The sequence below is a fragment of the Hordeum vulgare genome, chromosome 3H (genome assembly GCF_904849725.1).
Source record: "Hordeum vulgare subsp. vulgare chromosome 3H, MorexV3_pseudomolecules_assembly, whole genome shotgun sequence".
Taxonomy (NCBI): domain Eukaryota; kingdom Viridiplantae; phylum Streptophyta; class Magnoliopsida; order Poales; family Poaceae; genus Hordeum; species Hordeum vulgare.
In genome coordinates this window covers 620,085,277-620,157,365 of record NC_058520.1, presented here as the reverse complement: position 1 = coordinate 620,157,365, position 72,089 = coordinate 620,085,277, and the positions used below count along the sequence as shown (strand labels likewise).

Genomic DNA, 72,089 nt, shown 5'->3' with positions numbered 1-72,089 from the left:
AGAATCCAGACGCGAGGAAGGCGATTGAACAGAAAACAAGGGAGGCCCGTGCACTAGGCTAGCTACATGATTGTTTTCCTATGTGCGATCGAACAGAATCCAGACGCGAGGACGGCGATTGAACAGAAAACAAGGCAGGCCCGTGCACTCGGCTAGCTACGTGATTGTATTCCTATGTGCGATCGAACAGAATCCAGACGCAAGGAAGGCGATTGAACAGAAAACAAGGCAGGCCCGTGCACTAGGCTAGCTACGTGATTGTTTTCCTATGTGCGATCGAACAGAATCCAGACGCGAGGAAGGCGATTGAACAGAAAACAAGGCAGGCCCGTGTATACTACGCTAGCTACGTGATTGTTTTCCTATGTGCGATCGAACAGAATGCAGACGCGAGGAAGGCGATTGAACAGAAAACAAGGCAGGCCCGTGCACTAGGCTAGCTACGTGATTGTTTTCCTATGTGCGATCGAACAGAATCCAGACGCGAGGAAGGCGATTGAACAGAAAACAAGGCAGGCCCGTGTATACTAGGCTAGTTACGTGATTGTTTTCCTATGTGCGATCGAACAGAATCCAGACGCGAGGAAGGCGATTGAACAGAAAACAAGGCAGGCCCGTGCACTAGGCTAGCTACGTGATTGTTTTCCTATGTGTGATCGAACAGAATCCAGACGCGAGGAAGGCGATTGAACAGAAAACAAGGCAGGCCCGTGCACTAGGCTAGCTACGTGATTGTTTTCCTATGTGCGATCGAACAGAATCCAGACGCGAGGAAGGCGATTGAACAGAAAACAAGGCAGGCCCGTGTATACTAGGCTAGCTACGTGATTGTTTTCCTATGTGCGATCGAACAGAATCCAGACGCGAGGAAGGCGATTGAACAGAAAACAAGGCAGGCCCGTGCACTAGGCTAGCTACGTGATTGTTTTCCTATGTGCGATCGAACAGAATCCAGACGCGAGGAAGGCGATTGAACAGAAAACAAGGCAGGCCCGTCTATACTAGGCTAGTTACGTGATTGTTTTCCTATGTGCGATCGAACAGAATCCAGACGCGAGGAAGGCGATTGAACAGAAAACAAGGCAGGCCCGTGCACTAGGCTAGCTACGTGATTGTTTTCCTATGTGTGATCGAACAGAATCCAGACGCGAGGAAGGCGATTGAACAGAAAACAAGGCAGGCCCGTGCACTAGGCTAGCTACGTGATTGTTTTCCTATGTGCGATCGAACAGAATCCAGACGCGAGGAAGGCGATTGAACAGAAAACAAGGCAGGCCCGTGTATACTAGGCTAGCTACGTGATTGTTTTCCTATGTGCGATCGAACAGAATCCAGACGCGAGGAAGGCGATTGAACAGAAAACAAGGCAGGCCCGTGCACTAGGCTAGCTACGTGATTGTTTTCCTATGTGCGATCGAACAAAATCCAGACGCGAGGAAGGCGATTGAACAGAAAACAAGGCAGGCCCGTGTATACTAGGCTAGCTACGTGATTGTTTTCCTATGTGCGATCGAACAGAATCCAGACGCGAGGAAGGCGATTGAACAGAAAACAAGGCAGGCCCGTGCACTAGGCTAGCTACGTGATTGTTTTCCTATGTGCGATCGAACAGAATCCAGACGCGAGGAAGGCGATTGAACAGAAAACAAGGCAGGTCCGTGCACTAGGCTAGCTACGTGATTGTTTTCCTATGTGCGATCGAACAGAATACAGACGCGAGGAAGGCGATTGAACAGAAAACAAGGCAGGCCCGTGCACTGGGCTAGCTACGAGATTGCTTTCCTATGTGCGATCGAACAGAATCCAGACGCGAGGAAGGCGATTGAACAGAAAACAAGGCAGGCCCATGCACTAGGCTAGCTACGTGATTGTTTTCCTATGTGCGATCGAACAGAATCCAGACGCGAGGAAGGCGATTGAACAGAAAACAAGGCAGGCCTGTGTATACTAGGCTAGCTACGTGATTGTTTTCCTATGTGCGATCGAACAGAATCCAGACGCGAGGAAGGCGATTGAACAGAAAACAAGGCAGGCCCGTGCACTAGGCTAGCTACGTGATTGTTTTTCTATGTGCGATCGAACAGAATCCAGACGCGAGGAAGGCGATTGAACAGAAAACAAGGCAGGCCCGTGCACTAGGCTGATTGTTTTCCTATGTGCGATCGAACAGAATCCAGACACGAGTAAGGCGATTGAACAGAAAACAAGGAAGGCCCGTGTACTGGGCTAGCTACGTGATTGTTTTCCTATGTGCGATCGAACAGAATCCAGACGCGAGGAAGGCGATTGAACAGAAAACAAGGAAGGCCCGTGTATACTGGGCTAGCTACGTGATTGCTTTCCTATGTGCGATCGAACAGAATCCAGACGCGAGGAAGGCGATTGAACAGAAAACAAGGCAGGCCCGTGTATACTGGGCTAGCTACGTGATTGCTTTCCTATGTGTGATCGAACAGAATCCAGACGCGAGGAAGGCGATTGAACAGAAAACAAGGCAGGCCCGTGTATACTGGGCTAGCTACGTGATTGCTTTCCTATGTGCGATCGAACAGAATCCAGACGCGAGGAAGGCGATTGAATAGAAAACAAGGCAGGCACGTGTATACTGGGCTAGCTACGTGATTGCTTTCCTATGTGCGATCGAACAGAATCCAGACGCGAGGAAGGCGATTGAACAGAAAACAAGGCAGGCCCGTGTATACTGGGCTAGCTACGTGATTGCTTTCCTATGTGCGATCGAACAGAATCCAGACACGAGGAAGGCGATTGAACAGAAAACAAGGCAGGCCCGTGTACTGGGCTAGCTACGTGATTGCTTTCCTATGTGCGATCGAACAGAATCCAGACGCGAGGAAGGCGATTGAACAGAAAACAAGGCAGGCCCGTGCACTGGGCTAGCTACGTGATTGCTTTCCTATGTGCGATCGAACAGAATCCAGACGCGAGGAAGGCGATTGAACAGAAAACAAGGCAGGCCCGTGCACTGGGCTAGCTACGTGATTGCTTTCCTATGTGCGATCGAACAGAATCCAAACGCGAGGAAGGCGATTGAACAGAAAACAAGGAAGGCCCGTGTATACTGGGCTAGCTACGTGATTGCTTTCCTATGTGCGATCGAACAGAATCCAGACGCGAGGAAGGCGATTGAACAGAAAACAAGGCAGGCCGTGTATACTGGGCTAGCTACGTGATTGCTTTCCTATGTGCGATCGAACAGAATCCAGACGCGAGGAAGGCGATTGAACAGAAAACAAGGCAGGCCCGTGCACTGGGCTAGCTACGTGATTGCTTTCCTATGTGCGATCGAACAGAATCCAGACGCGAGGAAGGCGATTGAACAGAAAACAAGGCAGGCCCGTGCACTGGGCTAGCTACGTGATTGCTTTCCTATGTGCGATCGAACAGAATCCAGACGCGAGGAAGGCGATTGAACAGGAAACAAGGCAGGCCCGTGCACTGGGCTAGCTACGTGATTGCTTTCCTATGTGCGATCGAACAGAATCCAGACGCGAGGAATGCGATTGAACAGAAAACAAGGCAGGCCCGTGCACTGGGCTAGCTACGTGATTGCTTTCCTATGTGCGATCGAACAGAATCCAGACGCGAGGAATGCGATTGAACAGAAAACAAGGCAGGCCCGTGCACTGGGCTAGCTAAGTGATTGCTTTCCTATGTGCGATCGAACAGAATCCAGACGCGAGGAAGGCGATTGAACAGAAAACAAGGCAGGCCCGTGCACTGGGCTAGCTACGTGATTGCTTTCCTATGTGCGATCGAACAGAATCCAGACGCGAGGAAGGCGATTGAACAGAAAACAAGGCAGGCCCGTGCACTGGGCTAGCTACGTGATTGCTTTCCTATGTGCGATCGAACAGAATCCAGACACGAGGAAGGCGATTGAACAGAAAACAAGGCAGGCCCGTGCACTGGGCTAGCTAAGTGATTGCTTTCCTATGTGCGATCGAACAGAATCCAGACGCGAGGAAGGCGATTGAACAGAAAACAAGGCAGGCCCGTGCACTGGGCTAGCTAAGTGATTGCTTTCCTATGTGCGATCGAACAGAATCCAGACGCGAGGAAGGCGATTGAACAGAAAACAAGGCAGGCCCGTGCACTGGGCTAGCTACGTGATTGCTTTCCTATGTGCGATCGAACAGAATCCAGACGCGAGGAAGGCGATTGAACAGAAAACAAGGCAGGCCCGTGCACTGGGCTAGCTAAGTGATTGCTTTCCTATGTGCGATCGAACAGAATCCAGACGCGAGGAAGGCGATTGAACAGAAAACAAGGCAGGCCCGTGCACTGGGCTAGCTACGATATTGCTTTCCTATGTGCGATCGAACAGAATCCAGACGCGAGGAAGGCGATTGAACAGAAAACAAGGCAGGCCCGTGCACTGGGCTAGCTACGTGATTGCTTTCCTATGTGCGATCGAACAGAATCCAGACGCGAGGAAGGCGATTGAACAGAAAACAAGGCAGGCCCGTGCACTGGGCTAGCTACGTGATTGCTTTCCTATGTGCGATCGAACAGAATCCAGACGCGAGGAAGGCGATTGAACAGAAAACAAGGCAGGCCCGTGTACTGGGCTAGCTATGTGATTGCTTTCCTATGTGCGATCGAACAGAATCCAGACGCGAGGAAGGCGATTGAACAGAAAACAAGGCAGGCCCGTGTACTGGGCTAGGTACGTGATTGCTTTCCTATGTGCGATCGAACAGAATCCAGACGCGAGGAAGGCGATTGAACAGAAAACAAGGCAGGCCCGTGTACTGGGCTAGGTACGTGATTGCTTTCCTATGTGCGATCGAACAGAATCCAGACGCGAGGAAGGCGATTGAACAGAAAACAAGGCAGGCCCGTGTACTGGGCTAGGTACGTGATTGCTTTCCTATGTGCGATCGAACAGAATCCAGACGCGAGGAAGGCGATTGAACAGAAAACAAGGCAGGCCCGTGCACTGGGCTAGCTACGTGATTGCTTTCCTATGTGCGATCGAACAGAATCCAGACGCGAGGAAGGCGATTGAACAGAAAACAAGGCAGGCCCGTGCACTGGGCTAGCTACGTGATTGCTTTCCTATGTGCGATCGAACAGAATCCAGACACGAGGAAGGCGATTGAACAGAAAACAAGGAAGGCCCGTGTATACTGGGCTAGCTACGTGATTGCTTTCCTATGTGCGATCGAACAGAATCCAGACGCGAGGAAGGCGATTGAACAGAAAACAAGGAAGGCCCGTGTATACTGGGCTAGCTACGTGATTGCTTTCCTATGTGCGATCGAACAGAATCCAGACGCGAGGAAGGCGATTGAACAGAAAACAAGGCAGGCCCGTGTATACTGGGCTAGCTACGTGATTGCTTTCCTATGTGCGATCGAACATAATCCAGACGCGAGGAAGGCGATTGAACAGAAAACAAGGCAGGCCCGTGCACTGGGCTAGCTACGTGATTGCTTTCCTATGTGCGATCGAACAGAATCCAGACGCGAGGAAGGCGATTGAACAGAAAACAAGGCAGGCCCGTGCACAGGGCTAGCTACGTGATTGCTTTCCTATGTGCGATCGAACAGAATCCAGACGCGAGGAAGGCGATTGAACAGAAAACAAGGCAGGCCCGTGCACTGGGCTAGCCACGTGATTGCTTTCCTATGTGCGATCGAACAGAATCCAGACGCGAGGAAGGCGATTGAACAGAAAACAAGGCAGGCCCGTGCACTGGGCTAGCCACGTGATTGCTTTCCTATGTGCGATCGAACAGAATCCAGACGCGAGGAAGGCGATTGAACAGAAAACAAGGCAGGCCCGTGCACTGGGCTAGCTACGTGATTGCTTTCCTATGTGCGATCGAACAGAATCCAGACGCGAGGAAGGCGATTGAACAGAAAACAAGGCAGGCCCGTGCGCTGGGCTAGCTAAGTGATTGCTTTCCTATGTGCGATCGAACAGAATCCAGACGCGAGGAAGGCGATTGAACAGAAAACAAGGCAGGCCCGTGCACTGGGCTAGCTACGTGATTGCTTTCCTATGTGCGATCGAACAGAATCCAGACGCGAGGAAGGCGATTGAACAGAAAACAAGGCAGGCCCGTGCACTGGGCTAGCTAAGTGATTGCTTTCCTATGTGCGATCGAACAGAATCCAGACGCGAGGAAGGCGATTGAACAGAAAACAAGGCAGGCCCGTGCACTGGGCTAGCTACGTGATTGCTTTCCTATGTGCGATCGAACAGAATCCAGACGCGAGGAAGGCGATTGAACAGAAAACAAGGCAGGCCCGTGCACTGGGCTAGCTACGTGATTGCTTTCCTATGTGCGATCGAACAGAATCCAGACACGAGGAAGGCGATTGAACAGAAAACAAGGAAGGCCCGTGTATACTGGGCTAGCTACGTGATTGCTTTCCTATGTGCGATCGAACAAAATCCAGACGCGAGGAAGGCGATTGAACAGAAAACAAGGAAGGCCCGTGTATACTGGGCTAGCTAAGTGATTGCTTTCCTATGTGCGATCGAACAGAATCCAGACGCGAGGAAGGCGATTGAACAGAAAACAAGGCAGGCCCGTGCACTGGGCTAGCTACGTGATTGCTTTCCTATGTGCGATCGAACAGAATCCAGACGCGAGGAAGGCGATTGAACAGAAAACAAGGCAGGCCCGTGTACTGGGCTAGCTACGTGATTGCTTTCCTATGTGCGATCGAACAGAATCCAGACGCGAGGAAGGCGATTGAACAGAAAACAAGGCAGGCCCGTGCACTGGGCTAGCTACGTGATTGCTTTCCTATGTGCGATCGAACAGAATCCAGACGCGAGGAAGGCGATTGAACAGAAAACAAGGAAGGCCCGTGTATACTGGGCTAGCTACGTGATTGCTTTCCTATGTGCGATCGAACAGAATCCAGACGCGAGGAAGGCGATTGAACAGAAAACAAGGCAGGCCGTGTATACTGGGCTAGCTACGTGATTGCTTTCCTATGTGCGATCGAACAGAATCCAGACGCGAGGAAGGCGATTGAACAGAAAACAAGGCAGGCCCGTGCACTGGGCTAGCTACATGATTGCTTTCCTATGTGCGATCGAACAGAATCCAGACGCGAGGAAGGCGATTGAACAGAAAACAAGGCAGGCCCGTGCACTGGGCTAGCTACGTGATTGCTTTCCTATGTGCGATCGAACAGAATCCAGACGCGAGGAAGGCGATTGAACAGAAAACAAGGCAGGCCCGTGCACTGGGCTAGCTACGTGATTGCTTTCCTATGTGCGATCGAACAGAATCCAGACGCGAGGAAGGCGATTGAACAGGAAACAAGGCAGGCCCGTGCACTGGGCTAGCTACGTGATTGCTTTCCTATGTGCGATCGAACAGAATCCAGACGCGAGGAAGGCGATTGAACAGAAAATAAGGCAGGCCCGTGCACTGGGCTAGCTACGTGATTGCTTCTCTATGTGCGATCGAACAGAATCCAGACGCGAGGAAGGCGATTGAACAGAAAACAAGGCAGGCCCGTGCACTGGGCTAGCTAAGTGATTGCTTTCCTATGTGCGATCGAACAGAATCCAGACGCGAGGAAGGCGATTGAACAGAAAACAAGGCAGGCCCGTGCACTGGGCTAGCTACGTGATTGCTTTCCTATGTGCGATCGAACAGAATCCAGACGCGAGGAAGGCGATTGAACAGAAAACAAGGCAGGCCCGTGCACTGGGCTAGCTACGTGATTGCTTTCCTATGTGCGATCGAACAGAATCCAGACGCGAGGAAGGCGATTGAACAGAAAACAAGGCAGGCCCGTGCACTGGGCTAGCTAAGTGATTGCTTTCCTATGTGCGATCGAACAGAATCCAGACGCGAGGAAGGCGATTGAACAGAAAACAAGGCAGGCCCGTGCACTGGGCTAGCTAAGTGATTGCTTTCCTATGTGCGATCGAACAGAATCCAGACGCGAGGAAGGCGATTGAACAGAAAACAAGGCAGGCCCGTGCACTGGGCTAGCTACGTGATTGCTTTCCTATGTGCGATCGAACAGAATCCAGACGCGAGAAAGGCGATTGAACAGAAAACAAGGCAGGCCCGTGCACTGGGCTAGCTAAGTGATTGCTTTCCTATGTGCGATCGAACAGAATCCAGACGCGAGGAAGGCGATTGAACAGAAAACAAGGCAGGCCCGTGCACTGGGCTAGCTACGATATTGCTTTCCTATGTGCGATCGAACAGAATCCAGACGCGAGGAAGGCGATTGAACAGAAAACAAGGCAGGCCCGTGCACTGGGCTAGCTACGTGATTGCTTTCCTATGTGCGATCGAACAGAATCCAGACGCGAGGAAGGCGATTGAACAGAAAACAAGGCAGGCCCGTGTACTGGGCTAGCTACGTGATTGCTTTCCTATGTGCGATCGAACAGAATCCAGACGCGAGGAAGGCGATTGAACAGAAAACAAGGCAGGCCCGTGTACTGGGCTAGCTACGTGATTGCTTTCCTATGTGCGATCGAACAGAATCCAGACGCGAGGAAGGCGATTGAACAGAAAACAAGGCAGGCCCGTGTACTGGGCTAGCTACGTGATTGCTTTCCTATGTGCGATCGAACAGAATCCAGACGCGAGGAAGGCGATTGAACAGAAAACAAGGCAGGCCCGTGTACTGGGCTAGGTACGTGATTGCTTTCCTATGTGCGATCGAACAGAATCCAGACGCGAGGAAGGCGATTGAACAGAAAACAAGGCAGGCCCGTGTACTGGGCTAGCTACGTGATTGCTTTCCTATGTGCGATCGAACAGAATCCAGACGCGAGGAAGGCGATTGAACAGAAAACAAGGCAGGCCCGTGCACTGGGCTAGCTACGTGATTGCTTTCCTATGTGCGATCGAACAGAATCCAGACGCGAGGAAGGCGATTGAACAGAAAACAAGGCAGGCCCGTGCACTGGGCTAGCTACGTGATTGCTTTCCTATGTGCGATCGAACAGAATCCAGACACGAGGAAGGCGATTGAACAAAAAACAAGGAAGGCCCGTGTATACTGGGCTAGCTACGTGATTGCTTTCCTATGTGCGATCGAACAGAATCCAGACGCGAGGAAGGCGATTGAACAGAAAACAAGGAAGGCCCGTGTATACTGGGCTAGCTATGTGATTGCTTTCCTATGTGCGATCGAACATAATCCAGACGCGAGGAAGGCGATTGAACAGAAAACAAGGCAGGCCCGTGCACTGGGCTAGCTACGTGATTGCTTTCCTATGTGCGATCGAACAGAATCCAGACGCGAGGAAGGCGATTGAACAGAAAACAAGGCAGGCCCGTGCACTGGGCTAGCTACGTGATTGCTTTCCTATGTGCGATCGAACAGAATCCAGACGCGAGGAAGGCGATTGAACAGAAAACAAGGCAGGCCCGTGCACTGGGCTAGCTACGTGATTGCTTTCCTATGTGCGATCGAACATAATCCAGACGCGAGGAAGGCGATTGAACAGAAAACAAGGCAGGCCCGTGCACTGGGCTAGCTACGTGATTGCTTTCCTATGTGCGATCGAACAGAATCCAGACGCGAGGAAGGCGATTGAACAGAAAACAAGGCAGGCCCGTGCACTGGGCTAGCTACGTGATTGCTTTCCTATGTGCGATCGAACAGAATCCAGACGCGAGGAAGGCGATTGAACAGAAAACAAGGCAGGCCCGTGCACTGGGCTAGCTACGTGATTGCTTTCCTATGTGCGATCGAACAGAATCCAGACGCGAGGAAGGCGATTGAACAGAAAACAAGGCAGGCCCGTGCACTGGGCTAGCTACGTGATTGCTTTCCTATGTGCGATCGAACAGAATCCAGACGCGAGGAAGGCGATTGAACAGAAAACAAGGCAGGCCCGTGCACTGGGCTAGCTACGTGATTGCTTTCCTATGTGCGATCGAACAGAATCCAGACGCGAGGAAGGCGATTGAACAGAAAACAAGGCAGGCCCGTGCACTGGGCTAGCTAAGTGATTGCTTTCCTATGTGCGATCGAACAGAATCCAGACGCGAGGAAGGCGATTGAACAGAAAACAAGGCAGGCCCGTGCACTGGGCTAGCTACGTGATTGCTTTCCTATGTGCGATCGAACAGAATCCAGACGCGAGGAAGGCGATTGAACAGAAAACAAGGCAGGCCCGTGCACTGGGCTAGCTACGTGATTGCTTTCCTATGTGCGATCGAACAGAATCCAGACGCGAGGAAGGCGATTGAACAGAAAACAAGGCAGGCCCGTGCACTGGGCTAGCTAAGTGATTGCTTTCCTATGTGCGATCGAACAGAATCCAGACGCGAGGAAGGCGATTGAACAGAAAACAAGGCAGGCCCGTGCACTGGGCTAGCTACGTGATTGCTTTCCTATGTGCGATCGAACATAATCCAGACGCGAGGAAGGCGATTGAACAGAAAACAAGGCAGGCCCGTGCACTGGGCTAGCTACGTGATTGCTTTCCTATGTGCGATCGAACAGAATCCAGACGCGAGGAAGGCGATTGAACAGAAAACAAGGCAGGCCCGTGCACTGGGCTAGCTAAGTGATTGCTTTCCTATGTGCGATCGAACAGAATCCAGACGCGAGGAAGGCGATTGAACAGAAAACAAGGCAGGCCCGTGCACTTTGCTAGCTACGTGATTGCTTTCCTATGTGCGATCGAACAGAATCCAGACACGAGGAAGGCGATTGAACAGAAAACAAGGAAGGCCCGTGTATACTGGGCTAGCTACGTGATTGCTTTTCTATGTGCGATCGAACAAAATCCAGACGCGAGGAAGGCGATTGAACAGAAAACAAGGAAGGCCCGTGTATACTGGGCTAGCTAAGTGATTGCTTTCCTATGTGCGATCGAACAGAATCCAGACGCGAGGAAGGCGATTGAACAGAAAACAAGGCAGGCCCGTGCACTGGGCTAGCTACGTGATTGCTTTCCTATGTGCGATCGAACAGAATCCAGACGCGAGGAAGGCGATTGAACAGAAAACAAGGCAGGCCCGTGCACTGGGCTAGCTACGTGATTGCTTTCCTATGTGCGATCGAACAGAATCCAGACGCGAGGAAGGCGATTGAACAGAAAACAAGGCAGGCCCGTGCACTGGGCTAGCTAAGTGATTGCTTTCCTACGTGCGATCGAACAGAATCCAGACGCGAGGAAGGCGATTGAACAGAAAACAAGGCAGGCCCGTGCACTGGGCTAGCTACGTGATTGCTTTCCTATGTGCGATCGAACATAATCCAGACGCGAGGAAGGCGATTGAACAGAAAACAAGGCAGGCCCGTGCACTGGGCTAGCTACGTGATTGCTTTCCTATGTGCGATCGAACAGAATCCAGACGCGAGGAAGGCGATTGAACAGAAAACAAGGCAGGCCCGTGCACTGGGCTAGCTACGTGATTGCTTTCCTATGTGCGATCGAACAGAATCCAGACGCGAGGAAGGCGATTGAACAGAAAACAAGGCAGGCCCGTGCACTGGGCTAGCTACGTGATTGCTTTCCTATGTGCGATCGAACAGAATCCAGACGCGAGGAAGGCGATTGAACAGAAAACAAGGCAGGCCCGTGCACTGGGCTAGCTAAGTGATTGCTTTCCTATGTGCGATCGAACAGAATCCAGACGCGAGGAAGGCGATTGAACAGAAAACAAGGCAGGCCCGTGCACTGGGCTAGCTAAGTGATTGCTTTCCTATGTGCGATCGAACAGAATCCAGACGCGAGGAAGGCGATTGAACAGAAAACAAGGCAGGCCCATGCACTGGGCTAGCTACGTGATTGCTTTACTATGTGCGATCGAACAGAATCCAGACGCGAGGAAGGCGATTGAACAGAAAACAAGGCAGGCTCGTGTACTGGGCTAGCTACGTGATTGCTTTCCTATGTGCGATCGAACAGAATCCAGACGCGAGGAAGGCGATTGAACAGAAAACAAGGCAGGCCCGTGTACTGGGCTAGCTACGTGATTGCTTTCCTATGTGCGATCGAACAGAATCCAGACGCGAGGAAGGCGATTGAACAGAAAACAAGGCAGGCCCGTGCACTGGGCTAGCTACGTGATTGCTTTCCTATGTGCGATCGAACAGAATCCAGACGCGAGGAAGGCGATTGAACAGAAAACAAGGAAGGCCCGTGTATACTGGGCTAGCTACGTGATTGCTTTCCTATGTGCGATCGAACAGAATCCAGACGCGAGGAAGGCGATTGAACAGAAAACAAGGCAGGCCGTGTATACTGGGCTAGCTACGTGATTGCTTTCCTATGTGCGATCGAACAGAATCCAGACGCGAGGAAGGCGATTGAACAGAAAACAAGGCAGGCCCCTGCACTGGGCTAGCTACGTGATTGCTTTCCTATGTGCGATCGAACAGAATCCAGACGCGAGGAAGGCGATTGAACAGAAAACAAGGCAGGCCCGTGCACTGGGCTAGCTACGTGATTGCTTTCCTATGTGCGATCGAACAGAATCCAGACGCGAGGAAGGCGATTGAACAGGAAACAAGGCAGGCCCGTGCACTGGGCTAGCTACGTGATTGCTTTCCTATGTGCGATCGAACAGAATCCAGACGCGAGGAAGGCGATTGAACAGAAAATAAGGCAGGCCCGTGCACTGGGCTAGCTACGTGATTGCTTTCCTATGTGCGATCGAACAGAATCCAGACGCGAGGAAGGCGATTGAACAGAAAACAAGGCAGGCCCGTGCACTGGGCTAGCTACGTGATTGCTTTCCTATGTGCGATCGAACAGAATCCAGACGCGAGGAAGGCGATTGAACAGAAAACAAGGCAGGCCCGTGCACTGGGCTAGCAACGTGATTGCTTTCCTATGTGCGATCGAACAGAATCCAGACACGAGGAAGGCGATTGAACAGAAAACAAGGAAGGCCCGTGTATACTGGGCTAGCTACGTGATTGCTTTCCTATGTGCGATCGAACAGAATCCAGACGCGAGGAAGGCGATTGAACAGAAAACAAGGAAGGCCCGTGTATACTGGGCTAGCTATGTGATTGCTTTCCTATGTGCGATCGAACATAATCCAGACGCGAGGAAGGCGATTGAACAGAAAACAAGGCAGGCCCGTGCACTGGGCTAGCTACGTGATTGCTTTCCTATGTGCGATCGAACAGAATCCAGACGCGAGGAAGGCGATTGAACAGAAAACAAGGCAGGCCCGTGCACTGGGCTAGCTACGTGATTGCTTTCCTATGTGCGATCGAACAGAATCCAGACACGAGGAAGGCGATTGAACAGAAAACAAGGCAGGCCCGTGCACTGGGCTAGCTACGTGATTGCTTTCCTATGTGCGATCGAACAGAATCCAGACGCGAGGAAGGCGATTGAACAGAAAACAAGGCAGGCCCGTGCACTGGGCTAGCTACGTGATTGCTTTCCTATGTGCGATCGAACAGAATCCAGACGCGAGGAAGGCGATTGAACAGAAAACAAGGCAGGCCCGTGCACTGGGCTAGCTACGTGATTGCTTTCCTATGTGCGATCGAACAGAATCCAGACGCGAGGAAGGCGATTGAACAGAAAACAAGGCAGGCCCGTGCACTGGGCTAGCTAAGTGATTGCTTTCCTATGTGCGATCGAACAGAATCCAGACGCGAGGAAGGCGATTGAACAGAAAACAAGGCAGGCCCGTGCACTGGGCTAGCTACGTGATTGCTTTCCTATGTGCGATCGAACAGAATCCAGACGCGAGGAAGGCGATTGAACAGAAAACAAGGCAGGCCCGTGCACTGGGCTAGCTACGTGATTGCTTTCCTATGTGCGATCGAACAGAATCCAGACGCGAGGAAGGCGATTGAACAGAAAACAAGGCAGGCCCGTGCACTGGGCTAGCTAAGTGATTGCTTTCCTATGTGCGATCGAACAGAATCCAGACGCGAGGAAGGCGATTGAACAGAAAACAAGGCAGGCCCGTGCACTGGGCTAGCTACGTGATTGCTTTCCTATGTGCGATCGAAGATAATCCAGACGCGAGGAAGGCGATTGAACAGAAAACAAGGCAGGCCCGTGCACTTGGCTAGCTACGTGATTGCTTTCCTATGTGCGATCGAACAGAATCCAGACGCGAGGAAGGCGATTGAACAGAAAACAAGGCAGGCCCGTGCACTGGGCTAGCTAAGTGATTGCTTTCCTATGTGCGATCGAACAGAATCCAGACGCGAGGAAGGCGATTGAACAGAAAACAAGGCAGGCCCGTGCACTGGGCTAGCTACGTGATTGCTTTCCTATGTGCGATCGAACAGAATCCAGACACGAGGAAGGCGATTGAACAGAAAACAAGGAAGGCCCGTGTATACTGGGCTAGCTACGTGATTGCTTTCCTATGTGCGATCGAACAAAATCCAGACGCGAGGAAGGCGATTGAACAGAAAACAAGGAAGGCCCGTGTATACTGGGCTAGCTACGTGATTGCTTTCCTATGTGCGATCGAACATAATCCAGACGCGAGGAAGGCGATTGAACAGAAAACAAGGCAGGCCCGTGCACTGGGCTAGCTACGTGATTGTTTTCCTATGTGCGATCGAACAGAATACAGACGCGAGGAAGGCGATTGAACAGAAAACAAGGCAGGCCCGTGCACTGGGCTAGCTACGTGATTGCTTTCCTATGTGCGATCGAACAGAATCCAGACGCGAGGAAGGCGATTGAACAGAAAACAAGGCAGGCCCATGCACTAGGCTAGCTACGTGATTGTTTTCCTATGTGCGATCGAACAGAATCCAGACGCGAGGAAGGCGATTGAACAGAAAACAAGGCAGGCCCGTGTATACTAGGCTAGCTACGTGATTGTTTTCCTATGTGCGATCGAACAGAATCCAGACGCGAGGAAGGCGATTGAACAGAAAACAAGGCAGGCCCGTGCACTAGGCTAGCTACGTGATTGTTTTTCTATGTGCGATCGAACAGAATCCAGACGCGAGGAAGGCGATTGAACAGAAAACAAGGCAGGCCCGTGCACTAGGCTGATTGTTTTCCTATGTGCGATCGAACAGAATCCAGACGCGAGTAAGGCGATTGAACAGAAAACAAGGAAGGCCCGTGTACTGGGCTAGCTACGTGATTGTTTTCCTATGTGCGATCGAACAGAATCCAGACGCGAGGAAGGCGATTGAACAGAAAACAAGGAAGGCCCGTGTATACTGGGCTAGCTACGTGATTGCTTTCCTATGTGCGATCGAACAGAATCCAGACGCGAGGAAGGCGATTGAACAGAAAACAAGGCAGGCCCGTGTATACTGGGCTAGCTACGTGATTGCTTTCCTATGTGCGATCGAACAGAATCCAGACGCGAGGAAGGCGATTGAACAGAAAACAAGGAAGGCCCGTGTATACTGGGCTAGCTACGTGATTGCTTTCTTTCCTATGTGCGATCGAACAGAATCCAGACGCGAGGAAGGCGATTGAATAGAAAACAAGGCAGGCCCGTGTATACTGGGCTAGCTACGTGATTGCTTTACTATGTGCGATCGAACAGAATCCAGACGCGAGGAAGGCGATTGAACAGAAAACAAGGCAGGCTCGTGTACTGGGCTAGCTACGTGATTGCTTTCCTATGTGCGATCGAACAGAATCCAGACGCGAGGAAGGCGATTGAACAGAAAACAAGGCAGGCCCGTGTACTGGGCTAGCTACGTGATTGCTTTCCTATGTGCGATCGAACAGAATCCAGACGCGAGGAAGGCGATTGAACAGAAAACAAGGCAGGCCCGTGCACTGGGCTAGCTACGTGATTGCTTTCCTATGTGCGATCGAACAGAATCCAGACGCGAGGAAGGCGATTGAACAGAAAACAAGGAAGGCCCGTGTATACTGGGCTAGCTACGTGATTGCTTTCCTATGTGCGATCGAACAGAATCCAGACGCGAGGAAGGCGATTGAACAGAAAACAAGGCAGGCCGTGTATACTGGGCTAGCTACGTGATTGCTTTCCTATGTGCGATCGAACAGAATCCAGACGCGAGGAAGGCGATTGAACAGAAAACAAGGCAGGCCCGTGCACTGGGCTAGCTACGTGATTGCTTTCCTATGTGCGATCGAACAGAATCCAGACGCGAGGAAGGCGATTGAACAGAAAACAAGGCAGGCCCGTGCACTGGGCTAGCTACGTGATTGCTTTCCTATGTGCGATCGAACAGAATCCAGACGCGAGGAAGGCGATTGAACAGGAAACAAGGCAGGCCCGTGCACTGGGCTAGCTACGTGATTGCTTTCCTATGTGCGATCGAACAGAATCCAGACGCGAGGAAGGCGATTGAACAGAAAATAAGGCAGGCCCGTGCACTGGGCTAGCTACGTGATTGCTTTCCTATGTGCGATCGAACAGAATCCAGACGCGAGGAAGGCGATTGAACAGAAAACAAGGCAGGCCCGTGCACTGGGCTAGCTACGTGATTGCTTTCCTATGTGCGATCGAACAGAATCCAGACGCGAGGAAGGCGATTGAACAGAAAACAAGGCAGGCCCGTGCACTGGGCTAGCTACGTGATTGCTTTCCTATGTGCGATCGAACAGAATCCAGACACGAGGAAGGCGATTGAACAGAAAACAAGGAAGGCCCGTGTATACTGGGCTAGCTACGTGATTGCTTTCCTATGTGCGATCGAACAGAATCCAGACGCGAGGAAGGCGATTGAACAGAAAACAAGGAAGGCCCGTGTATACTGGGCTAGCTATGTGATTGCTTTCCTATGTGCGATCGAACATAATCCAGACGCGAGGAAGGCGATTGAACAGAAAACAAGGCAGGCCCGTGCACTGGGCTAGCTACGTGATTGCTTTCCTATGTGCGATCGAACAGAATCCAGACGCGAGGAAGGCGATTGAACAGAAAACAAGGCAGGCCCGTGCACTGGGCTAGCTACGTGATTGCTTTCCTATGTGCGATCGAACAGAATCCAGACCCGAGGAAGGCGATTGAACAGAAAACAAGGCAGGCCCGTGCACTGGGCTAGCTACGTGATTGCTTTCCTATGTGCGATCGAACAGAATCCAGACGCGAGGAAGGCGATTGAACAGAAAACAAGGCAGGCCCGTGCACTGGGCTAGCTACGTGATTGCTTTCCTATGTGCGATCGAACAGAATCCAGACGCGAGGAAGGCGATTGAACAGAAAACAAGGCAGGCCCGTGCACTGGGCTAGCTACGTGATTGCTTTCCTATGTGCGATCGAACAGAATCCAGACGCGAGGAAGGCGATTGAACAGAAAACAAGGCAGGCCCGTGCACTGGGCTAGCTAAGTGATTGCTTTCCTATGTGCGATCGAACAGAATCCAGACGCGAGGAAGGCGATTGAACAGAAAACAAGGCAGGCCCGTGCACTGGGCTAGCTACGTGATTGCTTTCCTATGTGCGATCGAACAGAATCCAGACGCGAGGAAGGCGATTGAACAGAAAACAAGGCAGGCCCGTGCACTGGGCTAGCTACGTGATTGCTTTCCTATGTGCGATCGAACAGAATCCAGACGCGAGGAAGGCGATTGAACAGAAAACAAGGCAGGCCCGTGCACTGGGCTAGCTAAGTGATTGCTTTCCTATGTGCGATCGAACAGAATCCAGACGCGAGGAAGGCGATTGAACAGAAAACAAGGCAGGCCCGTGCACTGGGCTAGCTACGTGATTGCTTTCCTATGTGCGATCGAACATAATCCAGACGCGAGGAAGGCGATTGAACAGAAAACAAGGCAGGCCCGTGCACTGGGCTAGCTACGTGATTGCTTTCCTATGTGCGATCGAACAGAATCCAGACGCGAGGAAGGCGATTGAACAGAAAACAAGGCAGGCCCGTGCACTGGGCTAGCTAAGTGATTGCTTTCCTATGTGCGATCGAACAGAATCCAGACACGAGGAAGGCGATTGAACACAAAACAAGGAAGGCCCGTGTATACTGGGCTAGCTACGTGATTGCTTTCCTATGTGCGATCGAACAGAATCCAGACGCGAGGAAGGCGATTGAACAGAAAACAAGGAAGGCCCGTGTATACTGGGCTAGCTATGTGATTGCTTTCCTATGTGCGATCGAACATAATCCAGACGCGAGGAAGGCGATTGAACAGAAAACAAGGCAGGCCCGTGCACTGGGCTAGCTACGTGATTGCTTTCCTATGTGCGATCGAACATAATCCAGACGCGAGGAAGGCGATTGAACAGAAAACAAGGCAGGCCCGTGCACTGGGCTAGCTGCGTGATTGTTTTCCTATGTGCGATCGAACAGAATCCAGACGCGAGGAAGGCGATTGAACAGAAAACAAGGCAGGCCCGTGCACTGGGCTAGCTACGTGATTGCTTTCCTATGTGCGATCGAACAGAATCCAGACGCGAGGAAGGCGATTGAACAGAAAACAAGGCAGGCCCGTGCACTGGGCTAGCTACGTGATTGCTTTCCTATGTGCGATCGAACAGAATCCAGACGCGAGGAAGGCGATTGAACAGAAAACAAGGCAGGCCCGTGCACTGGGCTAGCTACGTGATTGCTTTCCTATGTGCGATCGAACAGAATCCAGACGCGAGGAAGGCGATTGAACAGAAAACAAGGCAGGCCCGTGCACTGGGCTAGCTAAGTGATTGCTTTCCTATGTGCGATCGAACAGAATCCAGACGCGAGGAAGGCGATTGAACAGAAAACAAGGCAGGCCCGTGCACTGGGCTAGCTACGTGATTGCTTTTCTATGTGCGATCGAACAGAATCCAGACGCGAGGAAGGCGATTGAACAGAAAACAAGGCAGGCCCGTGCACTGGGCTAGCTACGTGATTGCTTTCCTATGTGCGATCGAACAGAATCCAGACGCGAGGAAGGCGATTGAACAGAAAACAAGGCAGGCCCGTGCACTGGGCTAGCTAAGTGATTGCTTTCCTATGTGCGATCGAACAGAATCCAGACGCGAGGAAGGCGATTGAACAGAAAACAAGGCAGGCCCGTGCACTGGGCTAGCTACGTGATTGCTTTCCTATGTGCGATCGAACATAATCCAGACGCGAGGAAGGCGATTGAACAGAAAACAAGGCAGGCCCGTGCACTGGGCTAGCTACGTGATTGCTTTCCTATGTGCGATCGAACAGAATCCAAACGCGAGGAAGGCGATTGAACAGAAAACAAGGCAGGCCCGTGCACTGGGCTAGCTAAGTGATTGCTTTCCTATGTGCGATTGAACAGAATCCAGACGCGAGGAAGGCGATTGAACAGAAAACAAGGCAGGCCCGTGCACTGGGCTAGCTACGTGATTGCTTTCCTATGTGCGATCGAACAGAATCCAGACACGAGGAAGGCGATTGAACAGAAAACAAGGAAGGCCCGTGTATACTGAGCTAGCTACGTGATTGCTTTCCTATGTGCGATCGAACAGAATCCAGACGCGAGGAAGGCGATTGAACAGAAAACAAGGAAGGCCCGTGTATACTGGGCTAGCTACGTGATTGCTTTCCTATGTGCGATCGAACATAATCCAGACGCGAGGAAGGTGATTGAACAGAAAACAAGGCAGGCCCGTGCACTGGGCTAGCTACGTGATTGCTTTCCTATGTGCGATCGAACAGAATCCAGACGCGAGGAAGGCGATTGAACAGAAAACAAGGCAGGCCCGTGCACTGGGCTAGCTACGTGATTGCTTTCTTATGTGCGATCGAACAGAATCCAGACGCGAGGAAGGCGATTGAACAGAAAACAAGGCAGGCCCGTGCACTGGGCTAGCTACGTGATTGCTTTCCTATGTGCGATCGAACAGAATCCAGACGCGAGGAAGGCGATTGAACAGAAAACAAGGCAGGCCCGTGCACTGGGCTAGCTACGTGATTGCTTTCCTATGTGCGATCGAACATAATCCAGACGCGAGGAAGGCGATTGAACAGAAAACAAGGCAGGCCCGTGCACTGGGCTAGCTACATGATTGCTTTCCTATGTGCGATCGAACATAATCCAGACGCGAGGAAGGCGATTGAAGAGAAAACAAGGCAGGCCCGTGCACTGGGCTAGCTACGTGATTGCTTTCCTATGTGCGATCGAACAGAATCCAGACGCGAGGAAGGCGATTGAACAGAAAACAAGGCAGGCCCGTGCACTGGGCTAGCTAAGTGATTGCTTTCCTATGTGCGATCGAACAGAATCCAGACGCGAGGAAGGCGATTGAACAGAAAACAAGGCAGGCCCGTGCACTGGGCTAGCTACGTGATTGCTTTCCTATGTGCGATCGAACAGAATCCAGACGCGAGGAAGGCGATTGAACAGAAAACAAGGCAGGCCCGTGCACTGGGCTAGCTACGTGATTGCTTTCCTATGTGCGATCGAACAGAATCCAGACGCGAGGAAGGCGATTGAACAGAAAACAAGGAAGGCGATTGAACAGAAAACAAGGCAGGCCCGTGTACTGGGCTAGCTACGTGATTGCTTTCCTATGTGCGATCGAACAGAATCCAGACGCGAGGAAGGCGATTGAACAGAAAACAAGGCAGGCCCGTGCACTGGGCTAGCTACGTGATTGCTTTCCTATGTGCGATCGAACAGAATCCAGACGCGAGGAAGGCGATTGAACAGAAAACAAGGCAGGCCCGTGCACTGGGCTAGCTATGTGATTGCTCTCCTATGTGCGATCGAACAGAATCCAGACGCGAGGAAGGCGATTGAACAGAAAACAAGGCAGGCCCGTGCACTGGGCTAGCTACGTGATTGCTTTCCTATGTGCGATCGAACAGAATCCAGACGCGAGGAAGGCGATTGAACAGAAAACAAGGCAGGCCCGTGCACTTGGCTAGCTACGTGATTGCTTTCCTATGTGCGATCGAACAGAATCCAGACGCGAGGAAGGCGATTGAACAGAAAACAAGGCAGGCCCGTGCACTGGGCTAGCTAAGTGATTGCTTTCCTATGTGCGATCGAACAGAATCCAGACGCGAGGAAGGCGATTGAACAGAAAACAAGGCAGGCCCGTGCACTGGGCTAGCTACGTGATTGCTTTCCTATGTGCGATCGAACAGAATCCAGACGCGAGGAAGGCGATTGAACAGAAAACAAGGCAGGCCCGTGCACTGGGCTAGCTACGTGATTGCTTTCCTATGTGCGATCGAACAGAATCCAGACGCGAGGAAGGCGATTGAACAGAAAACAAGGCAGGCCCGTGCACTGGGCTAGCTAAGTGATTGCTTTCCTATGTGCGATCGAACAGAATCCAGACGCGAGGAAGGCGATTTAACAGAAAACAAGGCAGGCCCGTGCACTGGGCTAGCTACGTGATTGCTTTCCTATGTGCGATCGAACATAATCCAGACGCGAGGAAGGCGATTGAACAGAAAACAAGGCAGGCCCGTGCACTGGGCTAGCTACGTGATTGCTTTCCTATGTGCGATCGAACAGAATCCAGACGCGAGGAAGGCGATTGAACAGAAAACAAGGCAGGCCCGTGCACTGGGCTAGCTAAGTGATTGCTTTCCTATGTGCGATCGAACAGAATCCAGACGCGAGGAAGGCGATTGAACAGAAAACAAGGCAGGCCCGTGCACTGGGCTAGCTACGTGATTGCTTTCCTATGTGCGATCGAACAGAATCCAGACACGAGGAAGGCGATTGAACAGAAAACAAGGAAGGCCCGTGTATACTGGGCTAGCTACGTGATTGCTTTCCTATGTGCGATCGAACAGAATCCAGACGCGAGGAAGGCGATTGAACAGAAAACAAGGAAGGCCCGTGTATACTGGGCTAGCTACATGATTGCTTTCCTATGTGCGATCGAACATAATCCAGACGCGAGGAAGGCGATTGAACAGAAAACAAGGCAGGCCCGTGCACTGGGCTAGCTACGTGATTGCTTTCCTATGTGCGATCGAACAGAATCCAGACGCGAGGAAGGCGATTGAACAGAAAACAAGGCAGGCCCGTGCACTGGGCTAGCTACGTGATTGCTTTCTTATGTGCGATCGAACAGAATCCAGACGCGAGGAAGGCGATTGAACAGAAAACAAGGCAGGCCCGTGGACTGGGCTAGCTACGTGATTGCTTTCCTATGTGCGATCGAACAGAATCCAGACGCGAGGAAGGCGATTGAACAGAAAACAAGGCAGGCCCGTGCACTGGGCTAGCTACGTGATTGCTTTCCTATGTGCGATCGAACATAATCCAGACGCGAGGAAGGCGATTGAACAGAAAACAAGGCAGGCCCGTGCACTGGGCTAGCTACGTGATTGCTTTCCTATGTGCGATCGAACATAATCCAGACGCGAGGAAGGCGATTGAACAGAAAACAAGGCAGGCCCGTGCACTGGGCTAGCTACGTGATTGCTTTCCTATGTGCGGTCGAACAGAATCCAGACGCGAGGAAGGCGATTGAACAGAAAACAAGGCAGGCCCGTGCACTGGGCTAGCTAAGTGATTGCTTTCCTATGTGCGATCGAACAGAATCCAGACGCGAGGAAGGCGATTGAACAGAAAACAAGGCAGGCCCGTGCACTGGGCTAGCTACGTGATTGCTTTCCTATGTGCGATCGAACAGAATCCAGACGCGAGGAAGGCGATTGAACAGAAAACAAGGCGGGCCCGTGCACTGGGCTAGCTACGTGATTGCTTTCCTATGTGCGATCGAACAGAATCCAGACGCGAGGAAGGCGATTGAACAGAAAACAAGGAAGGCGATTGAACAGAAAACAAGGCAGGCCCGTGTACTGGGCTAGCTACGTGATTGCTTTCCTATGTGCGATCGAACAGAATCCAGACGCGAGGAAGGCGATTGAACAGAAAACAAGGCAGGCCCGTGTACTGGGCTAGCTACGTGATTGCTTTCCTATGTGCGATCGAACAGAATCCAGACGCGAGGAAGGCGATTGAACAGAAAACAAGGCAGGCCCGTGTACTGGGCTAGCTACGTGATTGCTTTCCTATGTGCGATCGAACAGAATCCAGACGCGAGGAAGGCGATTGAACAGAAAACAAGGCAGGCTCGTGCACTGGGCTAGCTACGTGATTGCTTTCCTATGTGCGATCGAACAGAATCCAGACGCGAGGAAGGCGATTGAACAGAAAACAAGGCAGGCCCGTGCACTGGGCTAGCTACGTGATTGCTTTCCTATGTGCGATCGAACAGAATCCAGACACGAGGAAGGCGATTGAACAGAAAACAAGGAAGGCCCGTGTATACTGGGCTAGCTACATGATTGCTTTCCTATGTGCGATCGAACAGAATCCAGACGCGAGGAAGGCGATTGAACAGAAAACAAGGAAGGCCCGTGTATACTGGGCTAACTACGTGATTGCTTTCCTATGTGCGATCGAACATAATCCAGACGCGAGGAAGGCGATTGAACAGAAAACAAGGCAGGCCCGTGCACTGGGCTAGCTATGTGATTGCTTTCCTATGTGCGATCGAACAGAATCCAGACGCGAGGAAGGCGATTGAACAGAAAACAAGGCAGGCCCGTGCACTGGGCTAGCTACGTGATTGCTTTCCTATGTGCGATCGAACAGAATCCAGACGCGACGAAGGCGATTGAACAGAAAACAAGGCAGGCCCGTGCACTGGGCTAGCTAAGTGATTGCTTTCCTATGTGCGATCGAACAGAATCCAGACGCGAGGAAGGCGATTGAACAGAAAACAAGGCAGGCCCGTGCACTGGGCTAGCTACGTGATTGCTTTCCTATGTGCGATCGAACATAATCCAGACGCGAGGAAGGCGATTGAACAGAAAACAAGGCAGGCCCGTGCACTGGGCTAGCTACGTGATTGCTTTCCTATGTGCGATCGAACAGAATCAAGACGCGAGGAAGGCGATTGAACAGAAAACAAGGCAGGCCCGTGCACTGGGCTAGCTACGTGATTGCTTTCCTATGTGCGATCGAACAGAATCCAGACGCGAGGAAGGCGATCGAACAGAAAACAAGGCAGGCCCGTGCACTGGGCTAGCTACGTGATTGCTTTCCTATGTGCAATCGAACAGAATCCAGACGCGAGGAAGGCGATCGAACAGAAAACAAGGCAGGCCCGTGCACTGGGCTAGCTACGTGATTGCTTTCCTATGTGCGATCGAACAGAATCCAGACACGAGGAAGGCGATTGAACAGAAAACAAGGAAGGCCCGTGTATACTGGGCTAGCTACGTGATTGCTTTCCTATGTGCGATCGAACAGAATCCAGACGCGAGGAAGGCGATTGAACAGAAAACAAGGACGGCCCGTGTATACTGGGCTAGCTACGTGATTGCTTTCCTATGTGCGATCCAACATAATCCAGACGCGAGGAAGGCGATTGAACAGAAAACAAGGCAGGCCCGTGCACTGGGCTAGCTACGTGATTGCTTTCCTATGTGCGATCGAACAGAATCCAGACGCGAGGAAGGCGATTGAACAGAAAACAAGGCAGGCCCGTGCACTGGGCTAGCTACGTGATTGCTTTCCTATGTGCGATCGAACAGAATCCAGACGCGAGGAAGGCGATTGAACAGAAAACAAGGCAGGCCCGTGCACTGGGCTAGCTACGTGATTGCTTTCCTATGTGCGATCGAACAGAATCCAGACGCGAGGAAGGCGATTGAACAGAAAACAAGGCAGACCCGTGCACTGGGCTAGCTACGTGATTGCTTTCCTATGTGCGATCGAACAGAATCCAGACGCGAGGAAGGCGATTGAACAGAAAACAAGGCAGGCCCGTGCACTGGGCTAGCTACGTGATTGCTTTCCTATGTGCGATCGAACAGAATCCAGACGCGAGGAAGGCGATTGAACAGAAAACAAGGCAGACCCGTGCACTAGGCTAGCTAAGTGATTGCTTTCCTATGTTCGATCGAACAGAATCCAGACGCGAGGAAGGCGATTGAACAGAAAACAAGGCAGGCCCGTGCACTGGGCTAGCTACGTGATTGCTTTCCTATGTGCGATCGAACAGAATCCAGACGCGAGGAAGGCGATTAAACAGAAAACAAGGCAGGCCCGTGCCTGGGCTAGCTACGTGATTGCTTTCCTATGTGCGATCGAACAGAATCCAGACGCGAGGAAGGCGATTGAACAGAAAACAAGGCAGGCCCGTGCACTGGGCTAGCTAAGTGATTGCTTTCCTATGTGCGATCGAACAGAATCCAGACGCGAGGAAGGCGATTGAACAGAAAACAAGGCAGGCCCGTGCACTGGGCTAGCTACGTGATTGCTTTCTTATGTGCGATCGAACAGAATCCAGACGCGAGGAAGGCGATTGAACAGAAAACAAGGCAGGCCCGTGCACTGGGCTAGCTACGTGATTGCTTTCCTATGTGCGATCGAACAGAATCCAACGGCGAGGAAGGCGATTGAACAGAAAACAAGGAAGGCGATTGAACAGAAAACAAGGCAGGCCCGTGCACTGGGCTAGCTACGTGATTGCTTTCCTATGTGCGATCGAACAGAATCCAGACACGAGGAAGGCGATTGAACAGAAAACAAGGAAGGCCCGTGTATACTGGGCTAGCTACGTGATTGCTTTCCTATGTGCGATCGAACAGAATCCAGACGCGAGGAAGGCGATTGAACAGAAAACAAGGAAGGCCCGTGTATACTGGGCTAACTACGTGATTGCTTTCCTATGTGCGATCGAACATAATCCAGACGCGAGGAAGGCGATTGAACAGAAAACAAGGCAGGCCCGTGCACTGGGCTAGCTATGTGATTGCTTTCCTATGTGCGATCGAACAGAATCCAGACGCGAGGAAGGCGATTGAACAGAAAACAAGGCAGGCCCGTGCACTGGGCTAGCTACGTGATTGCTTTCCTATGTGCGATCGAACAGAATCCAGACGCGACGAAGGCGATTGAACAGAAAACAAGGCAGGCCCGTGCACTGGGCTAGCTAAGTGATTGCTTTCCTATGTGCGATCGAACAGAATCCAGACGCGAGGAAGGCGATTGAACAGAAAACAAGGCAGGCCCGTGCACTGGGCTAGCTACGTGATTGCTTTCCTATGTGCGATCGAACATAATCCAGACGCGAGGAAGGCGATTGAACAGAAAACAAGGCAGGCCCGTGCACTGGGCTAGCTACGTGATTGCTTTCCTATGTGCGATCGAACAGAATCCAGACGCGAGGAAGGCGATTGAACAGAAAACAAGGCAGGCCCGTGCACTGGGCTAGCTACGTGATTGCTTTCCTATGTGCGATCGAACAGAATCCAGACGCGAGGAAGGCGATTGAACAGAAAACAAGGCAGGCCCGTGCACTGGGCTAGCTACGTGATTGCTTTCCTATGTGCGATCGAACAGAATCCAGACGCGAGGAAGGCGATCGAACAGAAAACAAGGCAGGCCCGTGCACTGGGCTAGCTACGTGATTGCTTTCCTATGTGCGATCGAACAGAATCCAGACACGAGGAAGGCGATTGAACAGAAAACAAGGAAGGCCCGTGTATACTGGGCTAGCTACGTGATTGCTTTCCTATGTGCGATCGAACAGAATCCAGACGCGAGGAAGGCGATTGAACAGAAAACAAGGACGGCCCGTGTATACTGGGCTAGCTACGTGATTGCTTTCCTATGTGCGATCGAACATAATCCAGACGCGAGGAAGGCGATTGAACAGAAAACAAGGCAGGCCCGTGCACTGGGCTAGCTACGTGATTGCTTTCCTATGTGCGATCGAACAGAATCCAGACGCGAGGAAGGCGATTGAACAGAAAACAAGGCAGGCCCGTGCACTGGGCTAGCTACGTGATTGCTTTCCTATGTGCGATCGAACAGAATCCAGACGCGAGGAAGGCGATTGAACAGAAAACAAGGCAGGCCCGTGCACTGGGCTAGCTACGTGATTGTTTTCCTATGTGCGATCGAACAGAATCCAGACGCGAGGAAGGCGATTGAACAGAAAACAAGGCAGGCCCGTGCACTGGGCTAGCTACGTGATTGCTTTCCTATGTGCGATCGAACAGAATCCAGACGCGAGGAAGGCGATTGAACAGAAAACAAGGCAGGCCCGTGCACTGGGCTAGCTACGTGATTGCTTTCCTATGTGCGATCGAACAGAATCCAGACGCGAGGAAGGCGATTGAACAGAAAACAAGGCAGGCCCGTGCACTGGGCTAGCTAAGTGATTGCTTTCCTATGTTCGATCGAACAGAATCCAGACGCGAGGAAGGCGATTGAACAGAAAACAAGGCAGGCCCGTGCACTGGGCTAGCTACGTGATTGCTTTCCTATGTGCGATCGAACAGAATCCAGACGCGAGGAAGGCGATTGAACAGAAAACAAGGCAGGCCCGTGCCTGGGCTAGCTACGTGATTGCTTTCCTATGTGCGATCGAACAGAATCCAGACGCGAGGAAGGCGATTGAACAGAAAACAAGGCAGGCCCGTGCACTGGGCTAGCTAAGTGATTGCTTTCCTATGTGCGATCGAACAGAATCCAGACGCGAGGAAGGCGATTGAACAGAAAACAAGGCAGGCCCGTGCACTGGGCTAGCTACGTGATTGCTTTCCTATGTGCGATCGAACATAATCCAGACGCGAGGAAGGCGATTGAACAGAAAACAAGGCAGGCCCGTGCACTGGGCTAGCTACGTGATTGCTTTCCTATGTGCGATCGAACAGAATCCAGACGCGAGGAAGGCGATTGAACAGAAAACAAGGCAGGCCCGTGCACTGGGCTAGCTAAGTGATTGCTTTCCTATGTGCGATCGAACAGAATCCAGACGCGAGGAAGGCGATTGAACAGAAAACAAGGCAGGCCCGTGCACTGGGCTAGCTACGTGATTGCTTTCCTATGTGCGATCGAACAGAATCCAGACACGAGGAAGGCGATTGAACAGAAAACAAGGAAGGCCCGTCTATACTGGGCTAGCTACGTGATTGCTTTCCTATGTGCGATCGAACAGAATCCAGACGCGAGGAAGGCGATTGAACAGAAAACAAGGAAGGCCCGTGTATACTGGGCTAGCTACGTGATTGCTTTCCTATGTGCGATCGAACATAATCCAGACGCGAGGAAGGCGATTGAACAGAAAACAAGGCAGGCCCGTGCACTGGGCTAGCTACGTGATTGCTTTCCTATGTGCGATCGAACATAATCCAGACGCGAGGAAGGCGATTGAACAGAAAACAAGGCAGGCCCGTGCACTGGGCTAGCTACGTGATTGCTTTCCTATGTGCGATCGAACAGAATCCAGACGCGAGGAAGGCGATTGAACAGAAAACAAGGCAGGCCCGTGCACTGGGCTAGCTACGTGATTGCTTTCCTATGTGCGATCGAACAGAATCCAGACGCGAGGAAGGCGATTGAACAGAAAACAAGGCAGGCCCGTGCACTGGGCTAGCTACGTGATTGCTTTCCTATGTGCGATCGAACAGAATCCAGACGCGAGGAAGGCGATCGAACAGAAAACAAGGCAGGCCCGTGCACTGGGCTAGCTACGTGATTGCTTTCCTATGTGCGATCGAACAGAATCCAGACACGAGGAAGGCGATTGAACAGAAAACAAGGAAGGCCCGTGTATACTGGGCTAGCTACGTGATTGCTTTCCTATGTGCGATCGAACAGAATCCAGACGCGAGGAAGGCGATTGAACAGAAAACAAGGACGGCCCGTGTATACTGGGCTAGCTACGTGATTGCTTTCCTATGTGCGATCGAACATAATCCAGACGCGAGGAAGGCGATTGAACAGAAAACAAGGCAGGCCCGTGCACTGGGCTAGCTACGTGATTGCTTTCCTATGTGCGATCGAACAGAATCCAGACGCGAGGAAGGCGATTGAACAGAAAACAAGGCAGGCCCGTGCACTGGGCTAGCTACGTGATTGCTTTCTTATGTGCGATCGAACAGAATCCAGACGCGAGGAAGGCGATTGAACAGAAAACAAGGCAGGCCCGTGCACTGGGCTAGCTACGTGATTGTTTTCCTATGTGCGATCGAACAGAATCCAGACGCGAGGAAGGCGATTGAACAGAAAACAAGGCAGGCCCGTGCACTGGGCTAGCTACGTGATTGCTTTCCTATGTGCGATCGAACATAATCCAGACGCGAGGAAGGCGATTGAACAGAAAACAAGGCAGGCCCGTGCACTGGGCTAGCTACGTGATTGCTTTCCTATGTGCGATCGAACATAATCCAGACGCGAGGAAGGCGATTGAACAGAAAACAAGGCAGGCCCGTGCACTGGGCTAGCTACGTGATTGCTTTCCTATGTGCGATCGAACAGAATCCAGACGCGAGGAAGGCGATTGAACAGAAAACAAGGCAGGCCCGTGCACTGGGCTAGCTAAGTGATTGCTTTCCTATGTGCGATCGAACAGAATCCAGACGCGAGGAAGGCGATTGAACAGAAAACAAGGCAGGCCCGTGCACTGGGCTAGCTACGTGATTGCTTTCCTATGTGCGATCGAACAGAATCCAGACGCGAGGAAGGCGATTGAACAGAAAACAAGGCAGGCCCGTGCACTGGGCTAGCTACGTGATTGCTTTCCTATGTGCGATCGAACAGAATCCAGACGCGAGGAAGGCGATTGAACAGAAAACAAGGAAGGCGATTGAACAGAAAACAAGGCAGGCCCGTGTACTGGGCTAGCTACGTGATTGCTTTCCTATGTGCGATCGAACAGAATCCAGACGCGAGGAAGGCGATTGAACAGAAAACAAGGCAGGCCCGTGTACTAGGCTAGCTACGTGATTGCTTTCCTATGTGCGATCGAACAGAATCCAGACGCGAGGAAGGCGATTGAACAGAAAACAAGGCAGGCCCGTGTACTGGGCTAGCTACGTGATTGCTTTCCTATGTGCGATCGAACAGAATCCAGACGCGAGGAAGGCGATTGAACAGAAAACAAGGCAGGCCCGTGCACTGGGCTAGCTACGTGATTGCTTTCCTATGTGCGATCGAACAGAATCCAGACGCGAGGAAGTCGATTGAACAGAAAACAAGGCAGGCCCGTGCACTGGGCTAGCTACGTGATTGCTTTCCTATGTGCGATCGAACAGAATCCAGACACGAGGAAGGCGATTGAACAGAAAACAAGGAAGGCCCGTGTATACTGGGCTAGCTACGTGATTGCTTTCCTATGTGCGATCGAACAGAATCCAGACGCGAGGAAGGCGATTGAACAGAAAACAAGGAAGGCCCGTGTATACTGGGCTAACTACGTGATTGCTTTCCTATGTGCGATCGAACATAATCCAGACGCGAGGAAGGCGATTGAACAGAAAACAAGGCAGGCCCGTGCACTGGGCTAGCTATGTGATTGCTTTCCTATGTGCGATCGAACAGAATCCAGACGCGAGGAAGGCGATTGAACAGAACAGAAGGCAGGCCCGTGCACTGGGCTAGCTACGTGATTGCTTTCCTATGTGCGATCGAACAGAATCCAGACGCGAGGAAGGCGATTGAACAGAAAACAAGGCAGGCCCGTGTATACTGGGCTAGCTACGTGATTGCTTTCCTATGTGCGATCGAACATAATCCAGACGCGAGGAAGGCGATTGAACAGAAAACAAGGCAGGCCCGTGTATACTGGGCTAGCTACGTGATTGCTTTCCTATGTGCGATCGAACAGAATCCAGACGCGAGGAAGGCGATTGAACAGAAAACAAGGCAGGCCCGTGTATACTGGGCTAGCTACGTGATTGCTTTCCTATGTGCGATCGAACAGAATCCAGACGCGAGGAAGGCGATTGAACAGAAAACAAGGCAGGCCCGTGCATACTGGGCTAGCTACGTGATTGCTTTCCTATGTGCGATCGAACAGAATCCAGACGCGAGGAAGGCGATTGAACAGAAAACAAGGCAGGCCCGTGTATACTGGGCTAGCTACGTGATTGCTTTCCTATGTGCGATCGAACAGAATCCAGACGCGAGGAAGGCGATTGAACAGAAAACAAGGCAGGCCCGTGCACTGGGCTAGCTACGTGATTGCTTTCCTATGTGCGATCGAACAGAATCCAGACGCGAGGAAGGCGATTGAACAGAAAACAAGGAAGGCCCGTGTATACTGGGCTAGCTACGTGATTGCTTTCCTATGTGCGATCGAACAGAATCCAGACGCGAGGAAGGCGATTGAACAGAAAACAAGGCAGGCCCGTGCACTGGGCTAGCTACGTGATTGCTTTCCTATGTGCGATCGAACATAATCCAGACGCGAGGAAGGCGATTGAACAGAAAACAAGGCAGGCCCGTGCACTGGGCTAGCTACGTGATTGCTTTCCTATGTGCGATCGAACAGAATCCAGACGCGAGGAAGGCGATTGAACAGAAAACAAGGCAGGCCCGTGCACTGGGCTAGCTACGTGATTGCTTTCCTATGTGCGATCGAACAGAATCCAGACGCGAGGAAGGCGATTGAACAGAAAACAAGGCAGGCCCGTGTATACTGGGCTAGCTACGTGATTGCTTTCCTATGTGCGATCGAACATAATCCAGACGCGAGGAAGGCGATTGAACAGAAAACAAGGCAGGCCCGTGCACTGGGCTAGCTACGTGATTGCTTTCCTATGTGCGATCGAACATAATCCAGACGCGAGGAAGGCGATTGAATAGAAAACAAGGCAGGCCCGTGTATACTGGGCTAGCTACGTGATTGCTTTCCTATGTGCGATCGAACAGAATCCAGACGCGAGGAAGGCGATTGAACAGAAAACAAGGCAGGCTCGTGCACTGGGCTAGCTACGTGATTGCTTTCCTATGTGCGATCGAACAGAATCCAGACGCGAGGAAGGCGATTGAACAGAACACAAGGAAGGCCCGTGTATACTGGGCTAGCTACGTGATTGCTTTCCTATGTGCGATCGAACAGAATCCAGACGCGAGGAAGGCGATTGAACAGAAAACAAGGCAGGCCCGTGTATACTGGGCTAGCTACGTGATTGCTTTCCTATGTGCGATCGAACAGAATCCAGACGCGAGGAAGGCGATTGAACAGAAAACAAGGCAGGCCCGTGCACTGGGCTAGCTACGTGATTGCTTTCCTATGTGCGATCGAACAGAATCCAGACGCGAGGAAGGCGATTGAACAGAAAACAAGGCAGGCCCGTGTATACTGGGCTAGCTACGTGATTGCTTTCCTATGTGCGATCGAACAGAATCCAGACGCGAGGAAGGCGATTGAACAGAAAACAAGGCAGGCCCGTGCACTGGGCTAGCTACGTGATTGCTTTCCTATGTGCGATCGAACAGAATCCAGACGCGAGGAAGGCGATTGAACAGAAAACAAGGAAGGCCCGTGTATACTGGGCTAGCTACGTGATTGCTTTCCTATGTGCGATCGAACAGAATCCAGACGCGTGGAAGGCGATTGAACAGAAAACAAGGAAGGCCCGTGTATACTGGGCTAGCTACGTGATTGCTTTCCTATGTGCGATCGAACAGAATCCAGACGCGAGGAAGGCGATTGAACAGAAAACAAGGAAGGCCCGTGTATACTGGGCTAGCTACGTGATTGCTTTCCTATGTGCGATCGAACAGAATCCAGACGCGAGGAAGGCGATTGAACAGAAAACAAGGAAGGCCCGTGTATACTGGGCTAGCTACGTGATTGCTTTCCTATGTGCGATCGAACAGAATCCAGACGCGAGGAAGGCGATTGAACAGAAAACAAGGAAGGCCCGTGTATACTGGGCTAGCTACGTGATTGCTTTCCTATGTGCGATCGAACAGAATCCAGACGCGTGGAAGGCGATTGAACAGAAAACAAGGAAGGCCCGTGTATACTGGGCTAGCTACGTGATTGCTTTCCTATGTGCGATCGAACAGAATCCAGACGCGTGGAAGGCGATTGAACAGAAAACAAGGAAGGCCCGTGTATACTGGGCTAGCTACGTGATTGCTTTCCTATGTGCGATCGAACAGAATCCAGACGCGAGGAAGGCGATTGAACAGAAAACAAGGAATGCCCGTGTATACTGGGCTAGCTACGTGATTGCTTTCCTATGTGCGATCGAACAGAATCCAGACGCGAGGAAGGCGATTGAACAGAAAACAAGGAAGGCCCGTGTATACTGGGCTAGCTACGTGATTGCTTTCCTATGTGCGATCGAGCAGAAACCAGACGCGAGGAAGGCGATTGAACAGAAAACAAGGAAGGCCCGTGTATACTGGGCTAGCTACGTGATTGCTTTCCTATGTGCGATCGAGCAGAATCCAGACGCGAGGAAGGCGATTGAACAGAAAACAAGGAAGGCCCGTGTATACTGGGCTAGCTACGTGATTGCTTTCCTATGTGCGATCGAACAGAACCCAGACGCGAGGAAGGCGATTGAACAGAAAACAAGGCAGGCCCGTGTACTGGGCTAGCTATGTGATTGTTTTCCTATGTGCGATCGAACAGAATCCAGATGCGAGGAAGGACGCGAGCTGCTTGTTGGACCTGGAATTTTTTTACGACCTGTACTTTGAGCTAGCTAGTGTGTACCATGGCATTGGCATTGGCGTCCCAACAAGGAGGCCAAGAATTAATAGCACGCGATCTGCAAGGCTACGACGACCATGCATCCTTTCTCACCCACCGTACGTACGTGTCTTGTCTAGCATGCAGTAGCACATACACCGACACCGAATGTGGCACATACACCGTACGGTACGTAGCACAATACTCTCCCTCTACATTCACCAGGATATACTCGATCGTCGTTAGGGTGACCTTGCCACCGCATCGCGCATACTACGTAACGTAGTAGTATTCTCAAACTTCTCCACAAGCTTGAAGCTTCCACTCTGCTTTGCTAGGAATCAACAGGAACCTGGTTCTTGGGCCATCGTCAACGACCGAAAAACCGTATAGAAAAGTTGTGCCGTCACGGTAGACAGCGCCTTGAAGGATCTTCTCCTCCAATCGGCCGTTGACAGAGTAAGTAGGAGGCAGGCGGGTGATTGCTCCGGTGAGGGGATCATGTAGGCTTGGGCGCGGAGGCCCTACGCTCGATGGTGATGTATGTAACGGACAGCGGCGGCGTCAGGAGTAGACAGCCAGCTGATCCTCCTGATGCCGGCAACGGCTGTGGCGAGGACGCCGCCCGGTAGCTAGCTACACTTGGACAAGACGCACCTGAACCTTAGCTCGTCAGCGACTCTACATTCTTATCCACAGTTCAGCCATTATTGCCTGACGCCTCCTCGGGCCAAACGTTTTTATCTACTGAATTGTTTTTACAAAAAAAATTAGGCTGACAAAAACCGACAAGAATGAAATTGCCATCTCCGTATGTAGCGAAAAAAAATATGTCGCGCTACATAGGCACTTGTTTTTTTTCTTTTTCAAATCAGTGAGCTTTATATGGATCAACAGATTTGCTCAAGCTAGCTACTGTAAATGGCGGAGCGACGCAAGAGTCTGAATATTTTGTGCCATCCCCGATCAAGAGCACAGGCACCCCTGAAAAATAAGCTATGGGATCGCACTGACTGCGTTCTCATGCTGAAACCGGAAATAGAGCTAACAGGTCCTGCCATGGCGCCATGACAGCGAAAGTCACTTATGCTGCGGCAGCATGCAGCTCTAATTTGACCTGTCACGCTAAATTATTTTGCCTAAGCTAGACTTGGCAGAGAGCTAAGCTTCAACCATACCAATATGTGCACGTAGCTAGGGGAACCGCGTGTCGACAAGTTGATCGCCCATGGCAATGTGGTTGACTTGGATCTTCCCCCCTTTGACGCCCCCTCTGATCAAGTGGAAACACCCATCCATATGCTTGCTGCTATAATGCAAACGGAAAACTGGATATATAGCGGACTTGTTCTCTCCGAGGATGGTGGTGGCGTCAGCCTCCTGACTACTATGGCTGCATGCATCGATTGATGCAGAGGCCGGGGGTTTGACCTCCTTCTCTAAAAAAAAGCCTCCTCACTACTATGGCTGCATGCATCGATTGATGCAGAGGCCGGGGGTTTGACCTCCTTCTCTAAAAAAAAAGCCTCCTGACTACTATGGCTGCATGCATCGATTGATGCAGAGGCCGGGGGTTTGACCTCCTTCTCTAAAAAAAAGCCTCCTCACTACTATGGCTGCATGCATCGATTGATGCAGAGGCCGGGGGTTTGACCTCCTTCTCTAAAAAAAAAGCCTCCTGACTACTATGGCTGCATGCATCGATTGATGCAGAGGCCGGGGGTTTGACCTCCTTCTCTAAAAAAAAGCCTCCTCACTACTATGGCTGCATGCATCGATTGATGCAGAGGCCGGGGGTTTGACCTCCTTCTCTAAAAAAAAAGCCTCCTGACTACTATGGCTGCATGCATCGATTGATGCAGAGGCCGGGGGTTTGACCTCCTTCTCTAAAAAAAAGCCTCCTCACTACTATGGCTGCATGCATCGATTGATGCAGAGGCCGGGGGTTTGACCTCCTTCTCTAAAAAAAAAGCCTCCTGACTACTATGGCTGCATGCATCGATTGATGCAGAGGCCGGGGGTTTGACCTCCTTCTCTAAAAAAAAGCCTCCTCACTACTATGGCTGCATGCATCGATTGATGCAGAGGCCGGGGGTTTGACCTCCTTCTCTAAAAAAAAAGCCTCCTGACTACTATGGCTGCATGCATCGATTGATGCAGAGGCCGGGGGTTTGACCTCCTTCTCTAAAAAAAAGCCTCCTCACTACTATGGCTGCATGCATCGATTGATGCAGAGGCCGGGGGTTTGACCTCCTTCTCTAAAAAAAAAGCCTCCTGACTACTATGGCTGCATGCATCGATTGATGCAGAGGCCGGGGGTTTGACCTCCTTCTCTAAAAAAAAGCCTCCTCACTACTATGGCTGCATGCATCGATTGATGCAGAGGCCGGGGGTTTGACCTCCTTCTCTAAAAAAAAAGCCTCCTGACTACTATGGCTGCATGCATCGATTGATGCAGAGGCCGGGGGTTTGACCTCCTTCTCTAAAAAAAAGCCTCCTCACTACTATGGCTGCATGCATCGATTGATGCAGAGGCCGGGGGTTTGACCTCCTTCTCTAAAAAAAAAGCCTCCTGACTACTATGGCTGCATGCATCGATTGATGCAGAGGCCGGGGGTTTGACCTCCTTCTCTAAAAAAAAGCCTCCTCACTACTATGGCTGCATGCATCGATTGATGCAGAGGCCGGGGGTTTGACCTCCTTCTCTAAAAAAAAAGCCTCCTGACTACTATGGCTGCATGCATCGATTGATGCAGAGGCCGGGGGTTTGACCTCCTTCTCTAAAAAAAAGCCTCCTCACTACTATGGCTGCATGCATCGATTGATGCAGAGGCCGGGGGTTTGACCTCCTTCTCTAAAAAAAAAGCCTCCTGACTACTATGGCTGCATGCATCGATTGATGCAGAGGCCGGGGGTTTGACCTCCTTCTCTAAAAAAAAGCCTCCTCACTACTATGGCTGCATGCATCGATTGATGCAGAGGCCGGGGGTTTGACCTCCTTCTCTAAAAAAAAAGCCTCCTGACTACTATGGCTGCATGCATCGATTGATGCAGAGGCCGGGGGTTTGACCTCCTTCTCTAAAAAAAAAGCCTCCTCACTACTGCAGGAATGTCTGGTAATGACGGATCGAAAAGGACCAGCAGTGGAACTGCTAATACATCAATATTATTGTTTGAATTGCCGTGTGGGAGGTTGGGTGGACACCTAATACATGTTGTATAATCTAGATCTCATCCATAGTGGTACTAGCTAGGAACCTTACGTTGGTGATTTTGTCAAGCTTTTGCATTTTATCGTGGTCCTTGGACAGGCAGCTTTCCGTTCCGATCTTCAAACGTTTTTCTCATCCGCTGCTGTCTTGCGTGTGTTATATTTTTTTTGCGCAGATGTAGCTAGTGTTCTTGCCGAGTACACTTTCTTCAAACTAGGCATCTGATGTGTTCCTTTTGTTTTTCTTCCGCAGGAGCAACTTGTTGAGGCTAAGATACCTAAAGAACCAAAGATATTCTTGCCTAAACCTTTGAACCAATGTTTTAAATAACGGGCTATAACAAATAGCGGCGGGCCTCTAAATAACATATAGTGACCTATTTGTACATGACACCATTTAGCGGCACCCTATTTAAAAAGCTATAGCGGGGCTATAGCCGGCTATTTAAAACTATGCTTTGAACTGAAGAAAGAGTCATCCTCGATTTTTTTTACAGTACATGGTGTTGGTTGTGGTGTGTAGTATTTTTTTTTTCCTGAAAAGGGGAGCAAGTCCGGGCCTCTGCTGCCAATGTGTTATGGTTTGTACTACTCCCTCTGTCCCAAAATTCTCGTCTTAGATTCATCTAGATATGAAGGTATCTAATCACATTTTAGTATATTTGATACATTCATTTCTAGACAAATCAGAGACAAATTTTTTGCGATGGAGGGAATATTAATTTAAAACTTCTGCTTCGGTACAACCCCCTCCCACACCCACACACAACACATATTGTTGATGGACCGTATTGTTCTCTTGTACTCCCTCGTAAACTAATATATGAGTGTTTAGATAACTAAGATAGTGATCTAAACGTTTTTATATTAGTTTTCGGAGGGAGTACTAAACTGGTATGCAATACAATGTTGTTTTCTTGCTCTGTGTATAATGCAAGCCTGAAACGGAAATAACGAGAAAGGTGAACAGAAAATTCGGGCATCCAGCAAGATCGCTGACTGTGATGGTTTTTCATCTAGACTTGATGTACAACAGCAAGATGGCTAACACTAGGTATGTGAGCCGTAGATGGAGAACTCGAGTTTGTGGGGCGGCGTGGATGCAGGTACAAGCGAGCGATTGCTGGCAAATGATAAAATAGTTCAGATCACAGTCGTGATTGCTGGCAAAGAATCTACCAGAGGAACAGACTGAGGGAGAACACCGGAGCTAACCGGAATTGGTGGTGCTCATCCCTCGTGGTCATGCTCGCCACTTTTTACATCATGAGAGGGCAGAAAATGCTCCTCCAATAGATGATGTAGATTTATTTTTTTGAAAAAAAGTTAAACCCCGGCCTTTGCATCAATCGATTCATGCAACCATCTTTATTAATTATTTCACAAAGGTCTAACAAAAACATATACATCAATCCATCCGAAGCCACCACTCACAACCACGGCATCTGACCTAAAACATACACCACATGCACACGTTTTAGAAGCCGTTATCATCAACGGACCACTGACCATTCTCCAGGAGAGAGATCAGCATCGTCCTTACCAGTCCGGACATTCGTCGATGCCACCACGACGCCCAACTGCGCCACTGTCCTGCGCTCGTCTGTCTAGATGCGAAGACTCTGAAAGATCTGTCGTGCGTACCACCTGTCAACCAGACATGACTCAGCATGGCACCTGTCGGCCAGGCATGACTTGACAGCTCCACTGGAGCTCCGACCAAGATGAAGCCGCTCCACCTCCTGCCTCTGTCTTCCAGCGCTGCTCCACAAATGAAGCTCCTAAGAAAGAAACAACTCCGCAGTACCGCCCTCATCCCATCTGAAAGACCAAATCCTAGGGTTTCCCTCAAAGCAGCACGAGTGGGTTGACAACAGTTACATGACGATGGCTTCAACAAGGTAATGGCGCAAAACACCGTCATCGCCCGCCAACGGCTCGGTTTTCACCGACAACAATGTCTCCCCAACTCACAACCGAGACTAGATGACAGATCTTGAGATTCAACCACCCAGCCTCAGGCCGACCACCTCCGACGAAGGAGGAGACCACCACCACCACACCCAGGGCCAGAGTCCCCGACGTCTTTGTGTTGTAGGTTGAGTCCAGTGATAGCATGACATTGACTGAACAGGGATGGTACACAACAACAACTTGTGCGGCCTGCCGAAGCCCATCAGGGATTCGATCGGGCACCCAAGCCACCCTCGGAGAACACGTCGCAAGACACGTCGCCGCACTTTGCCGTCTGCATGCTGAAACTGGCCGCCACCGCCCCACGTCACTCTTGTATGTCCGGACGGTGAGGACCGCCGACCAGAAACGAAGCCTCATAACTTCAAACTAGACAAGAAAAAAAAAGGCTAAATGCATGGGCACATGGCATCATACAATTGTTCGATAACTATATTTACTATAACTGAAAAAGAACATTTAATCGGGGAGCGTAGGGTCAAGGTCCCAATCGGAATTAGATCGCAATCCAGTGCCACTGCCAGATCGTAGCTTTGAAGACTATTTTTGAGGCTTAAATCCATATTCCTGTTTACCTTTCACTCTAGAAGGTATCAACAATTTTTACCTGGAGTATGCGGCTGCCCACAGTAGAAGCACAAGTGTGTATTTACGTCTGTCAGGGAAGAGGGGACGAGAGAGAGAGAGAAGAGACAGTTAAACAAAAGGGCTGAGCTCTTATTTAAGCTCCAGTTTCAGGCAAGAAGAAGCCGGTTCAAAATGGCCAATTGACTATTCTTGCTGCAGCCCGCGAGGCACTATATGATGACATGGTCCCTGCACTTGATGTACATGGGAAAAAGTGTTGAAAGGCACATCTGATTCAGGCTAAAGCAGGATCGAGGGCTGAATGTTTAAAATTACATGCATATATTCTTGTAGTTCGTCCAGCCCATGTGGTTTATCATCGTACAATTGATATATGCATTCAATAGTTGATGCCTGATTATGCTGTACGATGTAGCCGCAAGTTTTGAATAAAAGAAAAAAATACCTGACGAGAACAGAGGAATAGACTAGAGAAAAACAGAGCAGAGGAGACATAGTTTTAGATCTGGACAGCAGTGCACGTACTGTCCACGGGAGCGACGGCAATCTCGCCCTGCTTCCGACAGATACCGACCATCCGGCGACGCGACATGGTGGCGACACCCAGTGCGTTGGTCGCCATGGGCACTGCAGCTAATCCGGTCGGTGCCGCACGGCAAGCCCCGGTGCAGAGGCGACCCCGAGCGCGCTGGCAACCGTCGGCCCTGAAGCGGCTCCTATCGGAGCCACACGGCAAGCCCCAGCGCCGAGGCGGCCGTTCGCCCCAAGCTGCTCCTATTGGCACAACTAGGTGTGGCGCAGCAGCCGTCGACCTGTTCCCTCCGACGCGCGCAAGCGGCAGCGGCACATGGCCCTCCCTCCCCATCTTAATTGGAAGCCGTAAAAATTCCCCTTCGTGCAGGTGAGAGCCGTGGACAGCGAATTTGTACTCAGCGAGGAGATGGGATGGGGATTAGGCGATGACGCCGACTAGCAGGGAAAAGGTTAAGAGGGTCGCCGCATCGTAGCAGAGAAGGGTGGAGAAAGGCATTACCGATGTATAGGAATCTTCTAGTCGACCAACGTCGTGAAGTCGCCTATCCCGTCAACCAACGCCGTGAAGCCGTCGTGACGGAGGAAGAAGTAAACCTGATTTGCTAATAGGTGAAGTCAGATTATAGACAAGTTTAATCCAGATTGATAGCAGTTATAAGGAGTTTCGTCCAGGACCTCACCTTATCTGTACGGGGAAAGGGTTTTTTGCCGGGAACGAAAAGGTCTCTTCGTGGAAAATAAACTAACCAATTAAATAAACTAACCAATTAAGGTTTTTGGTGGGATAAACTAACCAATTAAATAAACTAACCAATTAAGGTTTTTGGTGGGAAACGAGAAGGCTCTTTACCGCCAAAGACAATCGGTGTGGAGTGGGAAAATAAAAATACTGCAACGATACACAAATTGTGGTAATAGTAACAGCTAATGCAATGATACTTTGTTCGTTGCAATAAGGCTAGACCTTTTGCAATGATTTTTTTTGTTGCGAGAAGGCTACCTTTTTTGCAACACTTTGGGCACTTATTGCCACAACAACATAATGTTGCATTACGATGTGCTAGTCGCCACAAAAATCAAAATGTGGTGATAGAAAGAGACTTTTGCAACGAAAATTATTTTGTGGTACTATTTTCGTTGCAATAGACCAATTTCCTTGTAGTGTGGTAGGCCTATCTACAGACGGCTCGTTTAATCCTGATGATGGCGCTGCCGGTTCGGGGATGGTCCTCCGGGATAACAAAGGGGATGCCATCTTTGCTTCCTACCGGAAATTGTTCCAGTGTAACGATGCGCTCGAGGCGGAATTACAAGCAATGAAGGAAGGGCTTCAACTGGCATTCACTCATGCTTCATTACCTGTGGTGTTGCAATCTGATTCTGCTGTTGCTCTCAAGATGATTGCTACTGGTAATTTTGATAGATCACCTTATGGTGTTCTAGTGTTAGAGATTAAGAGTTTAGTTTTGAATAGGGAGGTTTCTTTCCTTAAGATTAGTCGAGAACAAAATAGAGTTGCACATTGCTTAGCAAACTTTGATCGTAGTGGTGATAGTACTGCATGTTGGTTGGGTAGACCACCTCCATGTATCACTATGCTGGTTGCTGAGGATTGTAAGTCTGTTCAAGTTTAATAAAGTCTCCCTGTTTCTGCGCAAAAAAGAGAGGAGGAGGTTAGTGCTAAGAAGGCGAGGTGGGCGTGTGGGGGCGTGGAAACAAACAATACATCTTATCATATCGTTCGTAGATATGTGTTGGTATAGAGGTGTTTTGTTGTAGTGACTACATTGACCCACATGTCATATTTATCTTCTATGTCCAGTCACCTCCTCTTCTGGACATACTTAATTAATCACCAAAAGGAAAAGAAAATTAGAAGTTCTGGAGAAACAAGAGCAGAAATATTTCCTGGTGATGGTCAATCGTATCTCACCACGTCTAATGTGTGAGTACATAAATGATATGCTATTGAATGCTAGATTTGATGATATCACTTTTAATGGCACACAATTGAGAAATCTCCAGAATTTATATTGGAATAAGTATGGAAAAGTATAATCAATTATATGGATACCATTTTAAAGATAGAATCATATTTACAAATTAAAAAGATCTTTCGAATTTAATTGAGTGATATGGTAGTAAATGCTCTGCAGCTACGAGTCTATATATAAAGATACAATCATGTATGCTTGTGGACGCCGAAACAGAGTCGTGAATAAGATAATTTGAGTCTGACTTATGGAGGGGAAAGTTATTCTTCTTTACTTTATGGTGCTCCTGCAGCTAGGAAACTCCATTGATGGTATGTTTCTTTCTCCTGTCAACAGGAGTAGAATAGTAACATTGTCAGTCGAACTGCATGAATTTCATTGGAATTTTCACATTTTGGACTTCTTTTAATAATGTGTGTTCTTGTCTACAGATCATTGTGAGATGCGAACTATTCTTTCAAGTCCTAAGTGCACTGAATCAACTTGCCAGACAGCCTGCCAAAAAATTTGGGGACCTGACGTCAAGAGAGCAGAGTGTAGGGTCGTCAACCATCACAAGTTTTGTGATTGCATCATATGTTACTAGAGTTGCACCAAACCATCATGTCAAACAGTGGAAAATGTTATGATCTAGTAATAAAATCCTCTTGTGACATGCATGCGAGAACGTACATTGAACACCAATTTTGGGTCTTCTATTTTATTTCGTCGCGTGAAATATTCTGTCTTCTGCAGGGTCTCTGGTTTAACCTTTTTTCGCGGGAATCTTTTTGATCTATTCATCTTCAATCATGAAAACAGAATGAACGTCAGAAAGAATAAATATTACATCCAGATCCATAGATTAAAAATTGTCGAAGACGCGCCTCCATCATCGCCACTCCCTCACAAGAGCACGGCAAACCTTGCAGTAAATCGCCAAGAAGTCATTATGCTAAGGCACCATGGTACCAGCGAACCAAAGCAGCAACCACCGTCGATGAAGATAGCATATATTGGAAGGTTCCACCTGAACAAACACAAACGTAGAGGAACGACAGCCAGATCTAAGCAAATCCACCAAGAAAGATCTACGAGAGGACAGAGACACACCTCAACATGCACACGGGCGTGGCAGACGAACCACTGAAACAAGGACTAGACACGGAGAAACTTATTCTTACTTTTGGGAGCCACCATCGCCTTGCCTTCCTGAGCAGGCCACCGAAACAAGGTTGTCTATCAAACGTACTACCTCGATTCAGGTGCATAGAGCATGTAAGGAGCTGCATCACAATATCTAGGTGTGTGGAGATTGGGCCAAGGATATCAAACCAAAAAATCAATGGCAATAATGACTTTCGTTACTCATTTATTTCTTAAGAGCAACATGCATATCATGTTTAATGCGCCACAAGAGCTGCATGCAAATAAAAAATTAACGATGGCGGAAATCATGGGTTTCTTTCATGCATCGCTCCCTATTTTGATTTTCATCAGAAACGCTATGCATCTGGATGGAGAGAGTACATATAAGGCTGGTCGTAATAAGAATAAGAGTATCATAGGTAGTATCATCACTAGTAGAAAACAGGGCTTTGGTCTAGACCTAAAATCTCATTAATCGCGGTTCACTCACGAACCGGGACCCATGGAGGCATCGGTCCCGGTTCGTGAGGCCAGGGCCCCGGCCGGGCCTCATGGGCCATTGGTCCCGGTTCGTCTGACCCCTTTGGTCCCGGTTCCAGACACGAACCGGGACCAATGGGCCTGGCTCCTGGCCCACAATCATTGGTCCCGGTTTATGGCTGGAACCAGGACCAAATGGTGTCCTTTAGTTCCGGTTCTAGCCACAAACCGGGACCAATGGTTGGCCTATATATACCCCCTGCCTACGAGCTTTGTGCTGCTCGTGGAAGAGCACCATGTTTTTTTTTGGCGGGCCATGTTTTTTTGGCCGGCCGTGGAAGAGCTTTGTGGTGCTCTAGCTCACCTCTATGCACATGAGGTGTTCGATGAAATGCCCGAGCCACACTTACGCTTTCTCCTCTCGAAGCTCCTTGTCCAAGCTCCATTTTCCTCAAGATTTGTTTAGGTTTGGCGGTCCGACCTGTCCCGTCCCCGTCCTCACCGCCGTCGATCACCTGCGCCCATCTCGGCGCCGGCACCACCGTGGTTAGCTTCTTCTTCTTATCTTCTTTTTAAAAGAAAAAAGTTCTTACTTATACGATTTAGATAGATACTTGTGTAATTTTCTTACTTTTATTATTGTTTGTTATTTTATAGTGCGATGGTTTTGGTATCCTCCTCGGTTGGCCCTCGTCCTGTGTAACTCCCAAGATGCGGTCCTATCCTTACTTTGGCGCGAGGGCCTCGACAGGGATAGAAACACATCTTGTCATTTCGCAAGAATGGATATCGTTACAAGTACATGTACTGAAAAGATGAGTATAAGGAGTTGGCTTACACTCCTCACAAGCTACATCAGAGTCACATCAGTACAATACATACAGTTATCATGAAGAAGAGCACGGACCATCTACGGACAAAAATAAACGATAAAAGGACGACGTCCATCCTTGCTATCCCAGACTGCCGGCCCGGAACCCATCCTAGATCAACATTGGCGAAGAAGAAGAAACTCCAAATAGCACAATCAGCGCGCTCACGTCAAAATAACCCTTTACATGTACCTTCAACTGGTGTTGTAGTAATCTATGAGCCACATAGACTCAGCAATCTCATTTCCAAAGGTATCAAGAGTAGCAAAGCTGAATGGGTGAGGTAAGGTTAAGTGGTGAGGCTGCAACAAGCGACTAAGCATTTATTTGAGGTGGCTAACTTACGAGTACAAGAATAAAAGAGGGGGATGATCTACGCATAGTGGGCGTGAACTACAGATGATCATCCGAATGATCCTGAACACCTACTTACGTCAAACATAACCCCACCATGTCCTCTATCGGAGAAGGAGCTCACGAAAGAGACAATCACGGTTACGCACTCGGTTGGCAAGTTTTAATTAAGCTTACTTCAAGTTATCTAGAACCGTATGTTAAACAAAGTTTTCACGTTGGCACGACTTTCCGAAAGATTTAACCCTACAGGGGCACTCCCGAGGACGGATGCGAATTTATGTCTAGCCATGTTCATCATGTTGAGTTGATCCGCGGTCAATATTTTGAAATTTTGATATGTGATTGGACCGGTGCTAAGATGATGTTCTTACTTGAACAAGCAACCCACTTATGATTACCTCCTCTCGCAATCATCCACAACTACTTAAAACATTTAATCAAGTTTACATAAAACAGACCCCATCATCTCATCCGCTGAATTAAATATTGTACCAGTTTCAAAATATAAGGGACATTAGTTTTTTGAAAAATCAAATTCTTTAACTTTAATCAAGTTTAGAGCAAAAATATCGATATCCGCAATATTAAACAAAAAAGTATGAAAAAAACATTTCATGATGAACCTAATCGTACAGATTTAATATTATGGATTTTGATACATTTCTCTACAAAATTGATGAAACTTAAAAGATTTGAATTTTTTAAAAAATAGTACGCTTTATATTTTGAAACATAGTGTTTTTATTAAGGAACCCAACAACACCAATAATTGCTTGAGGCTACCTTATATTTTGAAACAGAGTATTTTTCTTAAGAAACCCAACCATACCAACCAACGGCGCACAGTAAAGCGCGTGCAACCCTTCTAGCGTAATTTACTAAATCTCTTATAAACATCTCAGCAATACACAACCTATGACATGAATTCAATCCATATATCAGGGTACTAAAAATCACTCTATTTATATATAAGCAAGCATAAGTGCAACAGAGAAAACTGATACAATCATCTGGACATAAATTGACTTATTATTACAACAGCAATCCAAGTATCTAGCTAGCCTGTAATACTTACCCTAGCAACAGTTCACAAAATATGGAAAGAAATTATCCACTATTATGAACTCAACAATCACAGCTAGCGTGGTATGCTAGCAGATGACATGAACTCTGCCTCCAAACTATAGCGCCGTTGGCTACCTACTAACGGTAAGGGCGATTGCCGGGCAGATCTAGTCCTTCGAGTTAACAACCTTCGTTGCATATGTCCTTTATTCCACAGATCTGTCGGAGATGAGTTCATCCGTTTTGTTAGCAGGGTCTGCAGTTGTTTCTCGACCTGTTTCATGGTGGGTCTTTCTTCGCCACGTAGCCTCAAGCACCACTCTGCAAGAGAGGCGATAGTGTTGATCTCTTCTTCGGTTGCTTCCTCGAGCACCTGAGAATTAGCGATATCTGTGATTCTTCCCTCTTTAAACTCCTGGAGGAAATAGTTTGACAAGCTCTTGATTGTGCCTGATTCACTTGTGAAAACAGGCTTCGTTCTGAGAAGCATCTCCACTAGTACCACACCAAAACTATACACGTCGCTCTTCCCGTTCAGCTGCCTTGTATGGAAATACTCTGGGTCTAAGTACCCAAATGTACCTTGCACATTCGTGACAATATGTGTTTGATCAATCGGAACCAATCTTGATGCACCGAAATCTGCCACTTTAGCTGTGTAGTTCCCATCCAAGAGTATATTTGAGGACTTGACGTCACGATGGAAGATTGATATTGAAGCTGAAAAGTGGAGGTAAGATAGAGCTCCTGCTGTTTCCAGGGCAATCCTTAAGTAATCACCCCAAGATAAAGAAAAACCACCACTTCCATCTGCATGAAGAACTTCAAACAGTGAGCCACTGGATACAAAATCATAGACCAGCAGTGGGACCTCAGTTTCAAGACAACATCCAAAGAGCTTCACAATGTTTCTGTGAATAATCTGAGAGAGGACTGCGACCTCATTGATGAATTGATTGATCTCACTCTGCTCAATGATCTTAGACTTTTTAATTGCAACGACACGCTGATCAGATAATATGCCTTTGTAAACCATGCCATGGCCCCCACGGCCGATGATACGTGTATGATCAAAGTTGTTTGTTGCCTTCTCCAGCTCTTCTAGTGAGAAAATCTTGGTATTCTGGTTTGCAGTTTCACCAGATGATATCAACGTTTCTAAGAGAAGACCTTGGTTCTTGCAGAAATAACTCCTCCTTAGTTGCTTTTGAACATTTGTTTTCCATTTAAAAATGATAAATGATGCAGCGAAGCTTACAAGTAGAACACCGAAACCACAGGACAACCCAATAATTATACCTGTAGGCATCAAGCTCTTTAAGATAATGTTCTATCTCAGTCTATCATAAATGTTACCATAATATCGTACCTAAAAGCAGAGTTTGTTGTTTCCTTCTAGTACACTGCATTTTTGTTGGATCATACTCAGTTTTGCGAGGACATCCAGTACAAAAGAAGCTTCCTGCAGTATTACGGCAGACCCCCTTACAATTGTTTGGCTGAATGCATTCATCAATATCTGAAACTAACAAGATCCTGGTAAGAGAAATCCCCAAAAAATATACATGGCAGATACTAGTACATATCAAAATTCACATGAAGCAGTACATCGACCAATTAAACAAGCCTACTTGCATAATAACACAGACCAGATGCTGTAAACCTTACTTTTTTTCAAAAACATGCTGTTTGATATAGGTGTACAACATTTATTTATAGAGTTAAAAGATTGATTGTGAATACCTTGACAACCACTCTGGACATATGGATTTCCTTTGAAGCCATCTGAGCATTTGCAGTGATAACCAACATAGTTGTCTGTAGTGTTTACTTGTAAGCACTTGCCGTTGGGACTCACACAAGCATATCCAGATGTATTCTGTTGGGCCTCAACGCAACTTAGATTAGCAGCAACCCACTGCATAGGGTAGAATAGTGTCCCATATGAAATAAAAAGATCAGGTCCTCCGGCAGACAGGGTGAATCCCTCTTCTTTCTCAGGATTGGTGACATTAATTGTCCCTTCATCAATATCTATGTCATTTACCTCCAGATTTGCCAACATCAGCACAGCTGATGAACTCGTAACTGAGCAGTTGAGGTGAAAATCTTCCCTTGCAAAGCAACCCTCTTCTAAGCCGAATGGGAACTCCACACTAATGTTACCACACCAACGTGTACAATTAGCTCTTCTTGGAGATGGATTATACCCTAGGATGATCAGTAAGAGGTAAGCCGTATCCAAGTTATATTTCCCAAAATACCTAACAGTTGTATGTTTGATCATTTGACTAGCTAGGAAAAACATAAAGTTTCCTTTGTCGTTGGTGCAGCCATCTGGAATGAAGGGGTTGCCTGTATAGCCGGCACTGCAGATGCAGTTGTACCCATTGTTTGATGTCATGCCGAGGTCAATGCACTCATCACGTCCCATGGAACAGTCCATAAATGTACTGTCGACGCACTCGGCATGTTTACTAATACAGGCGTAGGAAGTTCTGTTTCGCACCGTGGCAGCACAGTTGGGTTGATCCACTATATTCCAACGAACACTGGCACCGCCACTGTCCGTTATGCTGATTCTATCCCACAATGGAGAAGTCCGGTTAGGGCGTTCTCCTGTGTTCATTTTGCTATGGCGAGTGAAAAATTTGAGGTGAAAAGCATCGATGCTATGGTCATCGATGGGAAAACTACAGCAGCCGATGCCGTTGCACTTCTTCCTAGCCACTGTCTCTGTAATTCCTAGGTCTGGGCACACAGTTTTGCAGACGCGTCTGGTTGTGCCGGTGTTGTCGTTGACCCAGTACACATCCAGGTCACAACCTATGATGTTTAGAACGGTGTACCCATGGGTGAAGGACCTCCCAGGTGATTTCAATGACAAGTCATACACTTTGACACCATGTTTCATGGGGATAGTGTGGAAGAAGGAAGTCGTGATGGATTCAATCATATCACTACTAACACTGATATTGCCGATTACCTCAGTGATGCCGTCGTGCAAGAAGAGCTTGTGGGGGTGAGAGGTCTCCTTGCAAGAGAGATTGAAATCAGGCCCACGGGAGCATCTCGATCCAATCCCAAAGGGGTAGTCAAAGCTCAGATTGCCACATTTCTTCACGCAACCTTGGGCTTGGAGTGAGGCACTCCAGGGAACACTATTATCTACGGGCTTGTGGCTTGTTACAACTCCACATGCTAACGTGGTTAGCTTTCCTAGTGACTCAAGGTGGAACAAAGGGAGTAGTACATAGATCATCGATAAGATGCCCATGATCTACAGACACGCCTTGCACCGCTTCCAACTTTGTTCGGGAAATTCAGGTCACGCAGTAGTGCAACTTTGTAACTAGTCCTATACATATATATGGATTCTTCTCTCACGAATTATTTTTATCAACTAATGATAACTTAGATTATGCGTATTAATGGTTGGACAGTTGCACTTGACTCCTGTGAATGTGGCTGTGGTGGTTTTCATGCGATGTGAAAGTGAGATTGCCAATTTTTCATGGGGACATTAAATTTCACTGGTATTGCTTTTCTTGTGGGCTGTGCTGCAGCAGATATTGTAAGTCTGTCATTACCTCTTGGTGCAGGTAATTCTAGCCCATATCCCCACATGTTTTACTAATATGCTAGAAAACTCATGCCAAACTTGTGCAAACCTTTTGGAACAACTGAAGAAGCAAAATTGCAGTATGACACTACACCACAAAAATCACGAGGATTGGATCGGACATGGTGTTCTGGACATTGTGTTGGTCAAACATTTTAGCTACTCCTACTTAAATGTTGCAGTGATCAAAGTAAACGCGACGTAATTGGCAAGTTTATGGAACTGTGACAGTGCTATGTGGTGAACTTCTCAGCTGCAAGGATTTCTATTGTATGTACCTCTTTCACGATTAGCTTAAGAGTGGAAATTTAGGGTCACACTTGATCCAAGAAGACATGCCAACAAACAAGAAACGTAAGCACTTGGACGTCGGTGTGGTGTGGTTGGTTTGGCCGCATGTTAATGTTCATGTGTCGCACCGCAACCTCACACACTAGTGAATGCCTCCCTTCTTGATGTGCAGGTTGGGCATTGACAAGTCTTTGACAGCTATCTCATTTATGTTCAGAATAAACCGCTTTGTATTATTGGCTTGTGGTTCGTGCTGCGGAGATAGATAGTTAATGCCATCGAAAATGAGAGCGAGCCAAAATCTTCAGTGTAATTAAATACTACACTGAAAATTAAAATTATGTTCACATCTTCAGACAAATAATATGGTTGTTTATGTCCACCTCGTTCATATAAAGGAGTAGTTACAAAGTTGCACTACAGAAAATGAAAATAATATGAAAATTATGGCACATGTAATATTCAAGGGCACATGCGTTTACATCTTAGAGGTATTTACCAAGTCGCTCTCATTTTCAGCCAAGGTGAACATCTTCAAGGGCACATGTAATCTCCAGATTGGGCACTGAACTTAGTTCTTGTAGCAGCCGGCCAGCTAGCTTATCTTTACACCAGCGAAAATTGGGGATGGAATTAAGACTGCGTCCTTGAAATGTCCACCTCGTTCCTAGTCATGGAATGGCTAATTTCTCGCTCTAGAACCTGCTCCAACTCGTTGCCGGTCATCGAGACCGACCTGGATATTTTGGTGCAGCAAACCATGGTTTATTTGAACACGAGTGGCCCAATTTTCTTGTCTGCTACTAATACATATCCAAGAGGATGTGAGGCCTTCACAACTACTAATACTCTACTAGTCTCTTGTCGACCCGTGTGTGTGTGGCAAGCAATACTTCTATTGTCGACCCCGTGTGTGTGTGTGGTAAGCAATACTCTACTCTCGGTTCGTTTTCTTATTTCTTCACACTCAAGGTGTGACTTTTCCTTGTGGCGCGGTGTGTGGTCATAAGAAATATTTTCTTTACCGGGAATAGAATGATAATAGAATGGTTCAAACTCTGTATGTACAGCAGTCTTTATTGTAGGTCGACGATGCACAACTCAAAGCTTGCCTAATTCAGTTGTGAGTCTCCGTCGCGTCAGCACACTTCGCCGGAGGAGGCTCCTCAGTAGACTCCGCCTCCTCCGTCTTCTCAGCCCCCACGCGCGCAAGAGAACCGCTACTCCGACAGCTAGTAGTATAACTGCGAAGAAATTCAGAGCAGGTACACGCGTCAAGGAGGCTCCTCGCAACTTAGCATACAAACTGAGTGATGAGGAACTCAAAAAGGTTGTGGAGGCCGATGTGAAACGCCAGCTTGCACCAACACGGTGCAAGGAAAAGGAGAAAATAGATCCGAGAAAAGTGAAGCACTGTCTGGAAAACCTTACGCTACCACCGCCGCGTCCGCGGCCCTCGCCCTCAGGCAAGGCTACGCCGCCGCATCGGCCTACGGCAGCGTCCGGTAACAAAAAGAGGCAGCGAGAGAGAACATAGGAGAGTTCCAATGCGGCATTGCCTGAAAGTTCATGGGGCTATCTGCAAAAAAAGGCCGTCCACAGCAGTCACGTGCGTCGCGCATGACCTCAAATCAAAGAAAACCGGACTCCCCACCGGTTCAGTTGCAGTCTGTGACTTGATTGCGCCCGCAACGCAAGTAATGTGACTTAAGTGCACCCGCAAGACAAGTTTTCAGACCGCCAGTGCCTTTACTCTAGCATTAATGATTTGGATTTCTGTGGAAGAGAACATTTTTTTGACAAATGATGTGTGATGCATAGTTGTGCGCACCTATCCCTTACTTAGAAAAATAAATAGAAGTGTCTGCTTTTGCATGCACTGTCGAGTGTGTATAGATGGCAGAATAGTTGTAGGCTCGTCTTGTACTAATCTGTTTCATTTACACTGTAGGTGGCACATCTATAAGTCCCCAGATTATGGCATGCTGATATTACGGTGATATTAATACATTGGAAAATCTGGAAACAACGCAATGCCAGGATATTGTCAACACAGAGTTTTGTTGTTGACAGGGTGTTGGAATCTGTCATTGAAGATGTTCAATCATGGAGAGCTGTATGCTGCTTGTCTTCTTATTTATGAATCATGTTCCTGCTGTTTTCTCCCTGCTGCCTGCTGGGAGTGTATTAGGAGAGTCGTGTAATCTGTGAGGCTATGTATAGAGTTTCAGCTACGTTTTCTTTAGTGACGACCATGTAATTTCCAGTCTTATTTTCTAAGAGATGGTCCTGTACATTCGTCTCCCAATTTTTTAAATAAAGTTCGGCCTCAGGACCTTCGAGATAAGCTTAGCCCCCATATTAATGAAGTAATGTTGTGTTCTTATGTTATGATTACTGACAAAAATTTCAATTGGCACTGAAATAGAAAATTATCCAATAATTGATGGTGTAATTCCGGATATGATACCTCAAAAATATATTGTCAAATGATATTTCTACTGCATCAAATCCATGGTGCCTCACGGAAGTCTAGAAAAACTCAACGAAAAGTAGAGCAAAAAACAGAACAATGGCTGCTTGCCCAAACGTGGCAGGCCGTCAAATGGAGAAGCACCCTCGCACCAGACCGGCCGGGCGAGCAACCGGATGAAGGATGACATCGACTAGCTAGGGAGACGCATCTATCTCACTTTTTCTCTGTGAAGAGGAAGACCTTTGTAAAGAAATTGAATCCATGCAGATAAGAAATTGGTGCATTGAGGCCGTGCATATAGATGCAGTAAATTGCATGCGTGAGGTAAATTTACCTCACAATCCCATTTTTTCTACTACGGCAGTTCTGGTGGGTGGACTTGACATCTGTGAGGAAAAATTACGACACAAACTTTATTTCTTACGGCGTGCCTGTTGCTCGGGTTAAAGAATAAGAATTCTTCACCATATATATATATATATATATAACTTAGGTGCCCACGCACCTTGACTAGATGCTGTCCGTTTGCATCATGATTTTGTTCATCATGAGTTATTGGATTTGATCCATTAACAAAGAAAAAACTTTCCATACTTGTTTGCATGGCTATGATGCCTGTTAATTATCTCAATAAATTACCTTCCATAGATGTTTGCATGGCGTGCATTTTATGGAAACAGCCAAATCTGATTATTTAATGTATGTCATCAACTGTCCATTCATCATATCAAGTAATAAAGAGATTTCAAACTATTGCTGTGTAAAATATAGTAAAAAAATGTAGCATTGTACGTACAGATTTTTTAGCTGAGTATATACTCATAAGATTTTTGTCTTCACTTTTCTCTACAACTACATACCTCAGCAGAAAATGAACGAGTACATACCTCAATAATTCATAGGTTTTATACCTAATTGATTTTATATATTTCCCTACATCTACATATCCTAGCGTGAAATATTTCACTAAAGGTACATACCCCAACGTGAAATATATGAGTATACGCCAATAATATGTAGGTATATATATACCTAATTATTTTTTGAAGTACATAATCACAAATAAATGGGTATGATACCCAATTGTTTTATGGATATAAGTCCACGTAAATGTGTGGGCACCATTCATATATCTTTTTGGTATATATTCACAAATACGTGGTCTATAACTTTTATGTGGAAAGGTATGAAGGGAAAATCAATAAAACGTATAACCTAGGTGTCCCAAACATTTTACACACACACACACACACACACACACACACATATATATATATATATATATATATATATATATATATATATATATATATATATATATATATTGACCCCTTCTTTAAATTAGATTCATCGGAAGCGGGACGAACTCCTACCAAAGGATCGCATACGAGAAATTCAAGATGAATTGACGGGATTCTTCATTGAAGAGGTCATAGCTAAAATCGGAGAATACCATCTGGAATTGGAATGCGATTTTGGTAATTAATTAGATATTAGGATCGTAAGAGATGTTATATTGTATATATGCATGAGTGTGTACTATATGTAGTAGCGTCGAATATATATACAAAAACTTGTTGTTCGACCAAGCACAGAGAAAGAGGTCACTTCTCTATATTTATGACGATGTTGTGTACGGTTTCTTCATTGCTATTAGTAGATAGCGTCGAGTTGAATGAAAAACATAAAATATGAATGAAAACCCTAAATGAAAAATAATTGAATGGTAAACACAAAAAGAAAAGGTAAACGCAAAATGAAACCCCAAAACCCTCCAAAACCCCTCCTTTAAAAAAACCTAAACCACCATGCTACGCAGCGGCTCGCGCGTGGCATTCTTTTAGTCCCGGTTTGTGTTACCAACTAGGAATAAAAATGGGGTCACATTTAGTCCTGGTTCGTAACACGACGGGACTAAAAAGGGGGTCTTTAGTCTCGATTCCTTAGTCCCGGTTGCACAACCGTGGCTAAAAGCCCTAATGAACCGGGACAAAAGTCTTGTTTCTACTAGTGTATGCCACCCACATACCAAAAAAGGAGAGAAAACGGGCACCTCGGGAAATATACGCCATAGAGCTACTAGCCCCGAAGTACAACCCATGGTTGGCATGTACGATCACTTACGACCGCACGGATCACCCAACCAGTATTCGGCACGGGGGTTCATCGGCCTTGGTGCTCGACCCCATCATTGATTGGTATCATCTCACTCGAGTCCTCATGGACGGAGGCATTATCCACAATCTAATTTATGCAAACATAGTGAGAAAAATGGGTAAAGAGTCGTCAAGAACAAAATCCAGCAACACGACCTTCAAAGGAATAATTACTAGCGTCGAAGACCGCTGTTTGGGCACCATAACCCTGGTAGTAGTGTTCGGTTCGCTCGACAACTTTCAAACAAAGACTTGATCTTCGACATTGTTCCCTTCCGTAGTGGGTACCATGTACTTCTCGGCCGTACAACATTCGCCCGCTTGAATGTCATTTCTCATTATGCATACCTAAAGTTGAAAATGCCAGGACCTAAGGGTGTCATTATCGTCAATGGTAACACTGAGCCATCCCTTCGAACAGAGGAACACACTGCGGCTTTCACAGCCGAAGTACAGGCTAGAGATACGACTCTAAATTCAGAGCTAACCATTAAGGAGCACAAGCTAGCTCGCGCCCCGCCGCAATTCCCGACCACCTCACATGATCAAACTAAATAGGGATAAGCTCCGCACAACAGCACCTCGCCTCCAATAAAATATGTGCCTCTAAGGCATAATTTTGCGCTTAAAATACCGTGGGCAGCTATGGGAACTGATTACATGAGACCTTGTGTTTGGCAAAACCGAACTATGGTCAAGAATGTCCTCAGACATATGCAAGTACTGTAAAGGACCAACTTTGTGTCAAGGTACTCACACCTCGGCGGCTTCTCAAGACAACCTTTGTTCAATGGCCGCTCATCGACGGTCCCCCTTTCAAGGAGTACTTCCCGAAGAGTGAACATGCATACATGCAGTAGGGCATCATAAGGGGCATCAAGCCAGCTATAAAAGACCTAGTGTAAAGCTTTACCCTGTAAACATCTTCCTTTTTCCTATCTATAAACAGTTGCTTGATGAATTCGGATTGTACGGATACAAGTTAATCAGAAATGATGAACACTCTTTATGGTTCATTATCTTTGCTACATCTTTTTTTCATCCTCCTTTTTTGAACTGTTTCTCAAACACCAACACAAGCCTGCTTTTATACACATGTTAGAGGCTATTGGTTAAATTGACGGGGGGCTTGGCTGTCTTGGCCGCCCTTATAATCATTCCGATATTATTTGGTCTTACATGTGTGCGGCGATTTGCGTTATATGCATTAGTTCCGAATTATGTCTTGGGTCAATACACTACAAGAAAAATGCTCAATTATGAGCGAAAATAATGACGGTGGTTTAATTGGTCATTGATTCATGACCAAAATTCCAAAATTAGTCATGGCAAGTCTAAGAGGGTCCAAAGCCCATAATGTTATTAAACTTGATCGGCCTATGATTTCTCTTAGATTTGAGAAAGCCCCACTGGAGCATGCAATGCACAAAAGAGGTGAAGGAAGAGATCGTCTACTAGTTGGCATCTATGACGACGATCTATTGACTACTAGAGCAGATGAAGAGGTGATTGCAAACTTTAAGCTACAAATGAAGAAGCTTTTGAAGATGGATGATCTATGTCTTTTGAGTTGTTACCTCAGGCCAGAGGTACATCAAGAGCCGGGAAGGATCATACTATGCCAAGAGGCATACACAAGGAAGGTACTTGAAAACTGTGGCATGAAACATTGCAATCTAATTGATGCTTCAATGGAACCTCGTCTTGAGCTGAGCAAGAAGAAGATGGTGAAACTACTCGGCTACAGTGGTAGTAACCGTAAGAGTACATCGGGCGAGACATATTTCCTTGGTGGAAGCATAGTAAGCCGGTTATCACGAAAGCAGAAAGTGATGACATCGACTTCAAGTGAAGCAGAGTGTCAAGGTGTGTGGCTAGGAAGGCTACATGGTGATCTCATGGATTCAGTGCGGCGTGACACGAGCAAGCACATTGATACGATCGACTACATAAAGGACTGCGTGGAAGAAAAGAAGACAAAGGTCAACTACAATCGCATCGATGATCAGCTGACGGACACGCTGAATAAAGTTTTGGATCGAGAGAAGATCCTGAAGATGCAAAGAAGGATCGACGTCGAAGCTGTGACGTGACGATGTCGTGTTTAAGGATGTGATTGGTCGAATTAATCACGACTAACGTGACCGTGTCTGCTTCACACTAGTGGAAAACGGGCTTTTGGCCGGGACCCTTTAGTCCCGGCCTGCCTCTGGACCGGGACTAAAGGCCCGGCCACGTCGCCCCAATTCTTAATGCCTCCCTCGAGGCTTTAGTCCCGGCCCGTAAGGAGCCTTTAGTCCCGGTTCGTGTCCCAAACCGGGACTAAAGGGCTACGCGGTGGACAGTGGTGGTGGCAACCGTTCGTATCCCCCTTTAGTCCCGGTTGGTGGCTCAACCCGGGACTAAAGGCCTAACATGTGGCCTGCCGTAGTGGTGGACACCGTTGGTATACCTCTTTAGTCCCGGTTGGTGGCTCAACCCGGGACTAAAGGCCCAAACGGTTCACCTCCCGCGTCGTTTCGGGCGATGAAAAGCATAGTCCCGGGTCGTGGCTCCACCCGGGACTAAAGGGGGTCTTTAGTCCCGGATCGAGCCCCGAACCGGGACTAAAGATCCACCTATATAAGCGGGAGTTAGAAAATTTCCAACCCAAATCGCATTTCCTTCTCTCCTTCTTCCTCGTTCTCCTGCCCGGCGCGGCACAGCGACGAACTCGATGACGCCGTCAGGCTGCCCGCCGTCCTGCTCGCAGCCGCCTGCCGTCCTCCTCGCCGTCGCCGTCGTCCTCCTCGCCGCGCGCCGCCGTCCTCCTTGCCACGCGCCGCCGTCCTCCTCGCCACGCGCCGTCGACACCTCCGGTCGGTAAGCCCCCCGCCCCCTCCTCCCCAACACTCCGACCAGTAGAAGAAAAGAAGAAAAAGGAGAAGAAAAGAAGAAAAAGGAGAAGAAAGGAAGAAAAAGGAGAAGAAAGGAAGAAAAAGGGAAGAAAAGAAGAAAAAGATTTTTTTGTTATTTAATTCCTATTGTTATTAGGTTTGTGCTAGATTATTAGGGTTAGTAATATTTAGAATTAGGAAAAAGGAAAATAAGAAGAGGAGGAGAAGAAAAGAAGAAAAAGGAGAATAAGAAGAGGAGGAGAGGACAAGAAGAGGAAAAATAGAAGAAGAGGAGAAGTAGAAGAAGAGAAAAAATTAGAAGAGGAGGAGAGGAGAAGTAGAAGAAGAGAAGAGGAGAAGTAGTAGAAGAAGAGGAGAAGTAGAAGTAGAAGAAGAGGAGAAATAGAAGAAGAGGAAAAATTAGTTTAGGGTTACAAGAAAAAGAAATATTGTATAGTGTATATGCTTAAGTGTTAATAGTGTTTCTTAGATTATTGCTTAATTTTGCCATTGTATATGCTTAAGTGTTAATAGTTTAATTTTTCTATTGTATATGCTTAAGTGTTAATAGTTTATTTTTAGCAAGAAAATTAATTGAACTAGTTTATTTTTTTAGTTCATTTTACGATGCCTATCCTGCATCCTCGTCGTCGACTCGGCGGAGGACACCTGCTTGATTAGAGGGGCCCTGTCCGGGACTGGGCTCCGCCCGGCTGGTATTGGGAGGTGCTACCTTCCGGGGGGCGTAGGTTGATGAGGATCCAGCACGTCGTTGACCCGATCCTTGTTTGGTGGCGGTCGCGTGGGCCAGTGAGGGTGCTGAGGCTTTCGGACACCGCGGAGGTGGTACGTCACCGTGTCAGCGAGGAGGATGAGCACGTCCGTCGCTACATGGTTGCGTTGGAGGGCAGGTTCGAGCATACCTGGCAGGTTCTTCGGGGATCTCATTGGAGCTATGATCCTGTGATGGTTCCGACTCTTTGGGTGTCCACCGCCCGCGCCGATACCCGTCGGGCGCTACGGTTCTAGATGTATCAGTGATGCTATATGTATGATAGTATTCGAGGAGTATTAGTGAAAATATTTGACGATGTACGGACAAAAGAGATGATGTATTTGCTTATAATTGAATGCATGCTAATTTGAATATTACTTTATTTTACGATTTGATTTTGCTTATTGAATGCTCAAATTGGAAATTACTCCTACTTTGAATACTATGCAGAAATCTAGGAGTCCTGGGTGGAGCCACGACCTGGGACTAAAGTTGTTTTGGAACGGAGTTCCTGATAGAATAATTCTTTTTTGGTACAAAGGTTAAGAGAATTCGTTTTTTGCAGAACTATGGATCCACATATCAGGAACCTCGAAGAGGAAGAACTTCTCGAAGATATAATGAAAGACGGCCCCGACGTTGAACCAGCTGAATCTCCGTCGTCATATCTAAACCCCTCCGGATATGGAATGGAGGTCGACCGACACGAAGATGAAGCCGATGGGGCAGGAGATAGGTCCAATGACGGAGAAGGTGATAGCTCCACTGATGGAGAAACCGGTGGAGAAGCCGGTGAAGAAATAATAAAGTCCGGTGAGGTATACATATGAAGTTCGACAATCACTTGTAATATGTGAAAAATATTGGAGATAGCTCTATATTGTATACATATACATTCATTTGACGAATGTTTCTCCCTCTTAGGCCTCCACATCGAGCAAAGCTACGAAACGAGGCCCGACTAGAAAGTTGGATGCACGGACGCATTACACCTTTGAGGTGATATTGCCTACGGGCGAACCCAAGCTTCCTAAGAATGCTGCTGACACATTCAAGAAGCAATGCAGAGTTCTCGTTAGGGATCACGTCTCGATCAGCGTCCGGGAGTGGAACAAGCGCAAAGGGGCAGCCGATAGTGACTATGTCGCCGAAAGGGACAAAGATAATCTTTGGAATGATCTCATGTCACATCTCAACCTGCCAGAATGTGAGAATGAAGATGCCGCAGACAAACTGAGGGCCAAAGTCAAGCAGTGGACTCTAAAGAAGATGGCCGAACTGTTCCGTAGCTGGAAGAAGAAGCTATGGAAAAACTATCTAAAGACAAAGATGTTGGGGAACGTCGCATGGGAAACAAAAATTTTCCTACGCGCACGAAGACCTATCATGGTGATGTCCATCTACGAGAGGGGATGAGTGATCTACGTACCCTTGTAGACCGTACAGCAGAAGCGTTAGAGAACGCGGTTGATGTAGTGGAACGTCCTCACGTCCCTCGATCCGCCCCGCGAACAATCCCGCGATCAGTCCCACGATCTAGTACCGAACGGACGGCACCTCCGCGTTCAGCACACGTACAGCTCGACGATGATCTCGGCCTTCTTGATCCAGCAAGAGAGACGGAGAGGTAGAAGAGTTCTCCGGCAGCGTGACGGAGCTCCGGAGGTTGGTGATGATCTTGTCTCAGCAGGGCTCCGCCCGAGCTCCGCAGAAACACGATCTAGAGGAAAAACTATGGAGGTATGTGGTCGGGCAGCCGTGAAAAAGTCGTCTCAAATCAGCCCTAAAACCTCTGTATATATAGGTGGGAGAGGGAGGTAAGAGGCAGCCTCAAACCCTCAAGGTTTGGCCGAAATTGGAGGTGGAGGAGTCCTACTCCAATCCTACTTGGAGTAGGATTCCACCTTCCCACTTGGAAACTCTTTCCACCTTGTGTTTTTTCCTTCTCAAACCTTATGGGCCTTAGTGGGAACTTATTCCAGCCCACTAGGGGCTGGTTTATCTCTTCCCATAGCCCATGAGACCCCTTGGGGCGTGACACCCCTCCCGATGGTCCCCGGCACCCCTCCCGGCACTCCCGATACACTACCGATGAGCCCGAAACCTTTCCGGTAATGCACGAAAACCTTCCGGTAACCAAATGAGGTCATCCTATATATCAATCTTCGTTTCCGGACCATTCCGGAAACCCTCGTGACGTCCGTGATCTCATCCGGGACTCCGAACAACATTCGGTAACCAACCATATAACTCAAATACGCATAAAACAACGTCGAACCTTAAGTGTGCAGACCCTGCGGGTTCGAGAACTATGTAGACATGACCCGAGAGACTCCTCGGTCAATATCCAATAGCGGGACCTGGATGCCCATATTGGATCCTACATATTCTACGAAGATCTTATCGTTTGAACCTCAGTGCCAAGGATTCATATAATCCCGTATGTCATTCCCTTTGTCCTTCGGTATGTTACTTGCCCGAGATTCGATCGTTAGTATCCGCATACCTATTTCAATCTCGTTTACCGGCAAGTCTCTTTACTCGTTCTGTAATACAAGATCCCGCAACTTACATTAAGTTACATTGCTTGCAAGGCTTGTGTGTGATGTTGTATTACCGAGTGGGCCCCGAGATACCTCTCCGTCACACGGAGTGAAAAATCCCAGTCTCGATCTATACTAACTCAACGAACACCTTCGGAGATACCTGTAGAGCATCTTTATAGTCACCCAGTTACGTTGCGACGTTTGATACACACAAAGCATTCCTCCGGTGTCCGTGAGTTATATGATCTCATGGTCATAGGAACAAATACTTGACACGCAGAAAACAGTAGCAACAAAATGACACGATCAACATGCTACGTCTATTAGTTTGGGTCTAGTCCATCACATGATTCTCCTAATGATGTGATCCCGTTATCAAGTGACAACACTTGCCTATGGCCAGAAAACCTTGACCATCTTTGATCAACGAGCTAGTCAACTAGAGGCTTACTAGGGACAGTGTTTTGTCTATGTATCCACACAAGTATTGTGTTTCCAATCAATACAATTATAGCATGGATAATAAACGATTATCATGAACTAAGAAATATAATAATAACTAATTTATTATTGCCTCTAGGGCATATTTCCAACAGTCTCCCACTTGCACTAGAGTCAATAATCTAGTTCACATCACCATGTGATTCCAACGAATCCAACACCCATATAGTTATGGGGTCTGATCACGTCTTGCTCGTGAGAGAGGTTTTAGTCAACGGTTCTGAAACTTTCAGATCCGTGCGTTCTTTACAAATCTTTATGTCATTTTATAGATGCTGCTACTACATGCTACTCGGAAATGCTCCAAATATCTACTCTACTATACGAATCCGTTTCACTACTCATAGTTATTCGGATTAGTGTCAAAGCTTACATCGACGTAACCCTTTACGACGAACTCTTCAACCACCTCCATAATCAAGAAAAATTCCTTAGTCCATTAGTTACTAAGGATAAATTTTGACCGCAGCTAGTGATTCAATCATGGATCACTCTCTGTACCTCTCAACATACTTTGAGTCAAGGCACACATCAGGTGCGGTACAAAGCATGGCATACTTTAGATTCTACGGCTAAGGCATAGAAGACGACCTTCGTCTATTCTCTTTATTCTGCCGGGGTCGGGTTTTGAGTCTTACTCAAATTCACACCTCACAACGCAACCAAGAACTCCTTCTTTGCTGATCTATTTTGAACTCCTTTCAAAAACTTGTCAAGGCATGCATCTTGTTGAAAACTTCCATTAAGCGCTTTTCGATCCATCTCCATAGATCTTTGATGCTCAACGTTCAAGTAGCGTAATCCAGGTACTCCTTTGAAAACTTCTTTCAAAACAACCTTGTATGCTTTACAGAAATTCTACATTTACTTCTGATCCACAATATGTCAACCACATATACCTATCAGAAATTCTATAGTGCTCCCACTCACTTCTTTGGAAATACAAGTTTCTCATAAACCTTGTACAAACCCAAAATCCTTGATCATCTCATCAAAGTGTATATTCCAACTCCGAGATGCTTGCACCAGTCCATTGAAGGATCACTAGAGCTTGCATACTTGCTAGTATCTTTAGGATCGACAAAACCTTCTGGTTGTATCACATACAATGTTTGCTCAAGGAAACCGTCGAGGAAACAATGTTTTGACATCCTACGTGCAATATTTCATAAATAATGCATCAACAACTAACATAATTCTAACAGACCTTTAGCATCGCTACGAGTGAGAAAGTCTCATCATAGTCAACTGTTTGATCTTGTCGAAAACATCTTTGCGACAAGTCGAGCTTTTCTTAATAGTGACTTATCACCTATCATCATCTGTCTTCTTTTAAAGATCCATCTTTACTCAGTAGTCCTATGACCATCAAGTAATTCTTCCAAAGTCTACACTTTGGTTTCATACATGGATCCTCTCTCGGATTTCATGGCTTCCAGCCATTTGTCGGAATCCGGGCCCACCATCGCTTTCTCCATAACTCGTAGGTTCACTGTTGCTCAACAACATGACCTCCAAGACAGGGTTACCGTACCACTCTGCAGCAGTACGCGACCTTGTCGACCTACGAGGTTTGTAGTAACTTGATTCGAAGCTCAATGATCATCATCATCAGCTTCCACTTCAATTGGTGTAGGCGCCAAATGAACAACTTCCTGCGCCCTGCTACACACTGGTTGAAGTGATGGTTCAATAACCTCATCAAGTTCTACTACCCTCCCACTCAACTCTTTCGAGAGAAACCTTTCCACGAGAAAGGATCCGTTTCTAGAAACAAACACTTTGCTTTTGGATCTGAGATAGGAGATGTACCCAACTGTTTTGGATATCCTATGAAGATGCATTTATCCGCTTTGGGTTCGAGCTTATCAGACTGAAACTTTTTCACATAAGTGTCGAAACCCCAAACTTTCAAGAAACGACAGTTTAGATTTCTCTAAACCTCAGTCTATACTGTGTCATCTCAACGGAAATACGCGGTGCCCTATTTAAAGTGAGTGCGGTTGTCTCTAATGCATAACCCATAAACGATAGTGGTAATTCGATAAGAGACATCATAGTATGCATCATACCAAATAGTGCGTGGCTATGATGTTCCAGGTGGCATGAACTGCGAAACAACTTCCACATTGTCTTAACTGCGTACCAAAACTCGTAACTCAGATATTCATTTCTATGATCATATCGTAGACAGTTTATCCTCTTGTTACGACGAACTTCACTCTGAAACAGAATTGAACCTTTCAATATTTCAGACTTGTGATTCATTAAGTAAATACTCTAGTATCTACTCAAATCGTCAGTGAAGTAAGAACATAATGATATCCACTGCGTGCCTCAGCACCCATTGGACTGCATACATCAAAATGTATCACTTCCAACAAGTTACTATCTTATTTCATCTTAATGAAAACAAGGCCTTGCTCACGTGGTATGATTTGCATGTCACTAGTGATTCGAAATCAGGTGAGTACAAAGATCCATCAGCATGGAGCCTCTTCATGCAATTTATACTAACATGACTCAAGCGGCAGTTCCACAAGTAAGTGGTACTATCATTATTAACTCGTATCTTTTGGCACCAATGTGTAACACTACAATCGAGATTCAATAAACCATTGAAGGTGATCATTCAAGCAAATAGAGTAACCATTATTCTCTTTGAATGAATAATCGTATTGCAATAAACACGATCCAATCATGTTCACGCTTAACGCAAACACAAAATAACAATTATTTAGGTTCAACACCAATCCCGATGGTAGAGGGAGCGTGCGACGTTTGATTATATCAACCTTGGAAACACTTCCAACACATATCGTCACCTCGTCTTTCGCTAGTCTCCGTTTATGCCGTAGCTTTCATTTCGCGTTACTAATCACTTAGCAACCGAACCGGTATCCAATACCCTCGTGCTACTAGGAGTACTAGTAAAGTACACATCAACATTATGTATATCAAATATACTTCTCTCGACTTTTGCCAGCCTTCTTATCCACCAAGTATCTAGAGTTGCTCCGCCTCAGTGACTGTTCCCCTTATTGCAGAAGCACTTAGTCTCGGGTTTTGGGTTTAATCTTGGGTCTCTTCATTAGTGCAGCAACTGTTTTGCCGTTTCACGAAGTATCCCTTCTAGCCCTTGCCTTTCTTGAAACTTAGTGGTTCTACTAACCATCAACTACTGATGCTCCTTCTTGATTTCTACTTTCGCAGTGTCAAACATCGCGAATCACTCAAAAGATCATAGTATCTATCCTTGATATGTTATAGTTCATCACGAAGCTCTCATAGCTTGGTGGCAGTGACTTTGGAGAACCATCACTATCTCATCTGGAAGATTAACTCCCACTTGATTCAAGCGATTGTCGTACTCAGACAATCTGAGCACATGCTCAACGATTGAGCTTTTCTCCTTTACTTTGTGGACAAAGAATCTTATTTGTAGGTCTCGTACCTCTTAACAAGGGCACAAGCATGAAATCACAATTTCATCTCTTCGGAACATCACTTATGTTCTGTGACGTTTTACAACGTTTTCGGCGCCTTGCTTCTAAGCCATCAAGTATCTTGCACTGAACTATCGTGTAGTCATCAGTAACGTGTATGTCGGATGTTCATAGCATCCACAGACGACGCTCGAGGTGCAGCACACCGAGTGGTGCATTAAGGACATAAGCCTTCTGCGTAGCAACGAGGACAATCCTCGGTTTTACAGACTCAGTCTGCAAAGGTTGCTACTATCAATTTTCAACTAAATTTTCTCTAGGAACATATAAAAACAGTAGAGCTATAGCGCAAGCTACATCGTAATTCGCAAAGACCATTAGACTATGTTCATGACAATTAGTTCAATTAATCATATTACTTAAGAACTCCCACTCAAAAAGTACATCTCTCTAGTCATTTGAGTGGTACATGATCCAAATTCGCTATCTCAAGTCCGATCATCACGTGAGTCGAGAATAGTTTCAGTGGTAAGCATCCCTATGCTAATCATATCAACTATACGATTCATGCTCGACCTTTCGGTCTCATGTGTTCCGAGGCCATGTCTGCACATGCTAGGCTCGTCAAGCTTAACCCGAGTGTTCCGCGTGTGCAACTGTTTTGCACCCGTTGTATGTGAACGTTGAGTCTATCACACCCGATCATCACGTGGTGTCTCGAAACGAAGAACTGTCGCAACGGTGCACAGTCGGGGAGGACACAATTTCGTCTTGAAATTTTAGTGAGATATCACCTCATAATGCTACCGTCGTTCTAAGCAAAATAAGGTGCATAAAAGGATTAACATCACATGCAATTCATAAGTGACATGATATGGCCATCATCACGTGCTTCTTGATCTCCATCACCAAAGCACCGGCACGATCTTCTTGTCACCGGCGCCACACCATGATCATCCATCAACGTGTTGCCATCGGGGTTGTCGTGCTACTTATGCTATTACTACTAAAGCTACATCCTAGCAAAATAGTAAACGCATCTGCAAGCACATATGTTAGTATAAAGACAACCCTATGGCTCCTGCCGGTTGCCGTACCATCGACGTGCAAGTCGATATTTCTATTACAACATGATCATCTCATACATCCAATATATCACATCACATCATTGGCCATATCACATCACAATCATACCCTGCAAAAACAAGTTAGACGTCCTCTAATTTTGTTGTTGCATGTTTTACGTGGTGACCAAGGGTATCTAGTAGGATCGCATGTTACTTACGCAAACACCACAACGGAGATATATGAATTGCTATTTAACCTCATCCAAGGACCTCCTCGGTCAAATCCGATTCAACTAAAGTTGGAGAAACCGTCACTTGCCAGTCATCTTTGAGCAAAGGGGGTTACTCGTAACGATGAAACCAGTCTCTCGTAAGCGTACGAGTAATGTCGGTCCAAGCCGCTTCAATCCAACAATACCGCGGAATCAAGAAAAGACTAAGGAGGGCAGCAAAACGCACATCACCGCCCACAAAACCTTTTGTGTTCTACTCGAGAAGACATCTACGCATGAACCTAGCTCATGATGCCACTGTTGGGGAACGTCGCATGGGAAACAAAAATTTTCCTACGCGCACGAAGACCTATCATGGTGATGTCCATCTACGAGAGGGGATGAGTGATCTACGTACCCTTGTAGACCGTACAGCAGAAGCGTTAGAGAACGCGGTTGATGTAGTGGAACGTCCTCACGTCCCTCGATCCGCCCCGCGAACAATCCCGCGATCAGTCCCACGATCTAGTACCGAACGGACGGCACCTCCGCGTTCAGCACACGTACAGCTCGACGATGATCTCGGCCTTCTTGATCCAGCAAGAGAGACGGAGAGGTAGAAGAGTTCTCCGGCAGCGTGACGGCGCTCCGGAGGTTGGTGATGATCTTGTCTCAGCAGGGCTCCGCCCGAGCTCCGCAGAAACACGATCTAGAGGAAAAACTATGGAGGTATGTGGTCGGGCAGCCGTGAAAAAGTCGTCTCAAATCAGCCCTAAAACCTCTGTATATATAGGTGGGAGAGGGAGGGAAGAGGCAGCCTCAAACCCTCAAGGTTTGGCCGAAATTGGAGGTGGAGGAGTCCTACTCCAATCCTACTTGGAGTAGGATTCCACCTTCCCACTTGGAAACTCTTTCCACCTTGTGTTTTTTCCTTCTCAAACCTTATGGGCCTTAGTGGGAACTTATTCCAGCCCACTAGGGGCTGGTTTATCTCTTCCCATAGCCCATGAGACCCCTTGGGGCGTGACACCCCTCCCGATGGTCCCCGGCACCCCTCCCGGCACTCCCGATACACTACCGATGAGCCCGAAACCTTTCCGGTAATGCACGAAAACCTTCCGGTAACCAAATGAGGTCATCCTATATATCAATCTTCGTTTCCGGACCATTCCGGAAACCCTCGTGACGTCCGTGATCTCATCCGGGACTCCGAACAACATTCGGTAACCAACCATATAACTCAAATACGCATAAAACAACGTCGAACCTTAAGTGTGCAGACCCTGCGGGTTCGAGAACTATGTAGACATGACCCGAGAGACTCCTCGGTCAATATCCAATAGCGGGACCTGGATGCCCATATTGGATCCTACATATTCTACGAAGATCTTATCGTTTGAACCTCAGTGCCAAGGATTCATATAATCCCGTATGTCATTCCCTTTGTCCTTCGGTATGTTACTTGCCCGAGATTCGATCGTTAGTATCCGCATACCTATTTCAATCTCGTTTACCGGCAAGTCTCTTTACTCGTTCCGTAATACAAGATCCCGCAACTTACATTAAGTTACATTGCTTGCAAGGCTTGTGTGTGATGTTGTATTACCGAGTGGGCCCCGAGATACCTCTCCGTCACACGGAGTGACAAATCCCAGTCTCGATCTATACTAACTCAACGAACACCTTCGGAGATACCTGTAGAGCATCTTTATAGTCACCCAGTTACGTTGCGACGTTTGATACACACAAAGCATTCCTCCGGTGTCCGTGAGTTATATGATCTCATGGTCATAGGAACAAATACTTGACACGCAGAAAACAGTAGCAACAAAATGACACGATCAACATGCTACGTCTATTAGTTTGGGTCTAGTCCATCACATGATTCTCCTAATGATGTGATCCCGTTATCAAGTGACAACACTTGCCTATGGCCAGGAAACCTTGACCATCTTTGATCAACGAGCTAGTCAACTAGAGGCTTACTAGGGACAGTGTTTTGTCTATGTATCCACACAAGTATTGTGTTTCCAATCAATACAATTATAGCATGGATAATAAACGATTATCATGAACTAAGAAATATAATAATAACTAATTTATTATTGCCTCTAGGGCATATTTCCAACAAAAGAAAGTGCCTGTGTTCGAGGGGTATCTAGCCAAGCGGGCGAATCACTGGAAGGCATTTCAAGAGTACAAGGAGTCAGAAGATGCCCAGGCATTATCAGAAAGAACAAGATAAATGCCGACAAGAAGAAATATCACCACAAGCTGGGGCCAGGGGCTATGATACTGCCATCCCAAAGTGGGATAAGAAAGAACAAGATCTGCTAGATAAAGGCATCGTACGTGAACCACTCCGTGATGAGTGGGAATTGAGAGCAAGAAATTGGTTCCTTGCGCATGGTGGTTCGTACGACGAAAAAACAGGGGACCTCATCTGCAGTGACGGTCTTAGGATACCCAGGGAGATTTGGAAAAGGATAGTGAAATAAATTAAGGAGGGAAAAAGAAAGTTCACTGCAAATAGAGAGAAAGATTTGCTCACACTGGTCCTCGGCAATGACGAAAATGGAGGATGAACGCGAGGCTTCGGTCCTTCTTACCCGTGGTGGCTTGGGTTTGCCAGAGACCAAGACACTTACAGAAACCGAGAGAAAGCAAAGAAGCGGCAGCAGGATGAGGAGAATGACAAGTTCAACCAGTTGCTTGCCAGGATTAACGAGCAACAGAAGCAGATTGATGAGCTTAGAGGAGTAGCGCGCCAGGAAGATCCTGCACTTGATATTACCGGCGCCCCATCTAAGTGGAAAAGCAGCGTGGCTGAATCTGAGGCCCCGCCCGACGATGCACGAAGAATGATAGAGGGCGGTCCCGGCTACCCCGTGGATGGAATCAAGGAGTCAACATCATGTGAACTCCATCAGGAATTCAAGAACATATCCATGAAGGTGGCCGTCGGACAAGCTTTACCTTCTGGCCCTGATGCACGCTGGCATGGCCGTGAGATTCCAGCTGGCTTTGCTAAAGTCGGGGTGGATGAAATCATGGCGGGGTTTCATGATATGGAGCTCGACATAGCTGGACCCGAAGATGAGAGGACACTCGGAGAAGTACTGGGTGGAGTCATCCTATGGGACAAGAACTACATCAAGCTTCCAGGCTCGGCCCCAAGGACAACACCGCCTCCGAGTCGTCGCAGGTCACCTACACCTCCATTACCTCCAAGCCCTCCACATGATGTCGGCCAGCACAACACGAGTCCATCTCGATCACCGCCACCGGACTTGGGTCGTCCGTCTCCGCCGCCGCTCGCACAGGATACTAAGCGGAAGTGTGCCACCAAGAACGCTCCGCCGACGATTTCTAAGCGATGGAGCCCCCCAAAGCGCAAACGGTCGCCCCTCCCAAAGGTACCTCATGCTAATCTTCCTATCAGACCTTATGATTGTACCCCCGAGGAAAACGCCAGGATAGCAAAGGAACATCATGATGCGTTGATGAAAAAGAAGGAATCCGAGCCCCGCCCGGAATACACCGAGAAGCAAATAGCATTTGCAAAATACTTCACGACCCTTCCATCACAGTATGACTTACACCATAAGCCCGATGACTATACACGCACATTGCAGAAGGAAGTGAAAAAGAGCAGATCACGTGCAAGTGCAAGTGGGAGCAAATCAAGTTCAACTACAAGCAAGAAAAAATCAGACGTTCCTCAGCTTGGACAACAGGCCAAACAGTCGATCCCACCCCTCAAGGTGTTAACCGAGAATGTTCCCTCTCCGGTGCAGGGGAAAGATTTTGAATTAGCAAAGAAGTGGGCGGTTGAATGGGGTGTCTCGGTTGAAGATGTTCTGGCTTCCCAAGATGACAGGTGATGGGGTCATAGTCCTAGGGTAGGGTCAAAGGCCTGCCGTGTAGATCCAACCCAAGGACTACCCCTCATAAGGGACAAGGCCCTTAGTCAGTTCCGACTGAACTAAGGAGTTCCCTTCATCCAGTCGGTAACAGATCCTCGACCATCCAGTCGGAGATTAGCATTCGGAGTTTATCAAACTAACCGACTGGATTCCACTCTATGCATCGTAACCCCCCTGGAGGGAAACGGTCATACGTTTCCATGTGCCTTTATTAGCATTTAAGACGTACGTTACCTGTAACGTAGGCATTTATTCGCCACTACTCCACCCCTGTGCACCGAACCGTTGTGGAGGACAACGCACTCTATATAAGCCACCCTCCCCCACTGGTGCAGGGGTTAGCAAATCATTGTATTTCATATTCCACTCGACAACAAGCTCCCAGAGCACTGAGACGTAGGGCTATTACCTCCACCGCAGAGGGGCCTGAACTCATACAACCTCGTCGTAGCTAAGGCTCTGCCCATCCTTTCGTACCCTACACATCTACTGTCAGGCTTATACCCACGACAGTTGGCGCCCACCGTGGGGCAGGAGTCTAAGAGACTTCCGGCGAGTTTGCGACTACATCATTTCGTCATGTCGTCCGGTGGAGATTCGAGCATGAGTCACGAGATCTTCTTCGGCGCTCTCTCCTTCATCGTCGACGGTTCGGCATGGCTTCAGGACGCCCCTCTCGACGTCGAGGCGCTTCCCCGCCACGGGGCTACACACTTCCGTGCCGGCGCCCGCGGCATTCTTCTTCTCCACAAGTCGGCTCCGGTGTCGACCTACACCGCCGTCACGCGCCGCAACAAGCGGTCCCGCCGTCCGCGGCTCCAGCGTTGGGTGCAACACGCCCAGGCGCGCCAGAACGCGTCTTCACAAGTGGCGGTTCTAGAGTCGGGTGTGGTTGCCCTGCCGTCCCAGCGCTCGGACTCGGTTCCGACTGAGTTTCCTTCCGAGTACATGGGTCGCGGGCCTGCAGCAGAAGTACACATGGCCAACTCCCATGAAGATCCCCGTCAAGCTGGCCGGAACGAGCACGAGATCGGCGAAACGTCCGGCGCGCGTCGTCCGCCTCGCCGTTCTGCTAGTCGGCACACTCGGCGGAGCAACGTGGAGTTGTTCTGCACACCCCTCCTCAACTTGGCTGCGGCTGCCAAGATAGCCGATTCCATTCAGCCGACTGATTCAGAGGCTGGCAGGGGGATCGAGCAAATCCGCGCTCTGTTGCACACGGCGCAGCAGCAAAATTCGGCTGTCTCCCAGTCGCACAACAGGATCCACAATAGTTCTGTTCATGCGAATACGCATCGGTCAGTTCACAACCCTGGTTCTCATCAGCGACACAGGGGAGGCAGTCGTTCCATAAATCCCGAAGATCGTCGCCGTTCACGCACCCCTCCGCGGGGTGGGCCCTACGGGCCCCGACATCATGATGATCGGCGTTCAGTCGATGACACTTACGACCCAAGGCCCGACGCGAGAGGGCATATCGCCTAGCGGAGGGTCGACAGGGGCCGAGCCCACCGCGATGGTTACGATATTAACCGTCCGAGTGGAAGCAGGACCATCGTTTCTGGTCCCGAGTGTTTCAGTCGAGCCATCCGTTCGGCTGACATCCCTCCCAACTTCCGATTGGCGACGAGAATTAGCAAGTTTACAGGAGATTCCAAGCCAGAAACGTGGCTGGATGATTACCGAGTAGCAGTCCAGATCGGAGGAGGAGACGACCATGTCGCCATGAAGCACCTCCCTCTGATGCTCGACGGCTCGGCGCGAGCGTGGCTGAACCAGTTGGCCCCCTCAAGCATCTACAGTTGGGCAGATCTGGCCCGAGTGTTCATCAGGACCTTCGAAGGGACGCGCAAGCGCCCTACGGGCCTCGTGGAGCTCCAGCATTGCGTCCAGAAGCAGAATGAGCCCCTGCGTGATTTCATTCAGCGTTGGAGAACTCTCTACCACACGGTGGAGAACGTCACAGAGCATCAAGCAGTCCGCGCCTTCAAGGCAGGCGTGCGATACAGGGATCTGTACCTAAAGTTCGGCCGAACAGGTAACATCTCCATGAGCAAGATGATGGAGATAGCAACACGCTATGCAAATGGCGAAGAAGAGGACCGCATCCGAAGCGGCAAGCACAAGACAGTCGGCGATGGAGATGGGAGTAACACTCGGAAGCAGAAGCAGAAAGCTCCGTCCACTCCGTAGGCAGAAGCTGCAGCCGTAACCAATACCAAGTTCAAGGGCAAAGGGAAGGCTTAGTTTACCCCCAAGAAGAAGCAGTTCAATAATCCCATCCTGGACCAGCCATGTGCGGTTCATACGAAGATTGATGAAGAGGGCAACCCCATATATCCGAAGCATACCACTCGACAGTGTCGCCTCCCGATCCAGGGGTTCGGCGAAGGGCAACCGAGTGAAAAGGACAATGAACAGGATGAGGAGGATAAGGAGGATCCGTTCCCCCAAGTCCATGCAACACTGATGATTTTTGCTGACGTTGAGAGCAAGAGTCGACTGAAGCTGGTGAACAGGGAGGTGAACATGGCCACCCCTACCAACCCCAAGTTCCTCAAATGGTCTCAGACTGCGATCACCTTTGACCAGTCGGATCATCCAGCACACGTACCCACCCCCGGGAGACAGGCTCTGGTCGTCGACCCGATGGTGGAAGGAGTCCGACTGCGCAAAGTCCTCATGGACGGCGGT

General features: G+C 48.4%; 1 protein-coding gene and 1 long non-coding RNA gene across 2 annotated transcripts; one reads left to right on the top strand and one right to left on the bottom strand.

Annotated features, from left to right (window-relative positions):
• Positions 1 to 41,812: 41,812 nt before the first annotated feature.
• On the top strand, positions 41,813 to 42,254 carry LOC123441251. Its single transcript, XR_006630443.1, has 2 exons — positions 41,813 to 41,910; positions 42,031 to 42,254. It is a non-coding gene; the product is annotated as an uncharacterized LOC123441251 (long non-coding RNA).
• A 3,263-nt stretch (positions 42,255 to 45,517) lies between these two features.
• On the bottom strand, positions 45,518 to 48,822 carry LOC123441250 (wall-associated receptor kinase 5-like). The gene is made up of 3 exons (XM_045117738.1): positions 47,245 to 48,822; positions 46,871 to 47,020; positions 45,518 to 46,800 (listed from the first exon to the last, which is right to left on the bottom strand). Exons 1-3 carry the CDS (start codon positions 48,776 to 48,778, stop codon positions 45,575 to 45,577), a joined length of 2,910 nt encoding a protein of 969 aa, XP_044973673.1. The 5' UTR covers positions 48,779 to 48,822; the 3' UTR covers positions 45,518 to 45,574.
• Between the last annotated feature and the right edge of the window lie 23,267 nt (positions 48,823 to 72,089).

Excerpts from the sequence above, each read along its gene's own strand:
- LOC123441250 (XM_045117738.1), bottom strand. The coding sequence starts at position 48,778 with ATGGGCATCTTATCGATGATCTATGTACTACTCCCTTTGTTCCACCTT. Across the intron at positions 47,021-47,244 it reads TGTCCAGAGTGGTTGTCAAG|ATATTGATGAATGCATTCAG; the intron begins GTATTCACAATC and ends TGTTAGTTTCAG. Across the intron at positions 46,801-46,870 it reads ACAACAAACTCTGCTTTTAG|GTATAATTATTGGGTTGTCC; the intron begins GTACGATATTAT and ends TGATGCCTACAG.